We start from the raw sequence: 63,042 nt of genomic DNA on the forward strand, positions 1-63,042 counted from the left end.
ACATGGACTGTTTCAAATAGTTCCAAAACCGCGGAACACATTCTTAACTCGTTTTAAGGCGTTCACTTATGGATTGAAAAATCTGACGGATGTGGTATACCCGTCTAAGTGATTATTTGATCAATCAGGGATATGAATTATGCCCTTACATGTTAAACTATGAAGTCTTATTCCAAATTGCTAGAGTTACATTTTATGTCGTTGACACGAATTTCACTAAGACTTCGGAAGAGCTTGAGAAAACTGCCTCGTACCTGAATATGGAATTTGAGATGAAGGATCTTGGGAAAACTCGTTTTATGCCTTGACTTGAAGTTGAAGCATTGTTATGACGGTATTTTGATCTACCAGTCGAACTACACCCTGAATGTGTTACCTTTGAGTATACCTATGATCGTCCATATGTTATAAGCAAATGAGACCCTTAAAGAGGTTATGGAATCCGAAATTCCATATCTAAGTTCAACTTTGCGCTTCGTTGTACTTAGCTCATTTTATTTAGACATAACATCTCCATCATTGTTGATCTTGGTAAAAATGCAGCACTGTGCCTACACGCAACCACTGAATTGGTATTAAAGACGTACCCTGAAGGTACTACATGGGCAAATCCCAACGCATCTTAGCAGATCCAACCCCTCTGATCCTCGAAATGATGTTTGCCTTGTTTGTTATACTGATGCAGGTTACTTATCAAACCCGCACAAAGTATTTTGGTGATTGAACTATTTGATGTTTGGGGTATAGACTTCATGGGACCTTTCCCTTCTTCACATGGCAATCTCTACATCTTGGTGGCGGTTGATTATGTCTCTAAGTGGGTGGAGGCAATAGCTTCTCCAACATGCAAAAGTTCTGTGGTGTTAGGTTTCTTGCAGAATACTATTTTTCCCCGATTTGGAGTACCTCGTGCTATCATCAGTGACGAAGGTACGTATTTCTTAAACCGCACCATGGCTGCCCTTTGTGCCAAGTATCATATTCACCATCGCATAGCCACCCTATATCATCCACAAACATCTGGACAAGTTGAAGTATCTAATCGGGAGCTCAAGAGGATTCTTGAGAAAACTGTCAGTTCATCTCGAAAGGATTGGAGTTTAAAGCTTACTAATGCTTTGTGGGCATATAGGACAGCTTATAAGACACCAATTGGGATGTCTCCTTTTCGTTTGGTGTATGGGAAAGCTTGCCATCTGCCTATGGAACTTGAGCACAAGGCATATTGGGCTATTAAGCACCTCAATTTTGACTACCAAGCAGCGGGAGAGAAGCGGAAGCTGCAGTTGAATGAATTGGAAGAAATAAGGAATGATGTTTATGAGAATGCAAAGATTTACAAGGATAAGACCAAGAAATTTCATGATGCTCACATCCTTCGTAAAGAGTTTCAACCGGGTCAGAAGGTTTTGCTTTTTAATTCGAGACTAAAACTATTCCTAGGAAAGCTCAAATCACGTTGGAATGGTCCATATCGTGTTGTACAGGTCCATCTTCATGGGGCTGTGGATATCCAAAACATGCAAACTGGTTTTGTCTTCAAAGTTAATGGACATCGCTTGAAGTTATACAAGGAGTCTCTATATGATCTTGCTAAGGATTCCATCACTTTGAAGGAACTTGTTATTTGAATCAAATTGCCAACAGAATGTCTAGCTCTAGACAGTAACTAAAGCGCTTCTTGGGAGGAAACCCAAGCTTTCTATCTTTCATCTTTAGTTTGAATAATTTTAAATGTTCTTGTTCTGTTTTTTTTCTTGTTTTCTGGTTTGTGTGTTTAAGTCCTACTTTTGCTCCCTTATGCAGGTAATGATTTTGCAATCTCTACCACAACTTCTTGCAAAGTTTCTTAATCCCACGGGTTACTCACACATTTGTTATGCATAATGGGACGTGTTGAAACAAGTTTGGGGATGATTTGGAATTCTACCATGGAACAAAAATGCATTTTTACTGCTGCTCTCCTCACCTACACAAATTGGTGTGTTCTTTCCTTTTCTTTATGTGTATTGATTTCATTTTGTATTTCTTTCCTTCAATTTTTATGTCTTATTGTTAAAAATTCCTTTCATTATCATTGGGGACAATGCTATAATTAAGTTTGGGGGTGGAAATATATTTCATTAGTTTTCTTCTTGTTTAAAAAAAAAAAAAAAAAGAAAAAAAAAACTAATTAAAAAAAAAATTGTATTTTTGTTGTTGTTTGTGGGTAGTTCTCAATTCAATGATGAGATTTGATCTTAATTTCCTTCTTACTTCCAAGAAGTCTAAGTTATTTTCGTTGTCTTTGTGTTAACTGTGATTTCCAGCAATCAACTTGAAAAATAAATGTGCCTAGTCTTGTCAATGTGAAACTTGAGCATGATTTAGCGTTTCATATGTGAATCATGTGAGATTATGTAAACCTTGTGAGTTTTTTTAGTCTATACATGATTGAACCATTATGCATCAATCTCATTCCTTCTTGTGCGTATGATCTCACTGTACATGTATCTCTAGAACTTGCTTTATATTTCTCGATTCATTAATCAATTCATGTAATAACTTGGAAGTGATATAGGCCATCTTTGGATCGTTTGAGCCTTTCATGCCTACCTTATATGTTATGTGTGTCCGTAGTAGCCCGTTGAGCCTTTAACTAAGCCATTTCTTTGTTAGCCACATCTCTTTACCATGCTCCGATATTGGAGTTGAGCCCATACACAGAAATCGATTCCTATTTGTTTTGAGAAAGTATTACATGGGTTGTGCTCTTGGGGGTTTCATTTATGTAGAAAGATGGATGGAGCATGTGTATTACAATGAAATGTGAATTTGATGGGTGATGTAGCTTTTGCATATTTATACATAGCTTTGCAGATTTGTTTCTTAAAAAAAAAAAAAAAAGAAGAAGAAGAAAAAAAAAAAGAAAAAGAAAATTTGAGAGTGTTGATTTGTTGAAAATGTGTCTGCAGAGTATAAATTTCCTTTTGAAGTTGAATTTGGGGAGTAACAAGTGCTCGAAGTTTTATTATTTTGCTTTCAATTTGAGGTGGTGTGATATTGAGGTGTTGGAAAACTACTAAAGTGTACTTTCTCAAAATTTTTGATTTCCATATCCTTTCTTTCATATGCCTATCACCTTTAGCCCCATTACAACCGTAATAAAGTCCTATTGATCCAAGGTATTACTTAAATATTGATAGCGAGTTAGGTGGACAAGCAAGCATATGGCGGCATGTACAATGAGATCACTTGAGTGAAACACATTAACCAAAACTTATGAGTGAATGAGCGTATGTCTTGTGAGAAACTCACATGTTTGCATATGATGATTTAAAGGAGCTTGGAATTGCATTGACTAGACTAGCTCACACATGACATTTCAAGTTTTGTTTGAAGGAAATTTGGTTAACTATTGGATGATGTATTGAGCACTTGTTACTTACTTCTTGGCAGTGTATTTCATGGTTGGCACTTATCTCTGAAATCGAATTTGAGAAGTTGCCTACTAAGTTGTTGAGTCAAGTCTTAGTTGAGTAGTTTTGTTTTGTTTTGTGTTTTGTTTTGCTAGAGGACTAGCAAAAATGTAAGTTTGGGGGTATTTAATCACTCATATATTTCATGCATTTATACCATCTATTTCTAAAGTCTTTGTGATGTTTTTGTGTTAAAATGGTTGCATTTTACCTTACCTTGTGTTAATGTCCAGTTAAATTTGCTTTAGGATCAATTTCAAGCAAAAAGGAGAAAAGAAAATAATAAAAACAAACAAAAGAATTGGAAGTGAGGCTTGTCTTCCACTTGTGGCCTTAATAACTTGGAAAAGAGGAGGGAACACACGGAAGTGGAAAAAAAAAAGAGAAAGGAAAAGGAAGGGGGATTATTCGGTTACCTATAAATAATCATCATTTTAGTAGCCATTGGTCTACCATAATTAAATGAACATAATCCCACTAAGTTTCTCACAGAATACTGACCCAAAATTCAAAGTTGAAGAGATCATGTGATGAGAACAAATGATGTCGCAGACCCAACAGAAAAGATTGAATAGATTTTAAGCATCAGTGATAAGTCCACTAGCTATTTTGGTTCAATGCAGATGGCTACACTCCTACTTTTTCCATAAGCTTAAGCTATTAGAATGAATTCTATGTGTACGAAGGCTTGGACAAAGTGAAGAGCAACAGACGGACAGGAGAGCAGAAAAGAAGGAGAGGAAAAAGGAGAGAGTTGCAGGGAGAAGAAGATGGCAGAAACATAAGGGAGCCGCAGCTCCACATGGAAGGAGGAGAAGGGCAGATAGCTTCTTTGTAGAAAAAAGGGTTGTCTCTTTCTTTGTTTTTTTTTCATGGATAATTTCTTATGTATTAATACAAGTATGTGTAACTAATTTCTTTTCGCTAGAGTGAGGCCATGAGCCGCAACATGAATACGTAGATTTATCTTTCAATTGCTTAAGTGTTGTTACATGCTTGCTTTGATATTTTCAATCATTGAATTAAACTATCTATGTACCTTGATGCTTGATCACCATTAGGATGCTTAGAAAAGTTATCGGATGCAATTTTGAACGAATGTCACGTTAAAATTGGTTGTGCTTCTTGTGATTGAGGATTGTACTCTCCTAAGGTAAATATCATGCTCTTAGGGATTACATGGTTTAACAAAAGGATTTTCACCAAGATTAATGAATCATTCATGTTTATATTTAATCCAAATGTCATGGATAAGTTGCATGTAGTGGTATGTGTTTTAACTTGAATGTCACAAGTAAAACATACACAAGGAAAATCCAACCTTCAAAGCATGTGTATTTTCAATTATTTAAGCAATTGGAATAGCTACGTATGAGTGTTGTTGGTAAAGGTTGAACTCTAGCATATTGTCAATCTATTTTTCTTCAATCATTTATTTTATCTTGAATTTCCTCATTTACTTGTTTTGTTTAGTTGAATCACTATTCCTATAAGCCAATTCCCATTTTAGATATTTGTTTAAGTCACATCCAGTAGTATTTAGTTTCGTCAAATTAGTGTAGTTCTTAGAGTTAAATAAGTTAAATACACAAAAACTCGTAAATTGTTTATATCAGTCCCTGAGGAGATCGACCTTGCTTGAGCAATTCTATACTACAAACACTTGTTCTCTTGCAAGAATTTTCTATAGTTTAACCCTTGTTTTACAAGTGGAAAAATCATCATCATGCAACTTCTCACGTTTCTCCTTAGACTATGGGTTTTTCTCTCACCTTAGGTTTTACCATAGCGAGGTTTTGTGAGTTTTACTTTTTATACATTCTTCCGTTGATTTGAGACTCGCATTTGCTCATTGTGCTAACAACTTCATCAACTATACTTGCTTCATCACTGAAGACCAGATGCGTCATTTACTTGAGTATTTACACACTCAAAGCGGAGTGTTGCAGTTCTATTGGAATAGGAATGTGATTGTGTAAATCCTAGTAGATATGAGAATGTATTTTATATTTCTATTCGGAGTAGATTACCTATTATATGTTGTAATCCTAAAGGGAAAGGTTTTTACCTATCCTACTACTATAAATAAAGACACAATGGGGTGGAATAGAACACACCCACAATTACACATATCTCTCTTCTTCTCTCTATGTGCCGCACCCCTTCTCTCTCGATGGCTTCCATAATTGTTCAGTAAATTATGCCTATAACATATATGTATATAATTATAATTTCTCATCTTCTAGTATACCAAAAGAAAACCATATAGTAGCACCTTCACAATAAATTTTCTAACTTACACTAGGCCGATGAATTTACTCACAACAAAATATTTTCTTCTTTAAACAGAGGGCAATTTTGTTATATTTTGTCGAGTATACTGCCGATTTGCCCCCTGAACTATCACCCAACTTTCGATTTCCCCCCTGAACTTTTTAATTGGAAAATTAAGGACTTAAACTAATTTTTTTGGCCGATTTGCCCCCTGCTGTCAATTTTTCATTCATTCCATCCAAATTTTTGTTAAATAGAAGCATATGCACAACATGTGTGGGTAGTTCGGTCGCTTCATTCTTTAAAATAATTGAAAGCCTTAGATTTCTAAAATATAAACCTATGCAAATATGTGTGATTCTATAGCTTTTGTATCTAAAGGTCTAGTGAAATGACATTTTTGTCCACAAATGAGAGTTACGTGGTTTGCACATGATAAGAGTTAACATTAATTTGGATGAAATCTATGAAAAACTAACTGTAGGGGGGAAATTGGCCAAAAAAAATTAGTTTAAGTCCTTAATTTTCCAATTAAAAAGTTCAGGGGGGAAATTGAAAGTTGGGTGATAGTTCAGGGGGCAAATCAACAGTTTACTCTATTTTGTCCCATGCCATGCCATCAATACTAATTTCACAGGCTTGAGAAATACGAGAGAGAAATTTTCCAAATTTCAGTTTTAGACTTAGTTTTAACTACGCCCAGTGGAGTTTGATTTTCATCTTACTATGCTATTGTAACTCAAAAATCGTAATTTTACTCCTGAAACTCAAAATTAGCTCCACTTTACCCCTTGAGACTCGATTTTGGATCCCATTTTACACCTTGAAACTTAAAATTGTTATTTTACTTTATAAACCTCAAAATTCGCTCTATATTACCTTAATTTTGTTATGTGAGATGTTACTACACAGTGGAGATTAATTTTATTTACTGTTGGTTTCATTATTTTACTATATAAATTTTGATTTTAATATTTTTTATTTATTATATATTAACACATAATGAAGATTTATAATCAGAGATGGATCTCACTCAAGACACTATAGTTTTTTGAATTTTAAAGTATAAAATAGTGACTTTCAAAATTTCAGCATGATAAAATAAGACCAAAATTAAGTTATAAGGTGGCTTCGTGTTTGTCCAACATTTTGTTTTTTTCTTTGCAATTTCATCGAAGAAGTCGCTTTGGAATCATGAAAAGAAAAAACGCCAAATCGTAGTTGCTTGTTATTTCAACTTTTTGTATTCTTTCCACCTTTCAACACACTTTCATTTATGTTACTCTGCCATGCGTTGTCTGGGATTGCAGGACGTTTCCAAGAAACGATGCGGTAGAATAATTGAAGGCCGTCAGCTGTTTCCCAACCCTTTTTTATGAGGACAAGGATTGTCTGCCGTCCACTTCCGATGTCCTTTTCGTGTCTTTTTATTTTTTGTAATCATGGTTAAATCACGTTAATATTTTATATTTTTTTTATAGATATAATAAGACAAAAAATATAAAATGTTGACGTAACTTAACTGTGATCATACAAATAAAAGGGCACGAAGAGGACATCGAAAATGGAGGATAGACCATCCCTATCATTTTTATGGATGTATTTTTGCTCAACATCTTCGAGTGATGCTACGGAGACTCGCTCGTAATGCAACTCTTCACCGATTCACTAGACACGCAAGGATTATTTTAGAATCTATTGTGATGTATGGGTCCCACTAATAAAATATAAAAAATGAAGGTTAGATTGAAAAACTAAGATTTAAATCCTCACCGGATTCCTTCTTTAGGAATCTAGGAATCAACGCACGTTAACCGTTGGTAAAAAATTATATAGAAAACTTCATTTTAATCCTTAAAAAAGATAAGATTTAGATTATAACCATATATAAGATTAAAATCCAATTTTAGTCCCTAGCACATTTAATCATATCATTTATTAGTTGTATTTTGATGTTTTATTTTATCTTTTTATTTTTATTTTAATGTATTAGTTACATTTAAATTTAATTTATATTTCATTCATCATAATATATTTTAATGTCTACATTTAGGCAACTAATTTTTTTTATAATATATATTCCGATAACAATTTTGTATGTTCTTCATTTAGGTACATTAATACATTTGAATATTTTGGTATATCCATCGGTACAAACATGTAGTTACATTGATTCAATATAATGCATTTTGGTCAATATAATGTATTTCGTTACATACACTTTGGTACACATATTTGAGTATTGACTTTTAGGTACATTAATTCAATTATTATATTTCGGTAAATTCATTTAGGTACATACATTTTGGTACTAATATTTAGCTACATATATTTTTGGTATTGATATTTAGGTATATACATGTTGGTACATACATTTTAGTATTAACATTTAGCTACATTAATTCAATATAATATTTTTCGGTACATACATTTAGGTTCATTATAATATATTTCGGTACAATCATGTCGGTACAAATATTTCAGTACAAAAAAGTCAATTTTATATATTTTGGCACAATCATTTCTGTACACTTATGTATTTATATATTTTTGTATCACAAATTTCTTTTAATATTTTCTCATTTACATTCATTTCTAATTCAAAAAAACTAAATATGAGCATATTAATAAAATTAAAATTTAATATGGAGAGATTAAATAAAAATAAACATTAAATAACAAAAATTGAATGTAAATTTTGATAAAAGTACACTCAAGGGATTAAATTGAATATTTAATCTAGCACCAGGTTTTTTTTTAATTTTAATCTTTTGCAATGACTAATGTTCAAAAACCCCAAAATTATATGGCTCCAATTAAATGTTTTTTATATTTTTAAAAGTAAAATAATCTTGTTTTGCGTAAAAAATGTAAGGCTTAAATATTAAAATGGTCAATGTGTTTTAGTCATTAGGTCAATCCAATCCTTGTGTTTTCAATTTGGCCAAGCTTGTCCTTGTATTTATCTTCGTTAGCCAATTAAAGACATTTTCATCTAATTTCAGTAAACTTTTTTTATAAATTATGATAAACTTATTTATAAAACTATTTATTTGATTTAAAATATTTAAAAATGAAATAAAACTAAAAATTTAAAGAAAAATGATTCTTCTTCCAATTTTCCCACCTCCTCCCTAACATTACCCTCTCTCTTTTCTATGTCAAAACCTTAATCATTTTTCAGATTGGAAGTTTTATCTCTTATATGTGTTATTTCTAATTAATTTGCATTTTTATGTAAAGATAAAGGGTAATAATATATAATATAATTGTTCTTATGATTTTTTTAAAAGATATTGAATAAAATGTCCTTAATTGGCTAAAAGAGACAAACACGAGGACTAAATTAGCCAAATAAAAAACACGGAGACTAAATTTTCCATGTGACTATAGCACAAGGATCATTTTGACATTTAAGCCAGAAGGAAAAAATTGTGGTCGCATGATTTTTTATCAACGGTCTACATGCGTTGATCCCTAAGATCCCCAGGGAGGGGATCCGGCGAGGATCCAAATCCGAAAAATTGTATCTTTTGCCATTTCCTTCTTCTGTGTCTTCCTCACCTCTCAAACGATAAATTTTGTTAGATTAGATGTTAGATTAGTCATTGTCAAAGTTCGACTCACGCCATAATTATTTTCTCTAATTGAGCTCTTGAAGTATTTTTGTATAAAACTATAACGAATATTATACATTAGTAGTTGATTGGCCTAATTGGATTAATAGTTTCTGTAGTGATATGATAGTTGGAAGATAGCCTATGTGGGGAAAAAAACTAGGATTTAAGCCTATGTGGTAAAGTCTATTAGGATTTATGCCTAAAATTGAAAGTTTTGTCAACTTTATGTTAATTATTAGCACGTTCCACACATGTTAGGCTAAAACGGAACTCTCCATACACATACTAAGCTAAAACGGACGTGCTAATAAATAACAAAAAGTTAACAGAATTTTCAATTTTAGGCATAAATCGTAACAAACTTTACCACATGAGCTTAAATCCTAGGTTTCGGTTTTAGACTTAGTTTGTAGCTACACCTAGTGGAGTTTGATTTTAATTTTATTATGCTATTGTAACTCAAAAGTCACAACTTTACTCCTGAAACTCAAAATTCGCTCTACTTTGCCCCTTGAGACTCTATTTTGGATCCCATTTTGCTCATTGAAACTTAAAATTGTCATTTTACTTTATAAACTTTAAAATTCGCTCCATATTACCTTAATTTTGTTAATTTTGTTATGTGAGATGTTACTGCACAGTGGAGATTAATTTTATTTACTGTTGGTTTCATTATTTTACGCTATAAAACCCGATTTTAATATTTTTATTTATTGTTGTTAACATATAGTCAAGATTTATAATCAAATTTATTGACACATGTAGCGTAGTTTTATTCAGGAATGGATCTCACTCAAGAGACTATTGAGGTTTTTGAATTTTAAAGTATAAAATAGCGACTTTCAAAATTTCAGCATGATAAAATAAGATCAAAATTAAGTTATAAGGTGGCTTCGTGTTTGTCCAACATTTTGTTTTTTCTCTGCAATTTCATCGAAGTCGCTTTGGAATCATGAAAAGACAAAACGGCAAATGGTAGTTGCTTGTTATTTTAACTTTTTGTATTCTTTGCACCTTTCAATACGCTTTCATTTATTTTACTCTGCCATGCGTTGACTGGGATTGCAGGACGTTTCCAAGAAACAATGCGGTAGAAAAATTGAAGGCCGTCAGCTGTTTCCCAACGGATGTATTTTTGCTCAGCATCTTCAAGTGATGCTACGGAGACTCGCTCGTAAAGCAAGTCTTCACCGATTCACTAGACACGCAAGGATTATTTTAGAGGACAAGGATTGTCTGCCCTTCATTTTCATGTCTTCTTTATGTCTTTCTATTTATGTGGTCACGGTTAAGTTACGTCAACATTTTATATTACTATTCATTTTTGTCTTATTATATATATAAAAAAAATAATATAAAATGTTGAATTAGCTTAACCATTATCACACAAAACAGAATGGCACGGGAAGGGAACCGAAAGTGAAGGGCAGACAAAATGTGTTGTGATGTATGGGTCCCACTAATAAAAAAAAAATGAAGGTTAGAATTGAAAAACTGTATCTTCTGCCGTTTCATTCTTCTGTGTCTTCCTCACATTTTAAAAGATAAATTTTATTAGATTAGATGTTAAATTAGTCATTATCAGAGTTCGAATCACGCCATCATACTTTTCTCTAATTGAGCTCTTGAAGTATTTTTGTATAAAACTATAACGAATATTATACATTAGAATAGATAGTTGATACGCCTAATTGGATTAATAGTTTCTATGGTGATAGAGTAGTTGGAAGATAGTCATGTGGTGAAAAAAACTAGGATTTAATCCCCTATGGTAAAGTCTATTAGGATTTATGCTCAAAATTGAGAATTATGTCAAATTTCTGTTAATTATTATCACGTGCCACACATATTAGGCTAAAACGGAACTCTTTATACACATACTAAGCTAAAACGGACGTGCTAATAATTAACATAAAGTTAATAGAATTTTCAATTTTGGGCATAAATCGTAACAAACTCTACCACATGAGCTTAAATCCTAATTCTTTTCTACGGAGGTTATCTTCCAACTGTCATTTCACCACGGAAACTATTAATCCAATTAAGCCTAGTTGATATTTCCAATAAAAAGAGAGATGATTTTATTAATCAACATTGAAGGTTTTGTGTATATTCTATGAAGGCATAAGGGAATTATACTATAGTCTCCTCACAAAAAATTCTTAGCTCTATCATTTTTCGTTTACCTATAATTCACACGGACGGGATCAATTTATTAAGGGATATATGAAACACGTAAATGAGATAAATTCATATGTGCATTAAACATGACATAGTCAATGTGCAATTTAAATTTAAGAAAAGAAAATTATACTTACAAGACATGAAAAATTTGTTAATCAACGTTGAAATTTTTGTGCATATTCTATGAAAAAAAATATGGAAATTATACTATCATCTCCTCATAAGAAATTCTCAACTATGTCATTTTTCGTGAATTTGTGATACACTCTAAATGAGATGGATTCTTCAATAAACTTTTGATAAACATAACTGAGACATATTCATAAGTTTATTAAAAATGATGAACCTCACTGAGTAGGCTAGAATGCAATTTTCTTGTGTTTTCATAGCATATGCACAAAAAATTAATGTTGAAAAATAAGTTTTTTTTATATATATATTTTTATGTATATAAGTATAATATCCTTTTCATCTTCTACTACAAGTTTTGTACATATTCTACAATTTCAAAAAAAAAAAATTATATGTATATAAGTTTAGTTTCTCATTTTCTAGTATACCAAAAGGAAACTATATAGTAGCAGTTCATAATAAATTTTCTAACTAACTTACACTAGGCCTATGGATTTACTCGCAGCAAAACATTTTGGACTTGGATTCTCTGCCCTCCCATTTCGGTGCCCTCCCCGTGTCCTCCTGTTTTGTGTGGTCACGGTTAATACATGCTAACATTTTATATTGTTTTTTATAAAAATAATAAGACAAAAAAAATAGTAATATAAAATATTGACGTGGCTTAACCGTGACCACACAAACAAGAGGGCACGGGGAGGGCACCGAATTAGGAGGGCAGAGAATCCAAGTCCAAACATTTTCACCCTTAGACAGAGGCAATTTTGTTATTTTTTGAAAATTGAACCATAAGGGCTTCTTCCTTAATAATATTAGATGAATATAATATTTTTCATCTTCTAGTATAAATCGTGTGCATATTTTATGAAACCAAAAAGAAATCAAATAGTAATCTTCGAAAATTTGAACATACATGTAAAAAGTATTTTGAGCTACATTATTGCTAGCCCATTGTGAAACTAAACTCATTTCATCTCCTTAGTATATATAATATCATTTGTTAAAAAAAAATATTGGTATAAGGAATGCTAACTCATCTCAAGGTTAAGGACTTAAAGAGGGGGTCTTTGTCTTTTTTTATTTTTTTTAACAGATCGTTCATAAAAAATGATTGCCGACAATGAAATTCAAACCAAACGCTTGATCTAGCAAACAAAGCGATCACTATAAACCCCTAAAATTAGAACATTGTGTCCATAATAATCAATTGAAATTTAGAGAGCGGAAAATGCTACAGAGACTCACTCAAAAATTGAAATTTAAATAACAATTAAACTTAACATTTTCTCTGTCTTTGCTCTACCTACCCATAGGAAGTTCAGGAACGCAAAAGCAAAGTGCTTCTGAAAATTCCAGTCGTTCATGCCAACTCCGACCATGAAATTGGTAACCGTGGCTAAAAGTCGCAAACACACTATGAAAAACTTCCCTAAAGCCCAGATCTGAATCTTGTAACCGGACAAAAAAAAGTGAAGTTTGAATCGTAACAAAAAAGTTCATAATTTCCTTAACTTTGTCTTTTAGAATTCGATTTTTTTTATTGCATTGTGCTTCTTGAAATTTAAAAATTGTCATTTTACTCTATAAAACACAAAATCTGCCTTACATTGTCTTAATTATGTTAATTCTATTATGTGAAATGTTAATGCAAGGTGGAATTTATTTTATTTTCGTTTGATTTTGTTATTTTACTCTATGAAACTCGATTTTATTAAAAAAATTAACACATAATGTTGAATTATAATCTAATTCAATGACACATATAGCATAATCTTATTGAGGGGTGGGTCCCCTATATATTTCACAAGGTGACCATTGATTTTCAGGGAGAAAGAAAATTTAAAAGTTAAAATAGAACAAATTTTGAATTTTAAAGAGAAAGAGATGATTTTTAAGTTATACAGAACAACACAAGATCAAAATATAGGGAACTTTAACAAAAAGCATCCGGTACTGTTCACTTTAACGAAAAATCATATTTTTACACTAAAAAATCAATCATGGTACTATTTATTTTACCCTTTATTTTGTCCTTATCATTAAAACTCAAAGTTTTCAAATCTTTTTCATTAGTTTCCTCAAAATTTAAGGTAGGTGCGCGTTTGTTCAACATTTTGCTTTTTCTTTACCATTTCTTGGAAGTCGATTTGGAATCATGAAAATAAAAAAGGCCAAAAGTCAGTTGCGCGTTATTTCAACCTTTTGTATTCTCTGCACCTTTCAACACGCTTTCATTTACTTTACTCGGCCTTGCATTGACGCGGATTGCAGGACGTTTCCAAGAAACGATACGGTAGAATCATTGAAGGCTTTAGCTTTCCTTTTCTATGGATGTATCTTTGCTCAACATCTTCAAGTGATACTACGGAGACTCGCTCATAAACCAGGTCTCCAAAAGGCACGGTGCTTTTCTCTCCAGAGCTTCCTTCCTTCCTCTGTGTCTTCCTCACCCCCACCCTTTCTCCTCCCCACTCTCTCCCCTCTCCGATGAAACCCAGAAGGCACTCTGCTTTTCTACACAGGAGGATCGGTGAAGAAGATGGAGAAGGAAGGATGAAGTTTCGAGGGACCCGTCTGCAGATGGAAAGACGGAGAGAGGATTTTTAGTTTTTTAATGATTTTAATAGTGGGGAAGTTGAAACACGTATTTTAATTCCATCTGAATTTGTGAGGATTTCAAAATTCACGTTCAATTTCTTTATTGTGAATCGTACAATCAGATATTATTTTAAATTTTTATTAAAATTAAATACGGACAGAAAGTCCTGCGAAATGACACGACAACTCTAACAAACGCACTAGAACTATTAAATATGTTTGATTATTATTTTCAAATTCTTGATTTTTATTTAATTTAACGTATATAGAGGGAAGGCTATCCCATTCCAAGTAAATGGCATATTACAAGTTTTTTTGACGATTTATAAAGGGGTATACTACAAGTTTTTCTGAAGATTTATAAAGGGGTATATTACAAGTTTCTTTGGAATTTTGCAGAGCATTCACCAATAAGGTGTTTTTTTTTTTTATCAAATGATAAATTTGTTAGATTAGAGAACCGACATAATTCGAATTCATACTATGATATATGAACAACACTTATCTTCACCACTGTTATAAAATCCACTTATTTCACTAAGAAAAGTTGTCGGATGCGAAATTCAAACTTGGATTTTGGTCTAATAAATGTAGTTGAATATACTTTCCCTTAACACCCAATTTTATGCATATTCTTTGAAAATGCAAGAAAATTCTACTAGTCTTTTCACAAGAAATTCCCAACGTTATCATTTACCGTCAACCCATTATTCACGCAATTGAGTTTAATTGCGTGTTTGTTCAACATTTTGTTTTTTCTTTACCATTTCTCCGAAGCGCTCTGGAATCATGAAAAGAGAGAAAAGGCCAAATGGTAGTTGCGTGCTATTTCAACTTTTTTGTATTCTCTGCACCTTTCAACACGCGTTCATTTATTACGATTGGGTGATATTACTCTACATTCTAAATATTTATTTAATTTAAACTATAGAGAGGGAGGCTACCGCATATTACAAGTTTTTTTTAGGACTTGCAGATGGAGTTTTAGCATATATTTTGAATTTTACAGATCGTTCAACAAGAATAATTGTAAGTTGCAATATTCGAACTTAGATATTGATCTAAAGAAGAAAACAATCATTATCAACTTTCAAAATTAGAATAACGCGTCTATAATAGTTAATTGAAATTTATAAAATTATCTACATAAAATGAGGGTAGCAGAGATGAAAATGCTTTATTGGATGTGTAGGCACACGAGAAATGATAAGATTAGGAATGATGATATTCAATGTAAAGTATGAGTAGTCGAAATTAAAGAAAAAATGAGAGAAAATCAGTTACGGTGATTTGGACATATGAAACGGAGATCTATTGATACTCCAGTTAGAATATGCGATTATGAAATAGAGTTTTAGGGCCAAAGGGGTAGATGAAGAGACTATAAAAAAATACTTAAAGTACTTGAATCTAACGGAAGACATAATACAGAATCGAGCATAATTCGTATAGCCGATCTCATTTAGTAAGAAATTTTTTTATGGGTAAATTACATAGTAGCCCATCAAGTTTGAGGTCTATTACAACCCCATACAACATTTTTAAAACATTTCACTTTCATACCTCACTTTCTATTTTATTTCAAAATACATTTTTAAAACATTTCACTTTCATACCTCATGTTCTATTTTATTTCAAAATAATACATCCGTTACATTTTTCATCCATTGATCCGTTAAGTGCTGACGTGGCTGTCATATTTATGTCACATGGCTACCAAATGTGTGCCATGTGGCAAAAAAAAATAATTTAAAAAAACAAAAAAACCCTAATCTTCTAAATAAAAAAAAAAAAAAAAAGGTTAGAAAATCTAAATCTCATCACCCCACCCCTACCCCCATACCTGAGCCTTAAGGAAAGAAGAAGAACCAGGAACATGGAACCATGATCTTCTTCCATCCGTCGTGCGCATCCATCCTCCACCTCCTCCTCTGCACCCATCTCCACCTCCTTCGTGCACCCATCTTCCGCTCCCCCAACCCGAGCCTAACCTGCAACCCATAAAGAAGGAAGAAAAAATAAAATAAAATAAAATAAAAAACCCAGCGCACCCACCCTTCGCCTTAAATCCACTCATTGGGGAAGACGGGATCTGGGTTGCAGGGAAAGGGAGATGGGTTTTTATTTTTTTTCTTTTCTTTTCTAGGTTGCAGGTAGTGGGTGCAGAGGATAAGGTGGAGGATGGGTGTACTGTGGGTTTGGGGAAGACAGGAGGGGGAAGAAAGGGGTGGGTTGCAAGGAGGGGGGGTTGGGGAGGATGAAGATGCGTGTTTATTTATTTTTATTTTTATTTTTTGCCTCTTCTCTTCTTCTTCTTATGGGTTGCAAGTTGGGTGGATGGGGGTTGCAGGTTCAGCTTTTGTTTTTTATTTTTTTTGATTTTTTGTATTTTTTAGAAGATTTAGGTTTTTTAAAAAAAAAATTAAAAAAAAATTGCCACTTAGTACAAATGTGGCAGCCATGTTAGCACTTAACGGATCAGATGGAAAAAGTAATGGAGTTATTATTTTGAAATAAAATAAAATGTGAGGTATGAAAGTACAATATTTTAAAAATGTTGTATGAGGTTATAATAGATCTCAAATCTAAAGAATTATTATGTAATTTACCTTTTTTTTATTGTTATTCTTGTAGTTGCGTGTTACGTCAACTTTTTGTTTTCTCCCTACAATTTCTTCGAAGTTGCGAAATATAATGGAATCATAAACAAAGGAAAAAGACCAAGTCTTCGTTTACTTTGTTTAGGTCGCCCACGAGGGCCACTACCCCCTTTATTATTCTTATTATTGGTGCTGGTGGTTGTGGTTGTTGTCAGATCGCATTTCAAATGAATCTATACGTTTTCTTTTACTTTACTCAGACGTGTGCGTGGGCTCAGATTCCAAAGAAGTCTTTATCTGAACCCACGCATACCTAACCATTTCATACAATTTACCGTAAATTCTGTCCCTTTTTATACAATTTACTGTAAAATTCCCCGTGTCTCTTTCTTACCTCGTTCGTTTAGGTATATATAAACCTGTGCTAACAATATTATTTCATCAGCCAAGAAGAGATTCCGTAAGAGAAAATAAAGTTTTGAGTCGTTTTATTCACTTAAATATGTCTGTGGCTTCAGTCGGCGTGGGTGCCCTGAGAACGGCATTTCAAATGCTGTTTGATGCGGTAAAATCAGTGCAGGAGGAGACTACTATGTTCAAGCACCTCCTCGGAGACATCAAATCCACACTGAACTCTCTGCAGCCACTCATCCAAGAGATTGAAAAATATAACTCGAAAGAGGGACTGGAATATTTTACAGTACAAATGGAGAAGGGAGCAGATCTTGTTCAAAAGTGCAGCAAAGTTGGCGTGTGGAAAAAATGCAAATACACCAAGAAGCTCCATCAACTGGAAAAATCTCTTCGAAGAGTGTTTGATGAACTCAAACTGCAGGGCGTAAGGGATGCGAGGGAGACGTTGGTTTCTCTCAGGAATATCGAGACGGCGTTCTCTCGAATAGAAAAGAATTTGGTGATGAAAAGTAATCAACCTGAAACGGTTAAATGTTCGTATGCGGTGCCTGAACCCCCATCCGTTACAGTCGGGTTGGATTTGCCGTTGAGGGAGTTGAAGATGAAGCTCCTTAAGGATGAAAAGGTTTCGATGCTTGTGCTTACAGCTGCTGGAGGATGTGGGAAAACAACCTTGGCTAAAAAGTTTTGTCAAGATCAAGAAGTCAAAGGTATGCTATCAATGATTTCAATTTTTTTTTTTTGTGAAGTGTTAACTTCCTAGATAGTTAAAAAATTATGTAGATGATGCAATTTAGTATTACGGTATGGTGATATTTATTTTTATTGATAATTGATAGGTTTTAAATTAGATTCTTGTTACAGACGAATTTAAACTACATTATTGCTAACTTATTGTAAGGTTAAATCCATCAGTTTAGATTTTTCTAAAAAAGAAAAAACATATAGAGGATTAGACGAGCAAAAGTATGCACTATGGCCAAGACCCCTATAAAACGCCCGCTAGTCCCTCCAAGTATCCACACCAACCCAAATTTGTTCAAGAGAATACAATGTACAACGAAGGGGACATGAAACTAAACCATGCGAAAGCACAAAGCCGGTCCTTAAGGTAGTCTGTGCAGGTGCCGCCTAAGGCCCCACTTCGGAAGGATCCCTAAAAAATTTATATGTTGTGTAAATAACATATAAAGAAAAAGTAAAAAAATATCATAATTCATTTGTTGGTATAGTGAAAATATTCAGCTGCCTTTTTCTTTGTGGTGGGAATCGAAACATAGAGTTGCCGTTTTATGGTCACTAGTTTTTTCTTGTTTTTCAAATTTACTCACAATTCATTTGTCCAAATGCATATAAGGTATAAAACTCAAGTCACTATGCATCTTTTTTTTTTTTTTTTTTTTTTTTCAATTTCCCAATCTCTTCATTTCTATAGAATGTTTAAATCAACTATCACATAGTCTTGAAGATTGTACTTTAAGGTAATAAAAATTTTGAATTAATATTTTGGTTTTTAATAATTTATTATTCAATGAAGTATTTCAATATCCGATTCATTAGTATGATGTTGTAGAAAAAACAAAAGAGAAACAATTGACGTTGTTGAATTTATTATACTCGTCAATCAAGTTTTATTGTTCTTTACTCTCCTGATCATCAAGTTTTATTATTTTTCACTCTCAATCTTAAAACTTTTAGACTTCAAACATTTAGTACATTTGCGTTTAAAAATGTGAGACGTGTAATATTTAAATAATGTTTGTATATCTATTTTCTTTTGATATTAATTTTTAGGGGCTTTTAAATCCAGGTCCAAAAATATAGATGGTTGTTAGGAGTGAGTCCAGTTATCCAATTACATGCTTTTATTTTTTTTTATGCTCATTTTATATTTGCTAAAAATATTAAAAATCAATTAAAATCTTATAATATTATGTATTTTCCAACTCCAAAAAATCTAATTAATATCTTATAATGAAAAAAAACTAACATACTTAACATAAATCTATCTGGTAAACATTGTACCTGAACTCAAGTAACAAATATATGAAGAGTGTTGATATTCTCACCCGGTGTCTTATTTCCTCACCATTTAACAAAAATGTTAATGACATGTTTAACCTTTTTAACGAAGACTTTTAAACCTTATTTAATTAATTACTAAAATATTTAAAAAATTATAATATAAAATAATATATAAATAATCATGGGTGGGGTGTGATATCTGCAGTGGAGAGAGGCTGGGAAAGATTTGGGCTACAATGGGTATAAAGGTTGGGAGAAGGAATAGGTGTGTGCTAGATGGAGGCGAGAAACTTCAATGGAGTCTCTGCGGTGCGGTGATAGGTGTGAGTACTAGGGTTTGACTCGGGGGAAATGGAATATCGGTGAAAATAGAGGGTGGGGATCTGGAAAGAGATCCGGGTGGTATATTTGAGTGGGAAGAGATATTGCGAAAGCGATGCAATGATTTTAATGACATGCATGATTTGAAGGAGATGATGAATGTCCAAGTTTTGCATTTTTTTTCTACTTCAGTTCTCCGTTTTTATTTATTTATTTAAATATTATTTAAAGATATATTAGAGTTATTTAAAACAAAACATATTAGGGTTATTTTGAGATTAATGGTGGGTGGGATTTACATTTTACTTTTTTAACTTTTTGTGATTGTGAGTGGGAAAATAGGACATTAGGGTGGGTCTAATAGGACACTGGGTGGGATTGTCATTTTTATGAATGTGTATTATACTCATAAGCGAGATATGAAATCTAACTAAAAGGTTAAAAAAATAATAATATACATAAAAGCAAGACATATTAATCTGTGACGGGCTGATTATAAAAAAGAATCTTTCATATAGGTGGATAAATATTATTAACCTGTGATATATGTTGGTTATAAAAATTAAAATTAAAATTTATAAATGGGGTTTAAAGTAGGAGGAAAAACAAGAAATAACAAAAAAATAATAAAAAGAAATAATCAAAGAGATAATTAGGAAGAAATTTGATTTTTATAATAAATCTCATCATTGACGAGATAATTATTAATAATTAATAATTAAATATAAGGAATTGGACTTATTTTAATAAATTGGACTAATATCAAGTTTTCCTTGACTTTTAATGATATTTGATGTGGAAATAATTTTTTTATGTATTTAGCGAATTTTTTTTTTGTACATATAAAAAATTGGGGGTCAAAGAACTTTAGGGTCCCACTTTGAAAGCTCGTCTAAGGCCCTCAAAATCTCAGGTCCAGCCCTGTGAAAACAAATTAAGAAAGTTCATAAATTCTTCTACATATAGCTTCATCTCAGGGCACAAATCTTGCAATGAGCTCTTGCTTGACTACTTAATTACTTGTTCTGAGAATTGCAGACATATCTAGTCAACCTTTTTATTAACCTCCGACATTCTGTTTGGATAGATACATTCAAGAACAATATCTTCTTTGTCAATGTGTCGAAAAAGCCCAACTTGGACCTTATTGTACATGAACTATATCAACTGAAGGGGTTTGAGCCGCCTGTTTTCCAAAACGAATTCATGGCAGTTAACTGGTTGCAACAATTTTTGAAGAAAGCAAGACACAATCCTCTGTTGTTTGTCCTGGATGACGTTTGGTCAGGATCAGAGTCCCTTCTTGATAAGTTTGATCAATTCAAGTTTTCAAATTACAAAATTTTGGTCACATCAAGATTTGCATTTCCGAGATTTGGTTCTCCATACCATTTGGCATTATTGAATGATGAGGATGCAATGGCTCTTTTTCACCATTCAGCATCCTCAGAGGATAAGAGCTCTTATACTTCCGAAGATCTTTCAAGAAAGGTGATTTCTTAGTCTGCAATACACATATATGCTTATTTATGCCTCAGAGAGTCAGAAGAGGGCAAAGAAATAACGTTGAGCGTCCACGCATGTCAACACATCCATTTACCGTCTTATAATAAGAATGAAAGAGTAGACAGTTAAACAATTTTATCATCTTTATTGAAACATTTAGATGATTTACAACAATTTAATCAAATAATAACTGAATTCATTCGGGATAATTAAATTGCAGATTATGAAGCGCTGTAAGGGATGGCCACTTGCCATTGCATTGGTCGGGAGGTCACTTCGCGGCCAGCCTTTAGAAATCTGGCAGAAAAGAGTACTGGAATGGAGCAAAGGTTCATCTATTCTTGATACTGACAAGGATTTGCTTGCTTGCCTCCAGAGCAGCTTAGATGCCTTGGATAAAGAAAAGACTATGATCATGGAATGTTTCCTCGATCTAGGTTCATTTCCCGAGGACCAAAGAATCGCTGCTGCCACCCTCATTGACATGTGGGCGGAGTTATATGGTCTAGAAGAAGAAATTCTGACCATTGCCAACCTTCATGGGCTCACCACCCGAAGTTTGGCAAACCTTGTTGTCACAAGGTATGCACCCTACTCATAATTTTCTATTCCATTATGTATACCAAACAAATCATAAAAGAAATTATTATTGATCATCCAGGCGTGAGAGGGAGGCGGACGGCTATTACACCGAAGACTTTGTCACCCAGCATCACATGCTTAGAGAGTTGGCGATCCATCAGGCGATTCAAGACCCAATAGAACAGAGGAAAAGGCTAGTTATAAACATATGTGGGGACAACCTTCCTAAGTGGTTGACAGAACAAAAGTATCAAGCGTCCAAGGCTCGACTATTATCTATCTCAACAGGTTCCATCAATCTCTATAGTAAATACGTCATTGTTATCTATATAGTAAATACTTATACGTGCACACAAGTATGTGTGCATGGACACGCTTGTGTGCACACACACTCGCTCATTCATATTAAGACCTCAATAGGACTTCAGAACATTTAATTTCAACCCACACTAACATCTTAAAGCTTATGGTTTGCAGATGGAGCCTTCTCAGCAAAATGGCCAAACATGCAAGTACCTGAAGCAGAGGTTCTAGTTTTGAATTTTCAAACAAAGAACTATGCCTTACCTCAGTTCGTGGAGAAAATGGATAAACTAAAGGTTCTAATAATCACAAATTACGGTTTGTCACCTGCTGGACTAGATAATTTTGAACTACTTGGTTCATTATCAAATCTTAAGAGAATTAGATTAGAACGTATTTCAATTCCCACCATAAGCAAGGTCCTCAAACCGTTGAAAAGTTTGCAAAAGATATCATTTTTCATGTGTGATATCGGTCAAGGTTTCAACAACTGTTCCATTTCAATCACATCAGCATTCCCGAATCTTGAAGAAATGAACATCGACTTTTGCAGTGATTTAATTGAATTGCCTTCCAAGCTTTGTGATCTTAGTAAACTAAAGAAGCTCAGTATTACTAACTGTCATAAGCTATCTGCCTTGCCTGAAGGGATTGGAAAGTTGGAAAATTTAGAAATGTTGAGGCTAAGATCCTGCACAGAACTGTCGAAGCTTCCAATTTCGATGAAGAACCTTGGAAAGGTAAAATTTCTTGATATATCTGATTGCTTTGGCATCAAGGTGTTGCCCAAAGACATTGGTGAAATGAGTGGTTTAAGAAAGATCAATATGAGACAATGCTCAAAGTTGCAAGAGCTGCCTCCATCAGTCATGGATCTTGAGCAGTTAGAGGAAGTGGTCTGTGATGAACAGACAAAATGTTTATGGGAATCTTTCTTGTCGTGTCTCAACAACGTAAGGATAATTGTGGCGAAAGAGAATATCAACCCAAATTGGCTCCAAAAGACTCAGTTCTGACACGTGTTTCCTCAATGAACGTTGCTCTTAAACCTCTGTGTGGTTTGCGTTTTTTATGGGACATTTTAAACTATGATGTTTAGAAACCTTGGATACTGTCCAGAAAAATGGTTTGGTAGGAAACAAAGGAAATGTTGTGATCCAAAATCAAGAAGGATTTCATGATTTGGGTCAGTTCCTGAACCTCCAATGTTACAGTTGGATTGGATGAGCCTTTGAGGGAGTTGAAGAAGATGGGAAAACCACATTGGCAATGAAGTTATGTCAAGATGAGGAAGTCAAAGGTATGATAATACTTTCTAATTGCTTTTTATATTCTGAAATTCCATATCCCCACTGAGGAAAGTGCCTAACCAAACCAGAAGGGTTATAGTAGAATTAATCTGCAATTTTGACATCTTTTTCTCTCAATTAGAACTAGTAGTATGTTATAGATGTCATTCGTTGAGTTGAAGCCTTTTGTACACTTAACAGCTTCGGTTATATATAACATCAAAGCTAATCCATAAATGGAATATTTCAAATGCTCAAAAATCTTCTGAGAAAGATTTATTTCTCTCTATGCAATCCAAAACAAATATACTTATCAAGGCTTCACAACAAAGTGTGGAAAAGAAATTGTTTTGATCTTTTACAATATGTATGCACATACAGAAGCAAACACCCATTTTACCATAAGATTTTTCTTTAGAACTAAAACTGAAATAAGAATGAAGACGAGTAGGTAGTCATTAACCATTTTCACAAAACCCTTGAGATGTTAAAAGAAACTTGAAATTTCGGTATGCAACTCAGATGGTAAACCTGCAGATACTAAACCTTTGTAAGGGAGTTCCGCTTGCCATTACAGTGACCGGGAAATCACTTTGTGGACAAGCTGCAGAATTCTAGCGATTCAAGACTAGCAGACTGTTGTAAAGGTTCTATTCTTGATTCTAAGACTGAGTTGCTTCTTCGCCTTCAAAGTAGCATAGATTCCTTAGATGGCAAAGAGGCTATCATCAGGGAATGTTTCACAGACCTTGTTTCATTTCCTGAAGATCAAAGAATCTCTGCTGCTGCTTTCATTAATACGTGGGCAGAGTTATATAAGCTAGATGAGGACTTTCTGTTCATTAAGAACCTCCACAAACTCGCCACCAGAGGTCTGGCACATCTTGTGATCACTAGGAAAGCAAGCACATGTATATGTACACACGCAAGTGCACAGACACACACGCTAAGATTTGCACATAAGTTTCATTTAATTTCTGTCCTACTCATATCTGGTAGCATATCGTTTGCAGATGGAAAGTTCTCAACGCAATGGCGGAGTGTTCATCTACCACAAGTTTTGAGGTTCTAGTTTTGAATTTTAAGACAGAGAACAACGCCTTACCTGAATTTGTGCAGAAATTTGACAAACTGAAGTTTCTAATGGTCACAAACTATGGTTTAAATCAGATTAGAGTGCATTTCAATTCATTCCATAACCAAGAACTTCGTTGCATTGAAGAGTAAAGAAGATATCTTTATTCATGTGTAACATGGGTCAAGCTTTCCGCAATTGTTCCATCAAAATTTCAGATGCCTGGCCAGGTATAGAGGAAATGAATATAGACTATTGCCATGATTAGGTGGAACTGCCTACCGAGCTCTATGATCTTGTTCATATGAAGATGCACAATATCACCAACTGTCATAAGCTATCTGCCTTGCCTGAAGAGATCGGAAAGCTGGAGAATTTTGAAGTATTGAGACTAAGGTCTTGTACAGACTTGGTAAGGCTTCCGGTCTCTATTGAGAACCTCACTAAGTTGTGCTGTCTTGACAAGTATAATTTTTTCGGCATTAAGAAATTGACTGAAGGCATTGGTAATATGAGCGGTTTAAGAAAGATCAACATGGGACAACGCTCAAGATTGAAAGAATTTCCTCTGTCAGTGTGGGATCTTCACGAGCAGTTCGAGGAAGTGACTTTGTGATGAAGAGAAGAAGCGTTTGTAATCCTTCATAGCCAGAGACAAAATCAAGGTGGCAAAAGAAAAAACCAATCTGAATTGGCTCGAAAAGCCTTAGCTGTTAGACCTGTCTTTCCTCGATAAATGTTGGAGCAGCGTTTTTCTGATTTGTGTTGCACTGTTTTCTTTAATTTGTATTTTCTTGTTGGATTTTCTTGTTTGATTTCGTTCTTAGTTCTGTCTAATTTCTAAGTTTCATCACATCAATTTGTAATCAAATTTTCTTGAGTCTTAAGAAATTATGCGTTCTGATGTTATGGTTTTACCCAATATAAATAAGGGAGTTTTAACGAAAAGCCCAACGGTACTGTTCACTTTAACGAAAAACTACATTTTTACACTAAAAAGTTAAACCTGCTACTATTCACTTTACCCTTTATTTTTTCCTTATTATTAAAACTCAAAGTTTTCAAGCCATTTTCATTAGTTTTCTTTATAAACAATGTGTATTATATTTTCTTGGATTATACAAAAAATGTTTTTTTTTACTGCACCTAATATGTAAATTATGCATTTAGTTATATTGACAAGTTTTCCTTTGTTGCTTCCATGGATGATTATATATTGAGATATTCTAAGTTGAGGTATATCATATTTTAATTTAATGACGTTGTTATTGTTGATATCGTTGGTAGATCATCTGCAACCTTAGGTCAAAACCTAAAATTTTTAACCCAGAAAATTTAGATTTTAACCCAAAAACAGCTTTGCTACTCAAACCCTTATGGGTTAAATTTTTAGCCCGAGATTAAGAATGAATTTTGGCTAATTTTTTTAAAATAACTTTTAGAAAAAAAAATTAAGTAGACTATCATAATTTAATTTTAAGAACATTTTAACCTAAAAATATTTAGATGAAAAAAAAAAAACTAAATCGACACCATGAAACTCATGAACACTATGAAAGAATATGAAACACATGATAGAGATGTATAAAACACATGAAACACATATAAAACACATGAAACACATATAAAACACATGATAAAGATGTATGACACACGAAACACATACAAAATACATATGAAACACATGAAACACAAACCTACCCACACCATATTCTTCAATCATTCTCTATATAAGCATAGGTTGAATACCTAACCATCACATAACATATTCACCAATCATCCATCTTTCATAGTGTTTATGTTTTCTCAAAATCATCCAACTTTCATAGTGTTTTTATTTCCTCGAATTATCAATGTGTTATAGAAAAAAGCGTAGCCTGACATTGCAAATGGCAAGTAAACATTGCAGTTAAGGAAGAAGAAATCAACAATGAAGAAATCGAATTTGCAAACTCACTTATGCAAAATAGGCAACATGCCAAATCTAGCTTTCATGGTTCTGTCACAATTCGTTCATTTGTGCAGCGTGACAGGGAAAAGTGCCATGACCGGATGATAAAAGACTATTTCATTGAATGTCTGAGATATCATTCTCATGATTTTTGGAGGTGGTATCGGATGAGGAGAGAGCTTTTTAAAAGTATTTTGAATGCAGTTGCCCACCATGACGACTACTTTGCAATGAAGATAGATGTCTTAGGCTGACAGGTCTCACTGCTATTGGGTGTTTTGCAACATTGACAAATATTGTCGATTTGTAAAGATCACTGCTATTGAGAACCTCAAGCACTTCTGTAAGACAATTGAAGTCATATATGGACAAACATACCTCTGAAAGCCAAATCGTGAAGACTTGAAGAGGTTTCTACGTAAGGCAAACAAAAGAGACTTCTCTGGAATGATAGGAAGTCTCAATTGTATGCATTGGGAGTGGAAGAATTGTCAAATTTCTTGAGCATGCCAATTTAAAGGTCTTCACAACAAAACAACCATTGTGATTGAGGTTGTGACATCTTACGACACTTGGATTTGACATGCATTCTTCGACACCTTTGGATCAAACAATGATATCAATGTTATTTGGTCTTCTCCCTGTTTGAAGATGTTGTCTATGGATGGCAACCGGAATGGAGGTACAAGGTAAATGATAATAGATATGAGCTAGGTTGCTACTGAACTGATAATATTTATCTTAGTTGGTCTACCTTTTGAAAAGTTATTCTCGTTCCGATAGTGCAAAGATGAAATTGTTTTTGTGGAAATAAGAGTCTTACAGGAAATATGAGAGAGCGTTCGGATCCTACAAACTCGATGGGTCATTGTTGGAGGGGTTGCACGATTCTGGAGTATGAAAGACCTCAATTCAATCATGATGACATGCATAATTTTGCATAACATGATTGTTGAAGATGAATACGTAGAAATTGAAGAAGATTCTGATGAAGATGTGGATGGCGACCAACCAATATATGCTAAGGCTATGGCAAGAGACGTTGAATATCTCGCTGCAACCACATACAAGACCTAAGAGGATGGGGTCACACTGAGTGAGTACATGAGATGTCTTGCTAGAAGGAGATTTGTTGAGCATATATGGCATTGAGAAGGAGAACGGTGATGATAAAATGTAACAAATGATAATTAATAAACTTTGTTGGTACCACACATATTGGGCCTCATTACCCAGCCCATAATTATGTAAAAGGAGGAGCCCTTTATTTTATAAAAGGGGACTCCTCATCCCTCACAAATCAGACTTTGGGATACTTCCAAAACATACAAGTCTCAAACAACTCAGAGACAACACTCTGTTCCTAGAGGGACTCCCCTTGAGCTTGTAATCCATACATACAGTTACAGAGAAATACAAGCAACATCAGTGTGGACGTAGCCCAAACATTGGGGTGAACCACAATACATCTTTGTGTTCTTGGGCGATTGCATGATTCACGGTCGGATTTACGTTGTTCAAAGACCTTCCGTTTTGTGCATCAACAAACTACATATAAATTAATGCAACAATTACTAATCGCAATAATATTGACCATCTTGACTTGTTGGTGGATTTGATGGTGAACTTGGGATATATGCTTGATATGAATTATCATCTTGAAAGATACTCTTTGTGCCATTCTTTCGCATAATTTCCTTTTGTTTATCATAGGAGAACTTCTTAATATTTGGAGTTTATTTGTTGAGGTTTTCCCTCATCATATCAAAATCGAATCTTTCTTGCTCCATTTCCGATTGCTTCTCAAAGGCCAATCACATTTGCATCACTTCCTCCTCTCGAGAGTCTTGGCGTCTAGACAATTTTGCAAACCCGGAAGAAATCGTTGCACCAATTGGATATTGCATCTTCCCTTTTCTCTTTGCTTATTTTTGCTTATTTCTTCCCGGAGGCCTTGGAAAAGAAGAAGTTGGGATCCTTCATTACCAACATTTGTGCTTGCGTCTTCACTAGCAAATAATTTTTCTCGTTGTTGATCCGCATGGGTTCCTTATCTCGGACAATCCTTGAGGATGTCCCAAGCATGATTCACCACTTCTACGGTGCTCCTTCCACTAGCCATGTCAACCACAACTCTCTCAAAGCTTCCCTTCCATAAAGTGCAATTTTTGTTGATAACCTTCCACCAATAGTAAACACTCCCAACTTCCCCTTGATTGGTATTGGAGTTTTCATTGAGCTTATCAACAATTTTATCCCACAAATCCTTTTTAATTTGATTCGTGTTAACGGCATCATCTTCGCTAATACAAACTCATGTCAAGCACAAAGCAACTTCTTCCTCATTTTACCAATTACGACCTCCAATATGATCTTTTGTCATCTTGAAAATTTTGGAAATGATTTCAGATGATTGTAGAAAGAAAAATTGGAAGAATTGTAGGAGAAAAGTAAATTTTGTGTGGATGTTTAAACAAATACGTAAGTATTTATAAAGTTTTTGGATAAATTTTGACTCAAAGAATTTTTTTTTAATTATTTTAGCTGTTAGATTCAAATTTGAACCATTGCAGTTTTTTTTATTGTTGAATTTGATCATATTAAATCTCAACTATTGAAATCAATAAATTTATAAATATAAAACTAAAAAATAAAATAAAATTTGAACTTGGACGGTTGTATCAACCAACAATCCAATGAATCATTGTTGTTGGATGAAAGAAAGAGTCGTTGGACTCAGCTGGGCACGCGTTTCGTGCGTGCGGCACGTCTCGGTTTACGCGGTTGGCCAATTTAGGACGCGTCCACGCGCATATGTGAGACCCTCCAAGGGTTGGAATGAAAATAAAGAGGGGAAATACAGGCTAAATTTTGAGATTTACCCCCAAAGATTAGAGGGAGTGCAATTAAGCTCTCTATGCTGTTGTCGCCTTTCGAAACTTGCCTACACAATTTAATAGGATAAGAAGAAATACTTTCTGAGAAAAATACAATTGTGGTCGCCACCATCTACCTGCAACATGGTTGTTGGATTATCTCTTTCGCTCTCGCCACGAAGCTTCCCAGACATGGTGATGCAGTTTCCTGGTTAATTTCCAAGTCTCCCTCCACACTCAATCAGCTATTGCTAAAGTCAACGCGCTCCAACTCCGAAATTTCTATCGAGCTTCGAAGTAAGTACTTCTATGCCAACTCCCAGATAGTTTGTTTATCCTACCTTGCTTGATCACCAACAACGTAAGAGAATATCCAACTCTGCATTGCTTGTTTTCTGAATCGCTTTATTTTGGGTTCCAAGTTTCTAATCTGTTATTGTTTTGGGAAAGTGGCTCAAATGGTCCGAAATCAAATCTCAAATATCGAAGACATACTGAAAAACTGATCATTTCAGCAGCCAATTTCCCTGTTATTTTCTGTTGTCGTAAATTTTAGATTGAAACTTTTGTAAGTTTTTCTGATTTTGGTGTTGGTTTTTGTTGTTAAGAATCAAGGAATGGGTGGTCTCGGGCTAGCATTCAGTGTGACTGTATGATGTCCTCAAGGAGCTGATCACCAAGAATGTAATGTTTACGCCCCTCCTCAAACGAATCCAATCCAAGTTACACCTTTTGACCCCAGTGTTGAAAAATATAGAAGAATCCAACAAGAAATTGGATCTTCCGGTTGAGGAGCTGGAAAAGTTAAAAGTACATTTGGAGGAGGGCATACAGCTCCTTCCGAAGTGCGAAAAGACTCCATGGTGGAGCGGAGCCAAAAGGTACAAATACCACAACAAGCTGATTGAATGGGATGAATATCCTCAACAACATTTGGAAATACTAAAAGTTCAGGGAATAAGGGATGTGAAGGACATTGCAGTTACGGTGAAGATTATAGAGGAGGCGGTCGGAAGAATTGAATTGAATCAGGTGATCCCAAAACAACTCGATTGTGAAGCCTTCTGCACAACAAGGAATACATAAATACAATTAGTTGGAAAATAAGATTTTGACACTCACCACTTCTACGACGCTCCTACCACTAGCCATGTCAATCACAACTCTCCCCACGCATCCCTTCTATAAAGTCCATGCTTTGTTGATAACCTTCCATAGATTGTAAACACTACCAACTTCTTTTCGGTTGGTATTGGAGTTTTCATTGAACTTATTAACGACCTTAACCCACAAAACCTTTTCAATTTGATTCGCGTCAACGACACTATCTTCGCTAATACAAATCCATGGCAAAGCACAAAGTAACTTCTTCCTCATTTTACCAATTACGACTTCTAATATGAACTTTTACCGTCTTGAAAAATTTGGAAATTGGAAGAAATGATTTAGAAGGATGGTAAAAAGAAAAACAGGAAGAATTGTAGGAGAAAAGTGAATTTTGTGTAGATGTTTAAATAAATACATAGGTATTTATAGAATTTTTAGATGAATTTTGATTTAAAGATTTTTTTTTAAAATTATTTTAATCTTTGAATTTAAATTTGTACCGTTTAGTTTTTTTTAACTTTAGATTTGATTATATTAAATCTCAGCCGTTGAAATCAATGATTTATAAATATAAAATAAAAAAATAAAATAAAATTTGATCTTGAATCGTTGGATCAACCATCAATCCAATGAATCACTGGCGTTGGATGAAAGAATGAGTAATTGGGGTCAGTTGGGTGGCTGACGGACCCTTGTCCGCAGGATCCTCCCGACTTGCACGCGTTCCGTGCGCGCGTGCGCGCGTTCCAATTCACGGCTTGTCCACGCGCATATCCGTGTGGTGGCCGACCGTAAGTGCAATTAGCTGCAAGTAGGAGGAATTGTTAAATATTAGTCATATATTGCTCATTGGCTCTCTATGCTGTTGTCGCCTTTCGAAACTTGCCTTCACAATTTAATACGATAAGAAGCAATACTTTCTGAGAAAGATACAATTCTGGTCGCCATCTGCCTGCAATATGGTTGTTGGATTATCTCTTTCGCTCTCGCCACGAAGTTTCCCAGGCATGGTGATGCAGTTTCCTGGTTAATTTCCAAGTCTCCCTCCACACTCAATCGGCTATTGCTAAAGTCAACGCGCTCCAACTCCGAAATTTCTATCGAGCTTCGAAGTAAGTATTTCTATGCCAACTCCCAGATAGTTTGTTTATCCTATCTTGCTTGATCACCAACAACGTAAGAGAATATCCAACTCTGTATTGCTTGTTTTCTGAATCGCTTTATTTTGGGTTCCAAGTTTCTAATCTGTTGTTGTTTTGGGAAAGTGGCTCAAATGGTCCGAAATCAAATCTCAAATATCGAAGACATACTGAAAAACTGATCATTTCATCAGCCGATTTCCCTGTTATTTTCTGTTGTCGTAAATTTTAGGTTGAAACTTTTGTAAGTTTTTCTGATTTTGGTGTAGGTTTTTGTTGTTAAGAATCAAGGAATGAGTGGAGCAGGCAGCCTTTTCGGAGGGGCTGGTCTCGGAACACTAGTCAATGCGCTGTACGATGTCCTCAAGGAGCTGATCACCAAGAATGTAATGTTTAAGCCCCTACTCAAAAACATCAAATTCAGGTTAGACTCTTTGGAACCATTGTTGAAAGATATAGAAAGATCCAACAAGAAATTGGACCTGTCGGATAAGGAACTGAGAAACTTGAAACTACATTTGGAGGAGGGCATACATCTCGTCCAAAAGTGCAAAAAGATTCGATGGTGGAGCGTATTAGTATACAAAAGGTACAAGTACGCCAACAAGCTGATTGAATGGGATGCATCTCTTCAACGACTTTTGGACATGCTAAAAGTTCAGGGAATAAGGGATGTGAAGGACAACGCGGTTACGGTGAAGAATGTAGAGGAGGCGGTCATCAGAATTGAATCGAATATGGTGATACCAAAACAACCCGACAGTGAAGCTTGGTGTGCCGTACCTCAACTTCCGCCGCTCGTGGTTGGATTGGATTTTCCTCTAAAGGAACTGAAGAGGAAGCTTCTAAAGGACAAAAATGTGTCAATGGTTGTGCTGACTGCTCCTGGAGGATGTGGGAAAACCACTTTGGCTACAAAGTTTTGTCAAGACAAGGATATCAAAGGTATCATATATTATAAGTTAGCACTCTGAATTGTTTATGTTTTTTTACTTTGTACAACTATGGCAGATTTAAATGACGCCTCAATGACTGATTTATTATGTTTTCTCTGGATAGATGCATTCAAGGATAACATCTTCTTTGTCACGGTTTCAAAAAAGCCTAAATTAGAAAATATTGTTCAAGATCTTTATCAACGCAAGGGTTTCCAAGCACCTACTTTCCAAAACGAAGTTAGTACAGCGACGTGGCTGCAACGTTTTCTGAAGGAAGAAGGGCAGAATCCTTTACTGATTGTCCTGGATGATGTTTGGCCTGGATCAGAATCCCTTGTGGAGAAGTTTGATCAATTCAAAACGGAAAATTACAAGTTTTTGGTGACATCTAGGTCTGAATTTCGGGGATATGGTTCCCCTTATTATTTGCAATCATTGGATCATGACAATGCGATGAAACTTTTTCATCATTCAGCATCCCTTGGAGATAAGAGCTCTCATATTCCAAAAGATCTTCCAGAAAAGGTACATTTTAGTTGCAACGCACGTGTATGGTAAAAAATTAGTTGATTTGGTTTTGGAGAATTATCAAGAAATTATGTTCACCTTACGCAAAGCATCCACAATTGAGCGAATGAACACATCCATTTACCATATAAACCTGTGAGTAGTCATGCATCTAAGCATACTTACTTGTCGACTAAAACTAAAATTAGAATACTGTATATAGTTATTTAGCCATTTTCTCATCTTAGTAACTTGAATTTTGGCTCTGCAACTTAAAAGTTAGTTGATTTTGTTTTGGAAAATTATCCTGCAGATAGTTGAGCGTTGCAAGGGATTTCCACTTGCTATTACAGTGGTGGGGAGATCGCTTAGTGGGGAGCCTATAGAGATATGGCAAAAAAGAGAACTTGAATTGTCTAAAGGTTTTTCTATTCTTGATTCAGAGACTGAATTGCTGCTCTGCCTTGAACGAAGCTTGGATGCCTTAGATAAAGAAATCATCAAGGAATGTTTCTTAGACTTAGGTTCATTTCCAGAAGACCAAAGAATCGCTGCAGCTGCCCTTGTTGATATCTGGGCAGAGTTATATGATGTAGATACAGATATAGAGTGCATTGCAAACATCTACGAGCTCACCAAACGAAGTCTAGCTAATCTTGTTGTCACAAGGTGTGCATGTTTTATTTTCTCTTGTATGATATTTTCGCTCGATTTTCCCCTTTATTCATGACCGATTGATCGAAGCTCTTCTAAGAAAATTAGTTTTGATCATCACCAGGAAGGACAAGATGGAGGGGGACGGGTATTATAGTGAGCACTTTGTTACCCAGCATGATGTTCTTAGGGAACTGGCCATCTATGACACAAAAAAAGGACCGGTAGAACATAGAAAAAGACTGATTATTGACATATGTGGAGACAAACTTCCAAAATGGTGGAGAGAACAGAAGCAGATGAAGGCCCGCTTATTATCTATAACAACTGGTTGTTCTATCTCTCCCTTTCGCTTTAGCAATTACGTAGACATGCACAAATAAATATTCATTCCACACGCACGTGTGTGTGCACATTAAGTCTTAATAATACTTTCATTTAGTTTCTCCTCCCCACACTCACAGTTGTTACTTTGCAGATGAAGGGTTTTCAACAAAATGGCACAACTTGCAAATGCCAGAAGCTGAGGTTTTAGTATTGAATTTACAGACAAAGAACTATGCTTTACCCGATTCCGTGGTGAACATGGGTGAATTGAAGGCTGTGATAGTCACAAATTATGGTTTCTTACCAGCTGAATTGAGTAACTTCCAACTTTTGAGTTCATTACCAAATCTTAAGAGAATTAGATTAGAACGCATCTCAATTCCTTCCATAACCAAGAATCCCATTCAATTGGTGAGTCTGAAGAAGATATCCATGTTCATGTGTAACATTGGTCAAGCTTTCAACAACTGTTCCATCTCAATCTCATCAGCATTCCCGAATCTAGAGGAAATGAACATCGACTATTGCAGTGATTTAATTGAATTGCCCGTGGAGGTTTGTGATCTTAGTAAACTAAGGAAGCTCAATGTTACTAACTGTCATAAGCTATCTGCCTTGCCTGAAGAGATTGGAAAGTTGGAAAATTTAGAACTGTTGAGGCTAAGATCCTGCTCAGAACTGTCGAAGCTTCCAACCTCAATGAAGAACCTTGGAAAGGCAAACTTTCTTGACATATCTGATTGCTTCAGCATCAAGGTGTTGCCCGAAGACATTGGTGAAATGAGTAGTTTAAGAAAGATCAACATGAGACAATGCTCAAGGTTGCAAGAGCTGCCTCCATCAGTCATGGATCTTGAGCAGTTAGAGGAAGTGGTCTGTGATGAAGAGACAAAATATTTATGGGAAGCCTTCTCACCGTTTCTCAGCAACGTAAGGATAACTGTGGCCAAAGAGAATATGAACCTAAATTGGCTCCACAAGACTCGGTTCTGATCTTGTGTTTCCTCAGTGAACGCTGCTCTTCAAACTCTCTGTCGTTTGTGTTTTAAGTGTGTGATGCAGATCAGTTGGCCAGTGCATTTATTGAATCAATGGGATAAAATGAATGACTATAACTAATCAGAAGAACTTAATAACAGCCATTAGTAGGTCCTAATAATAGCCAGGTTGTTTTGGACCTTTTTTGGCTGATTGGATTGCTTTCTATATGTAAATTTCAGTTTTTTTTTGTCATTTTAAGTTTCTATTAAATTTTGAATGTAAGTTACAAAATGGTTATAAAAACCGTTTCTTTCTGTAAGATAAGGAGTTGGACGTTTTTTTATTATGAAAATACTCTGAGTGTTTATCTGTTTCAGTTTTGTGCCTTTTTCTTTGTGAGATTGTTTAGCTTTTGTTTTTACTCTTTACGTTGTAGGCTGGTACTAAAATCAAAGTTTATAGGGTTTTCAGGCCTCTCCTCGCACAAGGAGATAGTGGACTCTACCTATCAATCTTATCTATTATTTTATTTTGTTTCTATCCGATGTGCCCTGCGTCAATTTGTATCAAAGCCCTAATTGATTCTTGGGTTATCATGTTGCTATTGTTAGGTTATTACGAAATCGATAATTTAGTCGATTGGAGTTCTCTACCAATTTATGATGAGTATGATGAAGGTTACACGCTTATGATTAAAGTAGCTAATGAAATTCAATTTACTCGGTAAATCGATGCTCATTTTGTTGCCGATTGGGATTCTGCCTTGATTCTAGATGAATGCAATGGTGATGAAGATTTGGGTTCAATGGTTTAGGTACTTGCGGTAAAATATGTTCTACATTTCTGTGACTTTTATGATTATATTTGGGAATCGTTCATTGCTTATCACGATACAAAATTTTACTTGGAGAAAAGAATTTTTTTATATTGTTCGAATTATGTCTACCCTTTTCAAAGTTAAAAATATCAAGATGTTTGCTAGAAATTGTATGTGCACTCAAATGCAATTTATCGTAATTATAATCATATTATTGTGATGAAACATCCACAATAATTAGCCTAAAAAAGATTTGTCTAAGTCACTTCCTTTCTTTTTGTCAAAGTTACTTCTTTTTTTGTCCAAGTTTCTTCTCTTTTTGTCTAACTCAAATGGTGGATATGCAAGCATGATAACATATATGATGTTCTATATCTTCATGAATCTAATGTTATCAAGAAAAGATTAAATTCCAAACGGAACATGAGAAAGTGGAGAAGTTGTTTGAATTGTCATATTGATGTTTGAGTTGTAAACTCGTTTTTATTGCCTTTCTCTTGTTTAAGAGTCTACATCTTTGTTCTTTTAGTGTCTACGTTGTAGGCAGGTACTAGAACCAAAGTTCGTAGGGTTTTTAGGTCTCTCCTTGCACTAGGAGATACTGGACCCTAACTATCCATTCTATCTATCATTTTAATTCATTTATGTCCATTGCGCCCTGCATCAGTTGGTATGAAGAAGGTGCTTTAATACAAATGGCTGATAAGATTAATTTCAAGACATTTTTTATGGCTAATCATAATAGCCAGTGTGTTTTTTATGGCTGATAATAGCCTTTGTTTATGTAATTTTTAGTTTCAGGTGTTTTTATGTTGGGTTGTTTTATTAACACCCACATCTTTATGAATACACCCCACATCTAAAATGTGCCTCTAAAATTCTAGATTTGTCCCCCATTTTTCTGAAGCCCTCCCATCCCCATAAACAAATGACAGCAATAAAGCTAGCTCGACGGCCATAGGCCACCCATATAAGAGGTATCTGCATCAATATCAGCACAGCCAAAAACCCCCCATGTAGCAGAAGTTGACAGTCAAGATCGACTCTCTAATAGACCGAGAGAGAGAGAGAGAGAGAGAGCATGGTGAGGGGCTAAGATTTTTTGCCCAGACACTGTGGAGGTTGACAGTCGACATAAGGGGGTGGATGGGGTTTATTTGTACTTCAGAACTTAATTCGAGGGTAAAAATGGAAATTTAACTGAAAAAATAAATTATGGGGTGTATTCATAAGATTGTGGGGTGTTAATAAAATTACCCTTTCATGTTTATTGCCTTTTTAATTTCTGAATGTAAGTTACAAAATGGTTATACAAACCATTTCTTTCTGTAAGATGAAGGAGTTGGATGTTTTTGTTGGTGAATGAAATATTCAGAGAGATTTCTATCTCATATTTGTGCCGTTCTCTTGTTTAAGAGTTTGCTGCTTTGTTCTTTCTAGTGTCTACGTTGTAGCGGCTGGTACTAGAACAAAAGTTTATAGGGTTTTTAGGCCTCTCCTCACACTATGAGATAATGGACCCTACCTATCAATCATATATATCATTTTATTTCGTTTCTATTCGCGACGCCCTGCATTAGTGTGACTTTTTAAACTCAATTGTAACATAGTTTCAAATTCCCCTGTACACAGTTTCTTGACTATTTTGTTTGAAAATATGTATGTGTAATCCAACACCACAATTTGATTCATGCTCTCCCAAAATAAAATGTTGAAAAAAAAAATGAATCCAAAAAAAAGGTTGAAGAGTCTCCATAAGATATAAGAACTTTCATGTCACAAAGTTTGGTGTTAATTTCATTGTAAATTTCTCTAGTATCTATACTCACATCTACCGGTTAAGTTTCCAAAACTGTTCATATATAATCTAGATTGATTATATATTGCGATGAATCGGTCTCAAACTATGTTTTCCATCAAATACAGCTCGATTAGTCTCGTTCAATGTTAATTGTTGAAATAAAGAAAGAAAGGCTCATATTTTCTTACCTGTAAAAGTTGTTGTAATGATATATTTAAAAAAAAAAAAAAACGATAGGCTTTGGACATATAAGTCGTTGGAAAAGTAGATTATGAATAACATTATACTTTATAAGAAAATACACAAATTGAATACTTTAGAAAATGAATAACATCTATTATACTTTAGAGGAAAATACACAAATTTAATACTTTGTAGTGGAGAATGGCGCATTTCGCAACTAAGAATTAATTAGAGCATGTCAATACTTAAAAAAAAATTACTTGGCTTTGTAATGGGAAGGGCACTAAGGAATTTCACAGCTAGGAATTAGTTAGAGCGTGACAATTAGGTAAATGAGGAGGTTCTTTTCTCCAATTCAGCTCTTGGAGTATTTTTATATAAAACTTATAGTTATGGAACAAATAATTGTACATTATAAAAGATAGCTAATATTTTCAATAAAAAAAAGCTGATTTTCATTAAACAACGTTGAACCTTTTGTGTATATTCTATGAAAACATAAGGGAATTATACTATAGTCTCCTCAAATAAAATTCTCAGCTTTGTCATTTTTCGTTAACTTATAATTCACGCAAACAAGATCAATTTATCAGTGACAAATATGAAACGCATAAATGAGATCAATTCGTATGCACATTAAACATGACAGAGCTCATGTGAGTAGGAAAGCATATAATTTCCACATATTTTCAAAGCATATGCAAAACTAAAGAAGAAAATTATATGTTCTTAGGAAAGAAATTATACTTACAAGACACAAAAAGTATATTAATAAACATTGAAATTTTTGTGCATATTCTATGAAAAAAATAAGGAAATTATACTATTTCCTCACATGAAATTTCAACACTGTCGTGAACTTGTGATACACACTACAATGGGATAAATTCTTCAATGAACTTTTGATACATGTAAATGAGACATATTCGTAAGTTTATTGAATATGATGAAGCTCATGTGAGTAGGGTCAGAATACAATTTCCTTGTATTTTCATAGCATATGCACAAAATATTAATGTTGAAAAATAAGTTTTTTTTTATAAAAATGTATATAAGTATAATATTTTCTCATCTTCTAGTACAAGTTCGGTGCATATTCTACAAAACCAAAAATAAAAAATAAAATAAAAACTTGCATTAAGCCTATGAATTTTTTTTTTCTCAACATTAAGCCTATGAATTCACTCACAATAAAATAGAAAACGTTTTGTGATAAATGTAGACGTAGTCATATTTAGCTAGAACAAATATATTTTTCCCTTAACACCAATTTTTGTGCATATTCTACAAAAATATAAGAAAATTATATTTATCAATGAATGTATTGTACACATAAATGAGATCAATTCATAAGTGCATTGAACATGACAGCCTATGTGAGTAGGGAAGCGTATAATTTCCTTATGTTTTCTCAGCATGTGCACAAATTTTTTTTTAATGTCGTTGAATAACTTTTTATTTATATATGAGTCTAGTTTATCATCTTCTATTATACCAACAGGAAACCATATAGTCAGGGGCATAGGTATTCGGATTAAGGTCGTCCTAGGATTATTTGGAGTTCGAAAAATACACATGTGAATGTCTTCTGATTATTCTTCAAATGTTTGGTATGAGTCTCTTTTGTGCCCACCAAGTGTTTGATAAAATATTTGCTAGCATATCTCGATATTGCATCGACATCACTCAACAAATTCTCTTAAGATCACTTATCAGATTGTTTTGGCATATATCAATATATGTTGATATGTGTGCAACATAGTTTGGTTCTTTTAGAAGCTATATACTTGATTGTATGAACAATAAAGTCATTGCACGATTTAAATTAAAACCTCATAAAGAAAATTATACTTTTTAGGAAATAAAATTAGACTACAAGACCTACAAAATTTACTAATCAACATTGAAAACTGTTGTGCATATTCCATGAAAACATAATAAAATAATACTATAGTTTCTCGTAGAAATTCTTAACTCTGTCATTTTTTTTGAAGTTGTGAAACGCATTAAATGGGCGAATTCTTTTTTGTGGGCAAACTTCATGAAAACAATTCCTAAGTTTAAATAAAAGGAAAACTAATGAAAATTATTTTAAAACTTTGAATTTTAATGATAAGAACAAAATAAAGGGTAAGGTGAATAGTATCATGATTGATTTTTTAGTGTAAAAATATGGTTTTTCGTTAAAGTGAACAGTACCGTAATTTTTTCGTTAAAGTTCCTTTTATTAAAACGATGCAGCTCATATGAATGGGCATGAGCATGTCAAAATAAAATTTCCTTATGTTTTCATAGCATATGCACAAAAACTTTAATGTTGATAAATTTATATGTATATAAGTATATTATTTTCTCCCTTAAACATAGCGCAATTTTGTCATTTTATGAAAACTTAACCATAAGAGCTTCTCCCTTTAAGTTCCCTAATAATATAGACTAAGTTTTGTGCATATTTTACGAAATAAAAAAAGAATCAAATAGTAATTTCAAAAATTTAACCATCTGTATATATATATTTTCTCGTATATACTTTCACCTAATACCCATATCTTTTGTTACAAAAAGTTTAGGAGGGGGGGGACTAGGTATACCACAAGTCTTCTTTAGGATTTATAGAGGGGGTTTTCACCCCTTTTTAATTATTACAAATTTGTTCATCAAGAGAGATTACCAGTAACACATAATATAGACTTAAATCTTAATCTTAAAAAGAATGATCCTTATCAACTTCTAAAATTAGAACACCGCGTCCATAATAGTTAATTGAAATTTATTGAATTAGCTAAGGTAGTTGCATGAGAGTTCAACTTTTTGTTTTCTCTACCATTTCTTCGGTAGTTGCATGAGAGTTCAACCTTGTGTTTTCTCTACCATTGCTTCGAAGTTAGGAAACGGAATCATGAACAGAATAGGCCAAGTCTTTTATAACTTTGTTGAGGTCGCCCGCTACCCCTTTCCATACGCCTTCATTATTATTATTATTTGTCCTCCTCGTCGTCGTCGTCGTTAGGTTACCTTTCAATACGCTTTCATTTATTTTACTCCGCCGTGTGCGTTGGCTCAGACTGCTTGACGTTTCCAAGAAACGATGCTGTAGAATAATTGAACGGTAGGTTAGCGGTTTCACAACCATTTCATATAATTTACTGCGAGTGCGATGCATCACCAGCTTTGTCAACGCATCATTTTCGAAAAATGCTACGAAGATTACGTTTTTAGACTATAGTTTGTAGACTAAATGATGTGACGGTTGATGGTTGAATATTTTCTTTGAAGATTAACATAATTTATTTAATCATCAATTGTTACATTATGTTGACTATAAAATATTATTCAAAAAGTAATGTCCAATATCAGATTTTTACCAGAACTCATAAAATTTACCTATTTTTTTAAACGAGCTATCTTTTTAAGGAATGTATTTTTGCTCATCATCCTTAAGCGGTGATAATCTATTAGGAAAGTTGGAATAAAACAGGTGTGTATGCTTGTCTGGCTTTTCTTATGGGACAAGGATCCTCTTAAAGGGAACCGGGAATCAATCAATCGTGTCCGTTCATCGTACATCATACGGTCAGTTTTCGTTAAGTATTATTTATATTCAATTTAAAATATTTTATAACCGTACGATATACAATGAATAAATACGATTAATTGATCTCTCGTATCTTCACAAAGAAGATCCGGAGACGATCCTATTCCTTTCTTATGCATGTTGCATTAAACTAAAAGTCCTATCAAATGACACGATAACTTTAACAAACATGCAAAAGAAATATTAAAATATGTTTGATAACTTTTAATTTTTAAATTCTGGTTTTTTATTTAATTTAAAAGGTAAAAAATTATTTAATAACTAATTTTAATTTCCTCAAAATAAAAATTGATAAGTCAAAATTTTTAAAGTTTAAAAACTAGCTTTAAGAAACTGCAAAAAATTGAAAATAGAATAAATTAGGTTCTTATTTTTCAATTTTTTTCTCATTAATTGAAAATTTATTTATTTTTCATTGTTCATCAATGTCTCTTAACTTGTTTGTGTGTCATTATTTGAATATTTAAATTATTTACAAGTCATTGTATGTCAGTTTTAAAAATGAAAAACTTATTAATCATTTTCAAATATAGCTTTTTAGTAATTTTTTCATATATTTCTAGTTATAATTTGTACCTTTTTTTTAATTTATACAAATATTCTTTTTAGTTTTAATTTGTACCCATAATTTTAAATTTTAATATGTGCCCACATTTTTTTTTATGAATGTACCCTTGCTAATTATATGTATTTATTTTATGTTTTAAAATATCAATAATTAATTTTTAGGGAATTGTTATTGGGCACTCCAAAAATCTCATTTTGCACTCCAAACTTTCTATAATTAGAAAGAAAAAAAAATACACTTATGAGGAGTGTAGATGAGATTTTTGGAATGCTAATAGCAGTTCCCATTAAACTATATTTGTTGATGCACAAAATCAGTGAAGACTTTGGTACAATAGAAAGTGTTAAGTTTGTGACCTTCGCTAGACTGCTCCGGTCACTAGTATGGGTAGGTATGTAAATGGATAGAGACAGGGAAGCAAACATAAGATGCACGTGGTTCACCCAGATTGGCTACATCCACGGAGTAGAGGAGTTCTCATTAATTGTGAAGGGTTTACACAAGTACATAAGTTCAAGCTCTCCTTTAGTGAGTACTAGTGAATGATTTAGTACAAATGACATTAGGAAATATTGTGGGAGAATGATCTCCTTTTATAGAAGAGAGTTTCTAGCTTTGTTCTGACATTGACACGTGTCGTGTTGTGATTGGCTCTGATGTTGACACGTGTCGCGCTATGATTGGTCTCCTAGTTGGAGGGAAACTCTTGTGGATCCTTGACAGTATAACGTTGATCGGTACTCAGTAGTTTCAGGATTGGTCAAGTATGGTACAAACAATATTAATAATTACGTGGGTATATTATTCTTTTGCTAAAACTATGTGAATAACAATATTACTCTATTGTTGATTTTTAAATAATTGTTAATTGTAAAAATATATTTGAATTTGTTTAAATTTCATAATTTGTGGGATATTAAATGCATAAATGCATGAGTTAAATCCCTTAAATGATGCTTGGGACCTCAATCAAACTATTTAAATAGATAAGGCTTCATTCTATCATTTTAAACTGAAAATAAAATGATCATCAATCAACCTTGTAGCTTTTAGTTTTCATTTTTTTTAAAACAAAAAACTAAAAGTAGTTACCAAATGATTTTTAATTTTCAAAATAACTGCAAACAAAAATTGAAAATGAAATGAGTATAAAATGGTCCCTAAATTTTCTAAAGGCCAACTTAGCTAAACTAGTTGCCGCCATTGGTGGATTTGAGAGTGAAATAGGCACGAAAATAAGTAAAGGAATGCATCCAATTGTTAAAGTCATCCATTACGCAAACTCGAAAGGCTGAAATTACTCAAAGCCAAAGAAACTTCATTTAGAAAACTTCATTTTAATCCCTAAATAAGATTACTTTTTCAATAATACCGTATGTAAGATTAAAAACTAAAAATAGTCCTCCATGTCAGATTATAGTATTCCATGTCACATTCAATCATTTTTTAATAAATTTATTGCATTTTTAGTTTCCCTATTTACTCTTATTACTCTCTTAAAACCAATTAGAGAAACAAATATATAATTAATTTTTCAAGAATGCTTAATTAACTAGATCCATAATTAACATGTTTGTTATAACATAAATCTCCATGTGTTATTCCAATCAAAGAACCCAGAAAACTCAGAAACCATGATCAAACAAAAAAAGCCATAAAACTTACAAACCAAAAATCTCGTTGTATTCGGAAGAAAGAAGAAAAATGGGCTTTTAGATGCCAAATTGACGGTGAATCCAGAGATAAATGAAAAAAAAATACAAATTGAGAAAATAGAATGTGAAATCACAACTTAATTGACCATACCAAATTAATCGGACATACACTATATAGTACCTAACCGACCATACCGAATGGATAACACCTAATTGATAGTACCTAAATGATTAAGGTGCATTCATATAGGTACTATGATTTAGGTGCATTCATATAGGTACCATGATTTAGGTGCATTCATATAAGTACCATGGTTTAGGTGCATTCATATAAGTACCATGGTTTAGGTGCATTCGACTAGGTTATATGATTTAAGCACATTAGGACATGGTTTAAGTGCATTCGATTATGTAAAATATATGATTTGGCTATTTATATTTCCTCTAGGCTTTGAATGGTGATAATGAATAATTTGAATTAGGTATTTGTTAATTCTTGTAACGTATCACTAATATTTTTTTGAATTATGTTTATCATTTTAGAAAGTTAGACAATAATCAATGCCAAAAAATATGGAGCAAATTAAAATCAAATATTTAATAGGGGCATTATAGGAACCAAAAAAACGCATTAAATATTTAAAAACAAGAAAATATAAATTTTAATATTTATGCTGACATGGAAATTTAGTCAAAGGACTATAATGAATATATAATCTAACATAAGATTTTAATTGAATTTCAATCTTTATCAAGGATTAAAATGGAGAAACCCCAACTTCATTCATGATGAAAAGATCACACACTTTGCATATTATACACACAAAAATTGCAATATAACGAACATGAACACACCATTTGACAACGAGCTATGCCAACTTCAAGAGGAACTGACAATGAACCAATTAGCGTCTATCCATATCAATTTTGTTCCCAACAACACCATCAACAAAGCTATCATGAACAGTGAAGTAAACCGAAGAAAAGTGAATAACACAGCAACACAAAACTAAAGTAGTCACTGGGAGTGGGAGATATTAAAAAATAACCTTACCAAGAAGCCTCTTATCGACGAAAATATTAAAACGAAAGATAAATTTACGACAATAGAAAGGCTAGGAGAAGAGAGAGAGGGGCTGTCACCAGCCACAAGCTAGAGCAAAGAGTCATTTAATTGGTAGGGGAAAGGAGAGAGAAGCTAGCAGTAGTTTCTAATATTAATATTCTAAGAGTCCAAGCTTATTGTGTGGTTAAACTCATCGCCTCCTCTCAGTATACATAATATTGTTTGTTTGGAAAAAAAAAATATTTCAAGAGTCCATGCTTTTGAGTTATAGTAACAAAAGATAAAGCAAAAATAGTTGTAATTTCAACGTCTTTGTAATGCATTTGTAGTATTTTTAGTAATAATTTTGTAATTTTTGACTAGTTCATCAACACTGTTTGTTTAGTATATTTTTAATAAGAGCATTTTCGGAAGGTGTAAATATGAGGTTACTACATTAAGAGAGAGAGAGAAATTTGGGATCTTATTTATTTTTTGTCTCTAGTCCACCTCCCAAATATGTAAATATACATTTTTATTTATATATTGTGGCGAATATAGATAATTTACATTAATCATTATAGAGATTTACGACCCAAAAAATATAAATTGTTCACTTCAAAACATTTTGCATCTTCTATTAGATTGAGTCTAATTAAAGTTATTTGATCGCCAAAACATATGGCTAGAAAATTCCGTGTCTATTCCTAGCTAACTCATTCGTTCATTTTTGTTTTTTCAACAAAGTTCGTTCAGTTGTGTATATATGTGTTACATTCTCTCCATAAATCCATTGGAATTTCTGTTCTTTTATCAGCCAAGAACAGATTACGTAAGAGAAATAATTAAGTTTAAGTTTTGAGTATCTTTGTTTTCGTAAATATGTCTGTGGCTTCTGTCGGAATGGGTGCTCTGAGAACGGCATTTCAAGTACTGTTTGATGCTGTAAAATCAGCGCAGGAGGAAACCACAATGTTCAAGCACCTCCTCGGTGACATCAAATCTACTCTGGACTCTCTACAGCCACTCATCAAAGACATCGAAAATTATAACTCGAAAGAGGGACTGGAATATTTTGCAATACAAATGGAGGAGGCAGCAAATCTTGTCCAAAAGTGCAGCAAAGTTGGCGTGTGGAGAAAATACAAATACACCAACAAGCTTCATCAACTGGACAAATCTCTTCGAAGAGTGTTTGATCTGCTCAAAGTGCAGGGCATAAAGAATGCGAGGGAGACGTTGGTTTCTTTGAGGAATATCGAGACGGCGCTCTCTGGAATAGAAGAGAATTTGGTGATGACAAGTAATCACCCTGAAAAGGCTAAATGTTCGTCTGCGGTGCCTGAACCGCCATGCATTACGATCGGGTTGGATTTGCCGTTGAAGGAGTTGAAGATGAAGCTTCTCAAGGATAAAAAGGTGTCGATGCTTGTGCTTACTGCTGCTGGAGGATGTTGGAAAACCACCTTAGCTAAAATGTTTTGTCAAGATCAAGAAGTCAAAGGTATGTTATCTATGATTTTAACTTTTTTATTTTGTGAAGTATTACTTCCTAACTAGTTAAGAAGTATACTATGCACTAGGGCAAAGACCCCTGTAAAACGCCGGCCAGTCCCACCAATAACTTGTTAAAGAGAATACAAGGTACAACAAAGGGGACATGAAACTAAACCGTGCGAATATTAAGAAAGTTCACAAATTCTTCTACATATAGATCTTGCTTGACCACTCAATTACCTGATCTGAAAATTGCAGATATGTCTAGTCAACCTTTATATTAACACCTTTCTTACATTTTGTTTGGATAGATACATTCAAGAACAACATCTTCTTTGTCAATGTCTCGAAAAATCCCAACTTGGACCTTATTGTACATGAACTATATCAACGGAAGGGGTCCGAGCTGCCTGCTTTCCAAAACGAATTCATGGCAGTTAAATGGTTGCAAATTTTTTTGAAGGAATCAAGACACAACCCTCTGTTGTTTGTCCTGGATGACGTTTGGTCAGGATCAGAGTCCCTTCTTGATAAGTTTGATCAATTCAAGTTTTCAAATTACAAGATATTGGTCACATCAAGATTTGCATTTCCGAGATTTGGTTCTCCATACCATTTGGCATTATTGAATGATGGGGATGCAATGGCTCTTTTTCACTATTCAGCATCCTCGGAGGATAAGAGCTCTTATACTTCCGAAGATCTTTCGAGAAAGGTGATTTCTTAGTCTGCAATGCATAACATTTGAGCATCCACACACGTTAACACTTCCATTTACCGTCTTATAATTAGAATGAGAGTAGACATTTAACAATTTTATCATCTTTATTAAACCATTTAGATGATTCAGAACAATTTAACCAAATAGTAACTGAACTCATTCGGGATAATTAAATTGAAGATTATCAAGCGCTGTAAGGGATGCCCACTTGCCATTGCATTGGTCGGGAGGGCACTTCGCGGCCAGCCTATAGAAATCTGGCAGAAAAGAGTACTGGAATGGTGCAAAGGTTCATCTATTCTTGATTCTGACAAGGATTTGCTTGCTTGCCTCCAAAGCAGCTTAGATGCCTTGGATAAAGAAAAGACAATCATCAAGGAATGTTTCCTCGATCTAGGTTCATTTCCCGAGGACCAAAGAATCGCTGCTGCCATCCTTATTGACATGTGGGCGGAGTTATATGGGCTAGATGAAGAAATTCTGACCATTGCCAACCTTCATGAACTCACCACCCGTAGTTTGGCAAATCTTGTTGTCACAAGGTATGCACGCTGCTTATAGTTTTCTATTCCAATATGTATACCGAACGAATCATGAAAGAAATTAGTATTGATCATCCAGGCATGAGAGGGAGGCAGACGGCTATTACACTGAACATTTTGTCACCCAGCACGACATGCTTAGAGAATTGGCGATCCATCGGGTGAGTCAAGACCCAATAGACCAGAGGGAAAGACTAGTTATAAACATATGTGGGGACAATCTTCCTAAGTGGTTGACAGAACAAAAGTATCAAGCGTTCAAGGCTCGACTATTATCTATCTCAACAGGTTCCATCAATCTCTATAGTAAATACTTATACATGCACACATGTATGTGTGCACAGACCATGCTTGTGTGCACACACAGACGGTCATTCATACTAAGACTTCAATAGACTTGGGCACATTTAATTCAATCCACACTAACATCTTAAAGCGTGTTGTTTGCAGATGGAGCCTTCTCAGCAAAATGGCCAAACATGCAAGTACCCGAAGCAGAGGTTCTAGTTCTGAATTTTCAAACAAACAACTATGCCTTACCTGATTTTGTGGAGAAAATGGATAAACTAAAGGTTCTAATAATCACAAATTACGGTTTGTCAACTGCTGAAGTAGATAATTTTGAACTACTTGGTTCGTTATCAAATCTTAAGAGAATTAGATTAGAACGTATTTCAATTCCCTCCATAAGCAAGTTCCTCAAGCAGGTGAAAAGTTTGCAAAAGATGTCTCTTTTCATGTGCGATATCAATCAAGGTTTCGTCCATATTTTAGATGCACTGCCAAATCTAGTGGAATTGAACATAGATTATTGCCACGACCTGGTGGAACTTCCTGCCAACCTTGGTGACCTTATTCACCTTACGAAGCTTAGCATCACCAACTGTCATAAGCTATCCACATTGCCTGAGGACATCGGAAGGTTAGTGAATTTAGAAGTGTTGAGGCTTAGGTCATGTGCAGACTTGTTAGAGTTGCCACGCTCGATTAGGAACCTTAATAATGTAAAACTTTTCGACATATCCAATTGCTTTAGAGTAAAGGAGTTACCCGAGGATATTGGTGCAATGCGCAGTTTGGAAAAGATCAACGTTAGCCAGTGCTCAGGTTTGAAAGAGTTGCCTGCTTCTGTTTTGGATCTTGAGCTTTTGAATGAAGTGATATGCGACGAGGAGACGGAAACTTTATGGGAACCCTTCTTACCATATTTGACAGACGTACACATAAAGGTGATCAAAGAAGATATGAACCTAAATTGGCTCAACAAGCTTCCTGGAGGCCATGGTCCTTGATCAATGAATGTTGGTGCAATATATGCAATGTGATTGTGTTTAATGTTTTTTTTATGCAGTGTGATTGTGTTTAATTTTTTTTTTCTTTTATAATTTACTTCTGTTTTATGTTTTAGATGTTTGTCAATAACATTGCAGCACTGTAGAAAAATTGTAATAATTCACAATGGGTAGCGACTTTCACACCCCGTTTTCTCTCCTACACTCCTCGCTATTCAACTCTTCCTTGATTCTCCTTCGATTTATTCAATTGGAAGGCTAGAATAACAAAGGAAAGTGCATGGAAAGAAAAAGAAAGTATGGAAATCACTACCCGTTACGAAAAAGAATGTATTAATATATGTATGTGTGGGCTTTCCTGCCTTTCCACTGTTTTGTGGGTGATTTTCCTCACAAAGCAAGTTTCCTGGAAATGGCAAATTATTGGTTTTAGTTGCTGTCTGTTTCCTTCTTTTCTTTAGATCCCATGGAATGATTTGGATTTTGGTGGTACTGGAACAACTAATGTGCAACTGATGGAACGATAGGCACATAACAATTTTGTAAATTTGTTTTTGTTTTTTGTTTCGAATTCTGGGTTGGATTTTTGAAAATGGGTTTCAAATTCTGGGTTATTTTGAATTTTGGGTCAAATTATGGGTTTTAGACTGCGCTAACTGGTTTTGAAAATGGTTGAACAAGTGAGGAGGAAGAAGATTGGACGGGCGAAGTAGGGAGAGACGAAGCGAAGTGATAGGGATTTTACTACACACGTGAACGGGCTAAAAACTCCTATAATACTTACAAGAATGACAAGGTTATTGTAGTATAAGCGGATCTCGCAAGGTCGTTCTCCACAAGGATTATTAAATAATTTGAAACAAACCAAATTCCAATTAATGATTGTAAAGTAGAAATTAAGATGATTGATTTTATAACCTATTTAAATTAAAAACGAATTTAATGAATAAAAGTAAACTAATTTGCAATATTAAAACTATAAGAAAAGAAACTAGTTTTGGAGAAATCAAATTAAGAAAGCACTAGGGTTCCACCATCACCTAGCAATCCTACGAACTTTTACCAATTACTTATGATCTACACATGCCACTTTGAAGGTTGGATTTTCCTAATTCATATTCTACTTGGAACCTCCAATATAAAACGTATATCTAACATGCAACCCGTCCGGATGTTCGGATCAAATCTAAACATGAAAGACTCATTATGTTTTTTGAAAACCCTTTGAAAAACCATGCAATCCTTAAGACATGGTGTTCATCTTAAGTGAAATTACAATTATTAATCACAAGAAGCTAGCATCAAGTTCAGGGAACCTTCCGACCAAAATTGCATCAAATTACTTTTCTAAATATCCTAATGATGATCAGGCATTAAGACAATTAGATAGTTTTAATCACGGTAATTAATAATTCAAAGTATGCATGCAATCAATCATAAGCAATTAAATAAAAATCACATATTCATGCTAAAGCTCAAGGCTTCACCCTAGCAAAAGGAATTAGTTACGCATATTCATAATTGAAATCATAGAAAATATTATTTAGAAAATGATTGAAAACACCTTAAAATAGAAAATCCTCAAAAACCCTAGCAATTCTCTCTGTCTCCAAAGTTGCATAAAAGAAAGCGTAGCAAAAAAAAAAAGAACGGCAAAAGCAATCATATTTGCTAAGCCCACGCACAAACCCTAAAAACAGGTCCTTTTTCCCACTAGGAAACTAAGAATAATAATAAAATAAAATAGGAAAACATAACCCTAAATTAAATGGTAAAATTCGCCTAAAATTTGAACAGCCACGTTTTGGACCCACAAGCTGCTCCAAAACTGGCCTAATATAGCTGGATTTAATGTTTGGAATATTCTGAACATTTCTTCAGAAGGCCACGAACCCATCAAAGGTCATCTCGGGCTCCAAAAACACAATTTAAGCTCAAAAACGTCATTTTATAGTATTGCGCACTGCTTCTTTATTCCATCGGCAGAAAATAACTGCTTGGTAGAAAAATCCCAAATTTTGATACGATCAAGCTAAGTGACTCACGAACGTCCTCCAACTAGAATTACTCCAAAATTCATCCATTTGGTCCTGTTTTGCTCCAAAGGAAGACGAAAGTCCTATATTGAAAATATAGAGTAAATTGTAGCTATGGTCCCTGAATTTTAATCAAATTGGAGCAATGATCCCTCAACTAAAAATCCATTACCATTGGTCCTTCAACTTATCAAAACGTGCAGCTATGGTCCCTCAACTAAAAATCCATTACATTTGGTCCCTCAACTTTAATTCAACTGGAGAAGTGGTCCCTTAACTTTAACCCAATTGTAGCAATGGTCCTTCCAACATAACTCGTTTTGACAAAAATTTTTACGTAGTTGATGAAAATGACCATAATTACACACTTTGATGAGTTGATGGATCCTAATTATATAAATGGTTATTCCAACATAACATGTTTTGACAAAATTTTGAAGAAATTGATGAAAAGGACTATAGCTACACATTTTGATAAGTTGAGGGACCAATGTTAATGGATTTTTAGTTGAGGGACCATTGCTCCAATTTGATTAAAGTTCAGGGACCATTGCTACAATTTACTCGAAAATATAATTCAAAGTATCAAAATTCTTCCAAAATATTAATCAAAATATACTAAGAATAGGGTAAAATATATAATATAAAATCTACTCATCACGAAGCTCATTGGTCTTAGCAGTCCACCCAAAATTGGGGGGGCTGTTAGTCCATGCAAGTCCCACTTTGTCCTATTAAAGTTAGTCCCTGTTGGAACCAAACACAAGATTACACAACAACTTAATCTAGTCCAATCTAGTGAAAGTTAGAGAGGGCAAACAAACACACTTATAGGGTTTTCAATCCTCTCCTCACACTATGAGATAGTGGACCCTAATTATCAATCATATCTATCATTTTATTTCGTTTCTATTCGCTACGCCCTGCATCAGTGTGACTTTTTAAACTCGACTATAACATAGTTTCAAATTCCCCTATACATAGTTTCTTGACTATTTTGTTTGAAAATATGTATGTGTAATCCAACAACACAATATGATTCATGCTCCCCCAAAATAAAATGATGAAAAAAAATGAACCCAAAAAAAAAGGTTGAAAAGTCTCCATAAGATAAGAACTTTCATGTCACGGAGTTGAGTGTTAATTTCGTTGTAAATTTCTCTAGTATCTATACTCACATCTACCGGTCAAGTTTCTAAAACTATTCATATATAATCTAGATTGATTATATATTGCAATGAATCGGTCTCAAACTATGTTTTCCAACAAATACAGCTCGATTAGTCTCGTTCAATGTTAATTGTTGAAACAAACAAAGAAAGGCTCATATTTTCTTACTTTTAAAAGTTGTTGTAATGATATATTTGACAAAGAAAAAAAAACCATAGGCTTTTGACATAGAAGTCGTTGAAAAAGCAGATTATGAATAACATTATACTTTATAAGAAAATACACAAATTGAATATTTTAGAAAATGAATAACATCTATTATACTTTAGAGGAAGATACACAAATTTAATACTTTGTGGTGGAAGAATGGCACATTAAGAATCAATTAAAGCATGTCAATGCTTAAAAAATGACTTGGCTTTGTAATGGGAAGGGCACTAAGGAATTTCACGGCTAGAAATTAGTTAGAGCGTGACAATTAGGTAAATGAGGAGGTTCTTTTCTCCAATTCAGCTCTTGAAGTATTTTTATATAAAACTTATAGTTTTGGAACAAATAATTGTACATTAGAAAAGATAGCTGATATTTTCAATAAAAAAATGAGCTGATTTTCATTAAACAACGTTGAACCTTTTGCGTATATTCTATGAAAACATAAGGGAATTATACTACAGTCTCCTCAAATAAAATTCTCAGCTTTGTCATTTTTCGTTAACATATAATTCACGCAAACAAGATCAATTTATTATTGAAAAGTATGAAACACATAAATGAGATCAATTCGTATGCACATTCAACATGACAGAGCTCATGTGAGTAGGAAAGCATATAATTTCCCCATGTGTTCAAAGCATATGCAAAACTCATAAAGAAAATTCTATTTTCTTAAGAAAGACTTACAAGACAGAAAAAGTATATTACTCAACATTGAAATTTTTGTGCATATTCTATGAAAAAATAAGGTAATTATACTATTTCCTCACATGAAATTTTAACTCTATCATTTTTCGTGAACTTGTGATACACACTACAATGGGATAAATTCTTGAATGAATTTTTGATACACGTAAATGAGACATATTCGTAAGTTTATTGAAAATGATGAAGCTTATGTGAATAGGGCCATAATACAATTTATTTGTATTTTCATAGCATATGCACAAAATATTAATGTTGAAAAATAAGTTTTTTTTTTAATGTATATGTATAATATTTTCTCATCTTCTAGTACAAGTTCTGTGCATATTCTACAAAACCAAAAATAAAAAATATAATAAAAACTTGCATTAAGCCTATGAATTTTTTTTTCTCAACATTAAGCCTATGAATTCACTCACAATAATAAAATAGAAAACATTGTGTGATAAATGTAGATGTAGTCATATTAGCTAGAACAAATATACTTCCCCTAACACCATTTTTTGTACATATTCTACGAAAATATAAGAAAATTCTATTTATCAATAAATGTATTGTACACATAAATGAGATCAATTCATAAGTGCATTGAACATGACTGACACATCCCGGCCCGGGGTCCACCACATTTCGGGCCCGCTCCACCACCGTCATACGATATTGTCCGCTTTGAGCCCCAACTACGCCCTCACGGTTTTGTTTTTTGGAACTCACACAAGAACTTCCCAGTGGGTCACCCATCATGGGATTGCTCTCGCGAGCTACTCGCTTAACTTCGGAGTTCCGATGGAACCCGAAACCAGTGAGCTTCCAAAAGGCCTCATGTTAGGTTGGGATGGGAATATACATATAAGGCTTACATGATCCACTCCCCTGGGCGATATGGGATGTTAAATCCACCCCCCTTAGGGGCTCGACGTCCTCGTCGGCACACTTCCGGTCAGGGATTGGTTTTGATACCAATCTGACACATTCCGGCCCGGGATCCACCACATCTCGAGCCCCGATCCACCACCGTCGCACGATATTGTCCGCTTTGGGTCCCGACTACACTCTCACGGTTTTGTTTCTAGGAACTCACACGAGAACTTCCTAGTGAGTCATCCATCATGGGATTGCTCTCGCGTGCTACTCGCTTAACTTCGGAGTTCCAATGGAACGCAAAGCCAGTGAGCTCCCAAAAGGCCTTATGCTAGGTAGGGATGGGAATATATATATAAGACTTACAGGATCCACTCCCCTGGGCGATGTGGGATGTTACAATGATAGCCTATGTGAGTAGGGAAGCGTATAATTTTCTTATGTTTTCACAACATGTGCACAAAAAAATTTAATGTCGTTGAATAATTTTTTATTTATATATAAGTATAGTTTATCATCTTCTAGTATACCAAAAGGAAACCATATAGTCAAGGGCATAGGTATTAGGATTAAGGTGGTCCTAGGATTATTCGGAGTTAAAAAAATATACATGTGAATGTCTTCTAAGTATTCTCCAAATGTTTGGTATGGGTCTCTTTTGTGCCCACCAAGTGTTTGATATAATGTTTGCTAGCATATCTCTACATTGCGTCGACATCACTCAACAGATTCTCTTAATATCACTCATCAGATTGCTTCGGCATATATCAATTTATGTTGATATGTGTGCAACATAGTTTGGCTGATAACAACTAACTCACCAAATATTCGACGAAATGCCTCAATGAATAAACTAAAAATTTCTTTTGTGTGACTTCGGCATATATCAATATATCTTGATATATGCGCAACATAGTTTGGCTGATAACAACTAACTCACCAAGTATTCGACGAAATGCCTAAATGAATAAACTAAAAATTTCTTTTGCGTGCTTCCCACTATGTTTGTATCTAAACAACTTGAGTTTTTAATATTGAGACTCTCCAAAGTTCAATCCTAGATCTGCCACTACATATAGTAGCATCTTCACAATATATAATTTCTCTAAATAACATACACGTGCCAGACCTATGAATCCACTTGCAACAAAATTTGAACTAAAAAAATCATTCATCTTGTACTACTCTTTAATAAAATAAACAAGGGACTCAAAAGGAAGGCAAAGTGACTATCTTTTAGCACTAGGGGTGGGCACGGTTTGATTTGGTGCGGTTTTGAGTGAAATCGAAATTGAAACCTAATTTTTTTGCGGTTCGGTTCGGTGCGGTTTTGAAGCCAAAACCGAAATAAAACCAAACCGTTTGGTTCGGTTCGGTGCAGTTTCAAACGATTTCGGTTTGGTTTTTAAGAAAAAATGTACAATTTGCAATTTAACATATTAATAAGCATTTCCCAATAGCAATAGGAAAAAAACATTTGTTATGTAAACAATTAGCATGTTGCATGCAGTTGTGATGTTAAAACATGTTTGTGCAACAAAAGGGTGTCCCTTATAATGTTTATCATAAAACAAGTTGAATAAATTTGAATTCATTAAACGTGAGAGAAATTTTGATACTAGAATATGTGATATCATGATTCAAATGAGTGGACTTCATTAGATCATTGTTCGACTCTTGATAACAAGATTAGTCCACCCTTGTACATATATGTGTGTGTGATGGTATAAAATAACAAAGGTCCTTCAAGTTAATGAACGAAAGAAAGTGATGAATGATGTATTCTAGAGATCATTGTTCGACTCTTGATAACAAGATTAGTCCACCCTTGTACATATATGTGTGTGTGATGGTATAAAATAACAAAGGTCCTTCAAGTTAATGAACGAAAGAAAGTGATGAATGATTATATTCTAGTGTAGTTGAGTCCCATACTAAGTGTATGGATTCTAACAAACAACCAATTAAAACATGAAATATAATATGGACATTTAATTAAATGTTTATTAATATTTTCGGTGCGGTTCGGTTTCGGTGCGGTTTTCAAAAGCCAAAACCAAAACGAAACCGTTTTCTATGTTGCGGTTTGGTTTCAAAACCGAAACCGTTTCAAAACCGCAAAACCAAACTGTTCGGTACGGTTCGATTTGATTCGTGTTTCGGTTTCGGTTTTCAGTTCTAAGTGCCCACCCCTATTTAGCACTAATAACAATTCTTTTAGAAGCTATATACCTGATTGTATGAACAATAAAGTCATTGCACAGTTTAAATTAAAACCTCATAAAGAAAATTATACTTTTTAGGAAATAAAATTAGACTACAAGGCCTACAAAATTTACTAATCAACATTGAAAATTGTTGTGCATATTCCATGAAAACATAATGAAATAATACTATAGTTTCTCATAGAAATTCTCAACTCTGTCAATTTTTATGAAGTTGTGATACGCGTTAAATGGATTAATTCTTTTTTGTGGGCAAACTTCATGAAAACAATTCTTAAGTTTATTAAAACGATGAAGCTCGTATGAATAGGCATGAGCATGTCAAAATTAAATTTCCTTATGTTTTCATAGCATATGCACAAAAACTTTAATGTTGATAAATTTATATGTATATAAGTATAGTATTTTCTCCCTTAAATACAGCGCAATTTTGTCACTTTATGAAAACTTAACCATAAGAGCTTTTCCCTTAATAATATAGACTAAGTTTTGTGCATATTTTACGAAACCAAAAAAGAATCAAATAGTAACGCATCATTTTTTAAAACATGCTTACAAGATTATGTTTTAAGACTATATTTTGTAGACCAAATGATATGGTAGTTGATTGTTGAATATTTTCTTTGATGACTTACACCATGTATTCAAATAACCGACACATCATGTTGTCTATAAAATATTATTCAAGTAATGTCCAATAGAAGATTTTTACTAAAACTCATAAAATTTACCCATTTTTTCAAACGAGTTACCATTTTTAATGAATGTATTTTTGCTCACCATCGCGAAGTGTGGTAATTTATTAGGAAAGTTGGAATATAAAAGGTGTGTATGCCTGGATTGCTTTTCTTATGCATGATGCATTAAACCGAAAGTCCTACCAAATGACACGATAACTTTAACAAACATGCAAAAGAAATATTAAATTTTTTTTTAATTGTGGATTTTTAGTTAATTTAAAAGGTAAAAAAGTCATTTAAAAAATAAAATTGATAAGTCAAAATTTTTAAAATTTAAAAACTAGCTTTAAGAAACGGCAGAAATTGAAAATAGGATAAATTAGGTTCTCATCCTCATTTCAAACTTTATTTCTTTTTCATTTTTGATCAATGTCTCTAACTTGTTTAGGTGTCATTATTTGAATATTTAAATTATTTACAAGTCATTATTTGTCAATTTTAAAAATGAAAAACTTATTAATCATTTTCAAATGCCACTCATCTGATGATATTCCTCTTCACATGGAAATGAGAGGTCAGGTTCGAATCTCGTGGATGGCAAATTCGATACCAAATTAGTTTGCCCATTGTGTGGCTTTGTTGAACTCCCCCTCCCCTTAGTGTAAAAATATCGATATGCAAAAAAAAATTAATCATTTTCAAATATATCTTTTTAGTAATTTTTTCATATATTTCTATTTATAATTTGTACCTTTTTTAATTTATACCAATATTCTTTTTAGTTTTAATTTGTACCCATAATTTTAAATTTTAATATGTACCCACATTTTTTTTATTAATGTACCCATGCTAATTATATGTATTTATCAATAGTTATTGCTTAGGGAATTGTTATTGGCACTCCATAAATCTCATTTTGCACTCTAGACTTTCTATAAGTAGAAAGAAAATTACACTTTTGAGGAGTGTAGAATTAGACTTTTGGAGTGCGAATAACAGTTCCTATTTCTTAAACTGTATTAATAATTACGTGGGTACATTAATCTTTGCTAAAACTATGTGAAGAACAATATTACTCTATAATTGATTTTCAAATAATTGTTAATTGTAAAAATATATTTGAATTTGTTTAAATTTCATAATTTGTGGGATATTAAATGCATGAGTTAAATCCCTTAAATGATGCTCGGGACCTTGATTAAACTATTTAAACAAATAAAGTTTCATTCTAACAATTAGGTTGACTAGGGGCCGGAATCAACATGACCCTTAAAATAATTACTAAACAATTTTTAATTTTTCAAAAAAAGTAAAATAGAAACTGAAAATAATCGTAGTTTTCAGTTTTCATTTTTTTTAAAACAAAAAACTAAAAGTAGATACCAAATGATTTTCAGTTTTAAAAAATAATTGCAAACAAAAACTAAAAATGAAATGAATATAAAACGGCCCCTAAATTTTCTAAATGCCAACTTGGCTACACTAGTTGCCGCCATATTGGTGGATTTGAGAGTAATACAGGCACGAAAATAAGTAAAGGAATGCATCCAAGTGTTGAAGTCATCTATATGCAAACTCAGAAGGCTGAATTACGTACAATGCTCCAAAGCCAAAGAAACTTCATTCATGATGAAAGACTCAAACACTTTGCCTATTAATTTCCTTAAAAAAAAACACACACACACACACAAAAAATTGCAATATAACGAACATGAAGACACTATTTTTTTACAACAAGCTATGCCGACTTGAAGAGGAACTGGCAATGAACCAATTAGTGTCTATCCATATCAATTTTGTTCCCAACACCATAAAAAAAGCTATCAAGAACAGTGAAGTAAACCAAAGAAAAGTGAATAACACCAACACAAAACTTAGGTACTCACTAGGATATATTAAAAAATAACCTTACCAAAAAGCCTCTTATCGACTGAAATACTAAAACAAAAAATAAATTTACGACAATTCATGAGAAGAGAAAATAGTAAGGCTAGGAGAAGCGAGAGAGGGGCTGTCACCAGCCACAAGCTGGAGCAAGGAGTCATTTGGTAGGAGAAAGGAGAGAGAAGCTAGCAGTAGTTTCTAATATTAACATTCCAAGAGTCCATGCTTTCGAGTTATAGTCACAAAAGATAAAGCAAATATAATTGTAATTTCAACAACGTCTTTGTAATGCATTTGTAGTATTTTTAGTAGTAATTTTGTAATTTTTGAGTAGTTCATCAACACTGTTTGTTTAGTATATTTTTAATAAGAGCATTTTCGGAAGGTGTAAATATGAGTACTACATTGAGAGACAGATAAACTTGAGATCTTTTTTTTTTTTTTTTTTTTTTGTCTTACTAGTCCAGCTCTCAAATATGTAAATATACATTTTTATTTACATATTGTGACAAAAATAGATAATTTACATTAATCATTAGAGAGCTTTACGTGCGAAAAAAAATATAAATTGTTCATTTCAAGACATTTTGCATCTCTATTAGAGACTAATTGAGTCTAAAAGTTATTTGTTCGCCAAAACATTTGGCCTGAAAATTCCGTGTCTTTTCCTAGCTAGCTAACTTGTTCATTCAGTTGTGTGAAGATATAGAGTCGTTGGATCGTGACAAGTGTCAACGGATGGAGGAATAAGTTTGTTATGGTTTCTTAAGGTAGTTAAAAACAGTTAATAGAAGATTACTTAATGTGTAAGGAAAGATTACTTGAGGTGCAAGGAAAGTTAGGGTATATATATACTTGTATTATGTGCTGTAAGAATTATCCTTTGAATACAAGAAAGAACAATTCAGTTGTAATTCTCTCTCTATAGTTTCTTCTCTTTCTCTCTCTAAGAATATATAGAAAACTCCATTGATGTTCATCAAAGGTTGAAGGTTAACAGTATATATATGTGTTACGTTCTCTCTGTAAATCCATTGGAATTTCTGTTGTTCCTTCATCAACCAAGAACAGATTACGTAAGCATCAACCAAGAACAGATTACGTAAGAGAAATAGTTAAGTTTAGGTTTTGAGTCTCTTTGTTTTCGTAAATATGTCTGTGGCTTCTGTCGGAATGGGTGCTCTGAGAATGGCATTTCAAAAACTGTTTGATGCTGTAAAATCAGTGCAGGAGGAGACCACAGTGTTCGAGCACCTCCTTGGAGACATCAAATCCACTCTGGACTCTCTACAGCCACTCATCAAAGACATCGAAAAATATAACTCGAAAGAGGGACTGGAATATATTGCAATACAAATGGAGGAGGGAGCAAATCTTGTTCAAAAGTGCAGCAAAGTTGGCGTGTGGAGAAAATACAAATACACCAACAAGCTTCATCAACTGGACAAATCTCTTCGAAGAGTGTTTGATCTACTCAAAGTGCAGAGCATAATGGATGCGAGGGAGACATTGGTTTCTTTGAGGAATATCGAGATGGCGCTCTCTGGAATAGAAGAGAATATGGTGATCAAAATTAATCACCCTGAAAAGGTTGAATGTTTGTCTGCTGTGCCTGAACCACCATGCATTACAGTCGGGTTGGATTTGCCGTTGAAGGAGTTGAAGATGAAGCTTCTCAAGGATGAAAAGGTGTCGATGCTTGTGCTGACTGCTGCTGGAGGATGTGGGAAAACCACCTTAGCTAAAATGTTTTGTCAAGATCAAGAAGTCAAAGGTATGCTATCTATGATTTCGAACTTTTTTTTTCGTTTGTGAAGTGTTACTTCCTAGCTAGTTAAAAAGTATACTATGCACTAGGGCAAAGACCCCTGTAAAACGCCAGCCAGTCCCTCCAAACATCCACACCACCAAAAACTTGTTAAAGAGAATACAAGGTACAACGAAGGGGACATGAAACTAAACCGTGCAAAAATTAAGAAAGATCACAAATTCTTCTGCATATAGCTTCATCTAAAGGCATAAATCTCGCAAGGAGCTCTTGCTTGACCACATAATTACCTGATCTGAGAATTGCAGATATATCTAGTCAACCTTTATCTTAACACCTTTCTTACATTTTGTTTGGATAGATACATTCAAGAACAACATCTTCTTTGTCAATGTCTCGAAAAATCCCAACTTGGACCTTATTGTACATGAACTATATCAACGGAAGGGGTCCGAGCTGCCTGCTTTCCAAAACGAATTCATGGCAGTTAAATGGTTGCAAAATTTTTTGAAGGAATCAAGACACAACCCTCTGTTGTTTGTCCTGGATGATGTTTGGTCAGGATCAGAGTCCCTTCTTGATAGGTTTGATCAATTCAAGTTTTCAAATTACAAGATTTTGGTCACATCAAGATTTGCATTTTCGAGATTTGGTTCTCCATACCATTTGGCATTATTGAATGATGAGGATGCAATGACTCTTTTTCACCATTCAGCATCCTTGGAGGATAAAAGCTCTTATACTTCCGAAGATCTTTCGAGAAAGGTGATTTCTTATTTTGCAATGCATAACATTTGATCATCCACACGTTAACACTTCCATTTACCGTCTTATAATTAGAATGGGAGTAGACATTTAACAATTTTACCATCTTTGTTCAACCATTTAGATGATTTACAACAATTTAACCAAATTGTAACTGAATTCATTCGGAATAATTAAATTGCAGATTATCAAGTGCTGTAAGGGATGCCCACTTGCCATTGCATTGGTCGGGAGGTCACTTCGCAGCCAGCCTATAGAAATCTGGCAGAAAAGAGTGCTGGAATGGTGCAAAGGTTCATCTATTCTTGATTCTGACAAGGATCTGCTTGCTTGCCTCCAAAGCAGCTTAGATGCCTTGGATAAAGAAAAGACAATCATCAAGGAATGTTTCCTCGATCTAGGTTCATTTCCCGAGGACCAAAGAATTGCTGCTGCCGTCCTCATTGACATGTGGGCGGAGTTATATGGTCTAGATAAAGAAATTCTGACCATTGCCAACCTTCACGAACTCACCACTCGAAGTTTGGCAAATCTTGTTGTCACAAGGTATGCACGCTGCTCAAAGTTTTCTATTCCAATATGCATACCGAACAAATCATGAATGAAATTAGTATTGATCATCCAGGCATGAGAGGGAGGCGGACGGCTATTACACTGAACACTTTGTCACCCAGCATGAGATGCTTAGAGAATTGGCGATCCATCAGGCAAGTCAAGACCCAATAGACCAGAGGAAAAGACTAGTTATAAACATATGTGGGGATAATCTTCCCAAGTGGTTGACGGAACAAAAGTATCAAGCTTTCAAGGCTCGACTATTATCTATCTCCACAGGTTCCATCAATCTCTATACTAAATACTTGTACATGCACACACGTATGTGTGCACACACAGACGGTCATTCATACTAAGACTTCAATAGACTTGGGCACATTTAATTCAACCCAAACTAATCTTAAGGCATGTTGTTTGCAGATGGAGCCTTCTCAGCAAAATGGCCAAACATGCAAGTACCCGAAGCAGAGGTTCTAGTTCTGAATTTTCAAACAAACAACTATGCCTTACCTGAGTTTGTGGTGAATATGGATAAACTAAAGGTTCTAATAATCACAAATTACGGTTTGTCACCTGCTGAAGTAGATAATTTTGAACTACTTGGCTCGTTATCAAATCTTAAGAGAATTAGATTAGAACGCATTTCAATTCCCTCCATAAGCAAGGTCCTCAAACAGTTGAAAAGTTTGCAAAAGATGTCTCTTTTCTTGTGCGATATCAGTCAAGGTTTCGTCCAAATTTTAGATGCACTGCCAAATCTAGTGGAATTGAACATAGATTATTGCCACGACCTGGTGGAACTTCCTGCCAACCTTGGTGACCTTATTCACCTTACAAAGCTTAGCATCACCAACTGTCATAAGCTATCCACGTTGCCTGAGGACATCGGAAAGTTAGTCAATTTAGAAGTGTTGAGGCTTAGGTCATGTGCAGACTTGTTAGAGTTGCCACGCTCGATTAGGAACCTTAATAATGTAAAACTTTTCGACATATCTGATTGCTTTAGCATAAAGGAGTTGCCCGAGGATATTGGTGCAATGCGCAGTTTGGAAAAGATCAACGTTAGCCAGTGCTCAGGATTGAAAGAGCTGCCTGCTTCTGTTTTGGATCTTGAGCAGTTGAATCAAGTGATATGCGACGAGGAGACGGAAACTTTATGGGAACCGTTCTTACCATATTTGACAGACATACACATAAAGGTGATCAAAGAAGTTATGAACCTAAATTGGCTCAACAAGCTTCCTGGAGGCCATGGTCTTTGATCAATGAATGTTGGTGCAATGTGATTGTGTTTAATGTTTTTTTTATGCAGTGTGATTGTGTTTAATTATTATTTTTCTTTCGTAATTTACTTCTGTTTTATGTTATAGATGTTTGTCAAAAACATTGCAGCACTGTAGAAAAATTGTAATAATTCACAATGGGTAGCGACTTTCACACCCCGTTTTCTCTTCTACACTCCTCACTGTTGAACTCTTCCTTGATTCTCCTTCAATTTATTCAATTGAACAGCTAGAATAACAGAGGGAAGTGCATCGAAATAAAAGGAGAGTGCATAAATCACTACCCGTTACGAAAAAGAATGTACTAATCTATGTATGTG

General features: G+C 34.0%; 4 protein-coding genes and 1 long non-coding RNA gene across 11 annotated transcripts; 4 read left to right on the forward strand and 1 right to left on the reverse strand.

The window, feature by feature from the left end:
• Positions 1–13,720: 13,720 nt before the first annotated feature.
• LOC139189664 (uncharacterized) lies at positions 13,721–16,393 on the reverse strand. Its single transcript, XR_011573496.1, has 2 exons — positions 16,110–16,393; positions 13,721–14,242 (listed from the first exon to the last, which is right to left on the reverse strand). It is a non-coding gene; the product is annotated as an uncharacterized lncRNA (long non-coding RNA).
• Positions 16,394–16,484: 91 nt separating this feature from the next.
• LOC103402776 (probable disease resistance protein At5g66900) lies at positions 16,485–25,285 on the forward strand. 2 transcript variants are annotated; one of them, XM_070808739.1, is made up of 7 exons: positions 16,485–17,990; positions 20,714–21,117; positions 21,353–21,714; positions 21,794–22,002; positions 22,192–23,317; positions 23,844–24,178; positions 24,320–25,285. In XM_070808739.1, the coding sequence occupies exons 1-5, from the start codon at positions 17,369–17,371 to the stop codon at positions 23,031–23,033; spliced, it is 2,439 nt and encodes an 812-aa protein (XP_070664840.1). In that variant the 5' UTR covers positions 16,485–17,368; the 3' UTR covers positions 23,034–23,317; positions 23,844–24,178; positions 24,320–25,285. The 2 variants fall into 2 exon arrangements, with proteins under 2 accessions (XP_070664840.1, XP_028947579.2); XM_029091746.2 differs by lacking the exon at positions 23,844–24,178.
• Positions 25,286–29,178: 3,893 nt separating this feature from the next.
• Positions 29,179–35,237, forward strand: LOC103426837 (probable disease resistance protein At5g66900). 6 transcript variants are annotated; one of them, XM_070808725.1, is made up of 7 exons: positions 29,817–31,427; positions 31,581–32,399; positions 32,514–32,917; positions 33,213–33,568; positions 33,678–33,883; positions 34,032–34,897; positions 35,020–35,237. In XM_070808725.1, exons 2-6 carry the CDS (start codon positions 31,748–31,750, stop codon positions 34,871–34,873), a joined length of 2,460 nt encoding a protein of 819 aa, XP_070664826.1. In that variant the 5' UTR covers positions 29,817–31,427; positions 31,581–31,747; the 3' UTR covers positions 34,874–34,897; positions 35,020–35,237. The 6 variants fall into 6 exon arrangements, with proteins under 6 accessions (XP_070664811.1, XP_070664819.1, XP_070664826.1 ...); XM_070808710.1 differs by lacking the exon at positions 29,817–31,427 and adding an exon at positions 29,179–29,505 and having other exon boundaries at positions 31,724–32,399; positions 34,032–35,237; XM_070808718.1 differs by lacking the exon at positions 29,817–31,427 and adding an exon at positions 29,561–29,780 and having other exon boundaries at positions 31,704–32,399; positions 34,032–35,237.
• Positions 35,238–45,301: 10,064 nt separating this feature from the next.
• On the forward strand, positions 45,302–48,765 carry LOC103403452 (probable disease resistance protein At5g66900). Its single transcript, XM_008342296.4, has 5 exons — positions 45,302–46,029; positions 46,334–46,737; positions 46,924–47,285; positions 47,365–47,573; positions 47,736–48,765. The coding sequence occupies exons 1-5, from the start codon at positions 45,408–45,410 to the stop codon at positions 48,575–48,577; spliced, it is 2,439 nt and encodes an 812-aa protein (XP_008340518.3). The 5' UTR covers positions 45,302–45,407; the 3' UTR covers positions 48,578–48,765.
• A 10,466-nt stretch (positions 48,766–59,231) lies between these two features.
• Positions 59,232–62,895, forward strand: LOC103403468 (probable disease resistance protein At5g66900). Its single transcript, XM_008342319.4, has 5 exons — positions 59,232–60,125; positions 60,481–60,884; positions 61,069–61,430; positions 61,510–61,718; positions 61,860–62,895. The coding sequence occupies exons 1-5, from the start codon at positions 59,504–59,506 to the stop codon at positions 62,699–62,701; spliced, it is 2,439 nt and encodes an 812-aa protein (XP_008340541.2). The 5' UTR covers positions 59,232–59,503; the 3' UTR covers positions 62,702–62,895.
• The last annotated feature ends 147 nt before the right edge of the window (positions 62,896–63,042 follow it).

The sequence above is a fragment of the Malus domestica genome, chromosome 02 (assembly GCF_042453785.1).
Source record: "Malus domestica chromosome 02, GDT2T_hap1".
NCBI lineage: Eukaryota > Viridiplantae > Streptophyta > Magnoliopsida > Rosales > Rosaceae > Malus > Malus domestica.

What these genes read in the sequence shown, in the direction of transcription:
- LOC103402776 (XM_070808739.1), top strand. Translation starts at nt 17,369, where the DNA reads ATGTCTGTGGCTTCAGTCGGCGTGGGTGCCCTGAGAACGGCATTTCAA. An exon ending in TCAAGATCAAGAAGTCAAAG is followed by an intron (nt 17,991 to 20,713) that starts GTATGCTATCAA and finishes CTGTTTGGATAG; the next exon opens with ATACATTCAAGAACAATATC. An exon ending in GCAAACCTTGTTGTCACAAG is followed by an intron (nt 21,715 to 21,793) that starts GTATGCACCCTA and finishes TTGATCATCCAG; the next exon opens with GCGTGAGAGGGAGGCGGACG.
- LOC103426837 (XM_070808710.1), top strand. Translation starts at nt 31,748, where the DNA reads ATGAGTGGAGCAGGCAGCCTTTTCGGAGGGGCTGGTCTCGGAACACTA. An exon ending in CAAAAGATCTTCCAGAAAAG is followed by an intron (nt 32,918 to 33,212) that starts GTACATTTTAGT and finishes ATTATCCTGCAG; the next exon opens with ATAGTTGAGCGTTGCAAGGG. An exon ending in GCTAATCTTGTTGTCACAAG is followed by an intron (nt 33,569 to 33,677) that starts GTGTGCATGTTT and finishes GATCATCACCAG; the next exon opens with GAAGGACAAGATGGAGGGGG.
- LOC103403452 (XM_008342296.4), top strand. Translation starts at nt 45,408, where the DNA reads ATGTCTGTGGCTTCTGTCGGAATGGGTGCTCTGAGAACGGCATTTCAA. An exon ending in GCAAATCTTGTTGTCACAAG is followed by an intron (nt 47,286 to 47,364) that starts GTATGCACGCTG and finishes TTGATCATCCAG; the next exon opens with GCATGAGAGGGAGGCAGACG. An exon ending in ACTATTATCTATCTCAACAG is followed by an intron (nt 47,574 to 47,735) that starts GTTCCATCAATC and finishes TGTTGTTTGCAG; the next exon opens with ATGGAGCCTTCTCAGCAAAA.
- LOC103403468 (XM_008342319.4), top strand. Translation starts at nt 59,504, where the DNA reads ATGTCTGTGGCTTCTGTCGGAATGGGTGCTCTGAGAATGGCATTTCAA. An exon ending in TCAAGATCAAGAAGTCAAAG is followed by an intron (nt 60,126 to 60,480) that starts GTATGCTATCTA and finishes TTGTTTGGATAG; the next exon opens with ATACATTCAAGAACAACATC. An exon ending in CCGAAGATCTTTCGAGAAAG is followed by an intron (nt 60,885 to 61,068) that starts GTGATTTCTTAT and finishes ATTAAATTGCAG; the next exon opens with ATTATCAAGTGCTGTAAGGG.